The 72,089-nt window shown below is 31.4% G+C and overlaps 3 protein-coding genes across 7 annotated transcripts; all 3 read left to right on the top strand.

Annotated features, from left to right (window-relative positions):
• Positions 1–11,201: 11,201 nt before the first annotated feature.
• On the top strand, positions 11,202–14,806 carry LOC133679527 (ABSCISIC ACID-INSENSITIVE 5-like protein 2). Of its 2 annotated transcripts, XM_062102142.1 has the most exons (4): positions 11,202–11,357; positions 11,847–12,538; positions 12,640–12,711; positions 14,125–14,806. In XM_062102142.1, exons 2-4 carry the CDS (start codon positions 11,882–11,884, stop codon positions 14,203–14,205), a joined length of 810 nt encoding a protein of 269 aa, XP_061958126.1. In that variant the 5' UTR covers positions 11,202–11,357; positions 11,847–11,881; the 3' UTR covers positions 14,206–14,806. The 2 variants fall into 2 exon arrangements, with proteins under 2 accessions (XP_061958126.1, XP_061958127.1); XM_062102143.1 differs by lacking the exon at positions 11,202–11,357 and having other exon boundaries at positions 11,364–12,538.
• An 8,614-nt stretch (positions 14,807–23,420) lies between these two features.
• On the top strand, positions 23,421–28,032 carry LOC133680217 (DNAJ protein JJJ1 homolog). Of its 4 annotated transcripts, none has more exons than XR_009836273.1 (4): positions 23,423–25,205; positions 25,549–25,607; positions 25,725–25,935; positions 27,636–28,032. XR_009836273.1 is itself a non-coding variant. In XM_062103025.1 (3 exons), exons 1-3 carry the CDS (start codon positions 23,538–23,540, stop codon positions 25,780–25,782), a joined length of 1,785 nt encoding a protein of 594 aa, XP_061959009.1. In that variant the 5' UTR covers positions 23,423–23,537; the 3' UTR covers positions 25,783–26,206. The 4 variants fall into 4 exon arrangements, 1 of the variants encoding a protein (XP_061959009.1); XR_009836274.1 differs by lacking the exon at positions 27,636–28,032 and adding an exon at positions 27,206–27,613; XR_009836275.1 differs by lacking the exon at positions 25,549–25,607 and having other exon boundaries at positions 23,421–25,205.
• Positions 28,033–38,995: 10,963 nt separating this feature from the next.
• LOC133680055 (la-related protein 1A-like) lies at positions 38,996–50,236 on the top strand. The gene is made up of 14 exons (XM_062102854.1): positions 38,996–39,599; positions 41,149–41,689; positions 41,920–42,085; positions 42,563–42,653; positions 42,864–42,935; positions 43,514–43,998; positions 46,121–46,190; positions 46,896–47,003; positions 47,126–47,463; positions 47,729–47,872; positions 47,953–48,016; positions 48,472–48,617; positions 48,819–48,923; positions 49,643–50,236. The coding sequence occupies exons 1-14, from the start codon at positions 39,336–39,338 to the stop codon at positions 49,779–49,781; spliced, it is 2,733 nt and encodes a 910-aa protein (XP_061958838.1). The 5' UTR covers positions 38,996–39,335; the 3' UTR covers positions 49,782–50,236.
• Positions 50,237–72,089: the final 21,853 nt, after the last annotated feature.

The raw sequence follows: 72,089 nt of genomic DNA, 5'->3' as shown, positions 1-72,089 counted from the left end.
AAATTGAATATATTGAAATGAAAATATAAAATAAATTTTTATTTGGTAAAATATTATAATATATTTATATGTTTTTAAAATAATAAATATAAAAGACATGTTATTATTATCTTTATTTTTTTTGTCCCGATGCAACAATTAAATATAATCTTTAGTTATTATTTTGATATAAAAAAGGTAGAGATATTGAAAATAAAAAGACATGTTATCTTATACTTTCTAATTTAAAAAGATCGAAATTCATTTCAAGATTATCTCAAAAATATATTTATTTTATATATTTTATTTTATTTTTTTAACCAGACAAGTTTTTTTACGCGCGCCACACACACACACATATATATAAAAAATAAATGAAAAACAAATCTTAAAAAATTTGTAAATACAATAATAAAATCAAATTAATATATGTTTAAAAAATAAGTAATAGAAAAACAAGATAACAATAGAAAAGATATCAATATAACAATGATAGAAATTAATTAAAAAACAAATCATGTTAGTCAAATTTATTTAAATTAATTATTTCTTACTATTAACTAGAGGTGTGTTTGTTCTAAAAAATTAGAAGATAATTAATTTTTATTATTTTTTATATAATGAGAAAAAAATTATAAAAATAAAATAATTCATTTTCATTTAAAGTTATACTGTGATGGCATTAAGATAATGTTTATAATAATGCTATTGTTGTGTTTGATGATGGTGTGTGGTGAGGTAGCCGTTGAAATGATGGTTATATTGATAATAAATTATGGTGATAATATAGTTGGTTATATTGATAACAAAGGTAATGACTGATTTTTGTCATAAAAAATAATTCGGATAGGTAGTTGGAAATTTGATCTAATTAATAAAAAAATATATATCATTAGAAGTGTGTGTGTAGTAAGATACTAGTTTAAAGGGTTGAATAAAAAAATAACTAAAAAAATATTCAAGTCACAAGAATTATTTGGCATTGTTATTAAACTTGGCCTAATAAATGAATTATGAAATCTTACAATCTGACTCCTTAACTAGCCCGAGTTTAACATTAAATTATGTGAGAATTGTCTTAACGTGAATCAGTCGACTTAAGGGGCCTAAACAACCTAAATGACTGTCAAAAAGCATAGTTTGACTTTTAAAAAAAAATTAAATGATTTTTTTATTTGAGATGAAAACATATTGGATCGACTCAGGCTTCGCAGCTTAACCTATCAAATTCACAATTTTTTTTTAATAATCTTTTTTTAAAAAAAAACTAAATTTTACTTAGTTATATTATAACAAAAATAGACATTTGGAAAATCAATCACAAATCAAATGTCAGGACTTTTGTTTGAGATTATGATAACTTTATAAAAAATAATTTTAAAAAAATTATGAAGACAAACTCAAAAGCAAAAAAAACAAACACCTTCTTCATTGTTCATATGAAGAATGAAAGAGGTGCATATGTCCCCAAATCTTTTAGAGTTGTAAAGTAATTGTTGCCAATAAATAAATAATTGGATAAAATATTAAATAAATTATGCAAAAAAGGTTAATAAATTTAGTAATAGAAAAAGAAAATTATGTAACAATAATAACATGAATCATAAGAAAAATATTTAATAAATTATACTTCTAAATTATTAATTAACCAGTAATTTTTATAATTATAATTTTTTTAATGGATATTTTTTGTCACAAAAGAGAGGAGAGGCTCAAATCTTTGACCTTTTCAAAAAAAGTAGACGCATTTAATGACGAAGACGACGACGACGAATACGATGATGATAATGTTTTGGTTTCGTCAATAATATTTTGGTTGTATTTGGTAGAGATACATGATACAAGAAAGAATATTGTAGTGAAAAGAGAGTAAAACGTGGGATATTGAGAAATTACAGTGAAAAAGAGAGGCAATGATGGGATGATGAGAAATGATTGATTGGTGTTTAGAAAGATACAAAAAACTTCAAAATTAAATAACAATTCTTCTATTAATTCTTCAATTAGTATTTAATTATTGATCTTTTATATGAAACCCTCAATTCTTTAAGAACAAATATGTAAAAAGAAAACAATTTATTTGTTTTAAGCGTTGAAAAAATAGATATTATCCCTTCAAGAAGATTACTTGAATCACAATGCATAGAGTGAATTCATCCTAACTTGGCTCAACATTGTTATAACAAACTACACTAGTTGGTTCAATAAGATGTAACAATAGTTTGTCGACGAATAAAAATACTATAAGATTTTTTTATCATGAGATTTGTATTATTTTGCTTATTATTACTCTTTTATTTTATATTAGTTGTATTTGATTAGTCAACAATCATCACAAGAACAATATCACGATGATCAAATACCATTTTATGTTTTAATCTATGTTAAGTCAAGTCATTAACTTCTATATTGTTTTCTACCATTAAGAAAAATAAATTAGAAAACATTTCTATAAAGTTTTTAGCCATTGCATGTTATGGTGTGAGGGTCTTGTTTTATCCCTCCTCACTTATGTTTTTAGATATTGCATTTTTCTAAACTTGATTTTGGTTTGCTAACCTTGCCACCACCTCATTTTTAACCTTAAAAGATACTAGTGATTGTTAGCCAATTTATCATTCTTATCATTGAGTTTAAATGAATTTAATTGTAATTGATGTTACGCATTTCCTTGTCATAGGCGTTTGGGGGGCTTGACCTTTCATTTAATACCAATCTTGTTTAATTTTGCCCCCTAAGTTTTCTCTATTGGGTATAATTATATAACAAGTGGGGCACTTGTATACTTATAAAGAGGTTTTACATAACTCTCTTGTGCCAACTTGTTGGTCTTATCATGATCAATAAATCTCTTACATAAAACAATATTAGTGACTAAATTCAACATCTTTTGTTGTACCCTCTGCGAGAGCACGACATCACGGCGATCCTTCCCAAGCAGGCTATAGAGGTTTTTGGTTGGATAAGGAGTTGTCACCTAATATTGTGGTTACTAAGAACCTTAACTGGTCTTTAGATATTCTAGGTAAGAGATTTGTTGTTTATAGGAAGGTATGAGCACCCCTAGTATGCCTTACATGAGGTAAGCTACATTGTTTTTCTTCACTTGTAGTTGTTATGGTCTGATGGTATTTTTAAATTGTACCAGCCTACTCTGATGGGTTTAATATGATGAATAAACTCTAGTTTTTTAGATCAAGAACTTGGTCTCAAAGGTTGAAATGTCTTCAATTGTCATTAAGGTTTCTTTCGAGATAAACTTAGAATCTTGGTTACCGTATCATTCCAAGTAATATTTTAGATAAAATTCTTTGTAGTTTTTTTATCCTTACATTAAAAGTGAATGAGTTGTATTATTCCCAATTATATTTTGGATATTGACCTCATACATGTTTTTTTTAATTCTTATATTAAAGATGAGTAATCATAAATTATTATCCCTAATAATATTTTAGATATTAACTATTTTGTAGGTTTTTTATCCTTCTATTAAAAGTGAATAATATATTTTCTTGCCAAAAATAAATTTTTATTATTTTTGAAATATAAACCAAAATCTTTTGGAATTTTACAAACTTGTTGTAAAATCTATGCAATATTTTTTCAAAACATGCCAAATTATTTTAGATTTTTTTTTAAAATGCTCAAATAATATTTTAGGATTTTTAGCCATATGCAAAAAAAAATATTTTTTTTCACGTCTTGTTTGGCAAAAACTCATTTTCCTTTATAACATAATTGTCAAAACAGGCCTAAAGAACATGATTGTCAAACACATCCTTAAGCCAACATTTCCTTTATAAAAAAATGTTGAAAACCAGACAAGGCCTTACCAATCTGACCCAGAACCAAAATGATCGGGTTAACCTGAAATCATTCATTCATCTATGAACTGAATCAAAATTTTTTGGTTTAACCCCAAAATAGATCCAAAACAAAATAAATAAGCTAAAATGGATTCAACTTAAAGAAAACACAAACAAAAAAGCTTGAATAAAATATACCAAACATAAAAAAAAAATGAATGGTCATCATAAACCCTAAAGCATGAATTTAAAACCAGATCAGATATAAAAAATCTAGTCGCATAAAGAGGTTGGAAATCATGCAAAGATCAATAATATAGCATCAATTCACTTTGATTATCAATGAGTTATCACAATTCGATTAGAGAAAGTTTTGATCCAAAATTGAAACTTTAAGATTAAAACACTGAAATACAAGTTATTGATGTAAAAGAATCCTAAATTATTGTCTAACGATGTCATACGGAGATGTAGTTACTAAGAAATGAAACAAAACAAATTAAAATCACGTAGATAAAACAATGTTATTGGGAAAAACATGAAGAACATAAACCCATCAAACCCAAAAATACCCAGCACACTGTCAAACCCAAAACTAACCTTTTTTCGACCTCTAAAAATCTTAGTTCCAACAAACCACATTACCATAACCAAGCATATTTGAATCAAAAGAACTCACAAACAACATCAAATCATCAAACTCATGCAAGATGTTTCTGCTTAAAAAACTATCAAGTCTAAGCAACCTACATATTCATGCGATTTGGATTCAAAATTGGTTTTCTAAATATATTTTGGTTATGAAAAAGACTTGTAAACCTAGGATTAACATTATTCATACCTCTTGTTGTAACCCAATTTTGGCCTATTGGATTTTAATTTAATTTTTACAGGGTTTAAAATGTAAAATTAAAAGATCAGAGATTTATTTCAATGAAAAGTGTGATTTGTGAACTTACGTGAAAATTAAGGACTACAATTTGCTTTTGTCATTCTATCTTTATCTTCAAGATAATCATTGTCTTCAAGATAATGATAGTTATCCGCTTTCAAATTTGATTTTTAATCAAATTCAAACTTTAAAAAGAGAATGAGTTTGATTGAAACATGGTTTCTCACACACAAAGGGACTCTAGCACTGGCACTATAAATACAGATCTCAGGGTATGAAAAAAAGAGGGAGAGAAAAACCCTAAAAGAAGAGACATCAGAGGAGGCCATTATTAGAAACCCTAAAAGAGATAAACATAAAAAAGAAAGGGGGTGGCGAACCCTATACTAGCCACCGCCCCCCTCAACCTTTTTTTTTAGCCCAATCTCCCTCAACTTCGCCTCCAGCAGCCGCACGCCTAGGTAAGTTTCCTTCCTTCCTTGTGAAAATAATTAATTGGTTATTGTTGCATGCATGCGTGAACCTTTCACACATGGCTGGGCTAGATCCAGCCCAAAAAAAAGAGTGGGCCGGGTCTGGGCTTTAGGCCTAACCGACCTAAATTGTGTTTGCTAAAGGTGTACTTGGCAAAACATACCCTTATGCCTTGGCCATAATTTTTATGCCCATTCTAATTTGATATTTGACCAAACGAACCCCTTTTCGATAACAGAAAAATTCAAAAATATTTGGGGCCTTCGTTGATTTATTTGTGAGCCCCTCACACTTTATTTTATTTTTTTCTTTGTATTTGTATTTTTTGTAGATGTGCTCAATCTGTGGACAATTGCTGTTAAATTCAAATATGTTGTGTAATGTTTTTTTTTACTTCCATCTAAAAAGGACAAATAATAATAAAGGATAAACAAGAAAAAATGACATAGAAAATTTCTTCTTCAAATTCATTTTTTGCGAAAATATTCATTGACACCAGAGTCACGAGTATCGTATTTTTTAGATTTATGCGATATTTACCAACGCCAGAGGTGGAAATATTCGTAGGAATTGTTCACTGACGCCAGAGTCAGGAACATGAAAGGAAGAATAAAAAAAGGGAAAAAGAACAAATTTTTAGCAATTTTAGACAAAACCAACAATGCAGTCTGCCTTAGGTAGGACGCTTAAGGGGTGATAACATCTTTCCTTTTGCGTAACCAGTCTCGTATCATAAAATCTTTGTTGACCAGTTAGGGTTCCTAGTGACCATAATACTAGGTGACGACTCCTTGAACTAGATCGTTTCCCCCAAAGAACAAGATGTCAGATATCTGTTCTTTTTTCCAATTGAGTGATATTTTTTAACGGGTCGCCGCAATGTCCGGGTGTGACACCTCTAGAACAACTACTGTCCTCTTTGCTTTTCTTTGTAAAGTTTTAATTTCACTAAATCATTGCCCTTTCAATGCTAAAAAACCTTTACGCTAGGCTCTTGAACCATCACAATGAGGGTACCTTTTTCAATATTTTCTCTTCTTATTTTCCCTTTTTTCCCCTTCTTTAAATTTCTAGAAGGGTATTTATAGAGTTTTGTTAGGGTTTTTTAATTGATTCAATTAAAGATTGATCAATTCTTAACTCTCTGATCACAATGAGAGGGTTTCAAACAAGTTCTAACAATTAAAAGCTATATGATTGGCTTGTTTTGCAATAATGGTTTTGGTTTTGGAGATTCTTTGTGGTTTTGCTAAATTTAGAGGGCAAAGCGCTGTTTTTTGGCCTTTCGATCTTGAGGGAAAGGTTTTAAACCCTTGATAAGAACTCACTAAGAAGCTTTGAAGTGTGAACGCATAAAAGAAATAGATGGTTTTGGCATAATAGGTATCACATTTATAACTGACTAAGTTGACCATTTTCGAAGTCTAGTCAAAGCAACCCTGACGTCATCCTTGTTGGAGAACACCTGATGTTAATGTGCACATCTTTTGTTTAGATCCAATTTTAATCAATCTGGAGGTCTATAACTTCACATTCATTCATTTAAAGGTGTCAACTCGATCAGCCTAGAAATTATCAAAGCAAGGATGGCTAATCAGGAAGAAGGTGTTGTTAAGTTCGTTAAAGAACATGAGATGTAAATGTTTGATGGGGTAAATAATCCTTATAAAGAAGGTGTTTCTTAGTCGAGTGGTGGTGATTAAAGCCACTAGGGTGGTTGGAGTTGCCACATTCACTTTTCTAAGATGTCTACTCGATTAGCCAAAACTACCAAAAAAAGATGAATTAGTTGAACAACATGTCACTCAATCCCTTCATTAGAATTGAACAACGCGTTGTCTATTTTAAACCATAAAGATTATGGTTTTTAATTTGAGATTTGACTAATTTCAATTTAGTCCTTGGTCATTTGATTTATTTTAATTACACTTGTAATTCCCTTCCAACTTTCAATGTAGTGCAATTTTATCATTGTCAAACTCAATTGTCAACCCCAAAGTTCAACGTCTTTTCCAATACGGTCCTTAGTTTTCTATTTATGCAAATTGACCCTCAATTGACCACCAAACTTTTAATTTTCTTCAATTTGGCTCCTGATTTTGCTGATTTCAGTCCTTGAAGTTTCGCATCTTTTAGGGTTTGATCCTTAGTTTTGAATTTCTTCAATTAAGTTCTAAATTGCCTATCAAACTTCAATATTTATGAAATTAAACCTCTAATTTGACCAAATTAGCTTTTCAAATTGGCAATTCAACCCAAGACCTCAATTCCTTTCAATTAAAGCCCAAATTGAACTCAAAAACTAATTTTTCTTGCAATTAAACCCTCAATAAATTCAATCAAACCCTGAAAATCCCAATTGAATTGTTAAACATCCAATTTTGAATTTTTCTTCGCAAATTAAAATTTTCTTGTCAATTGGGCCTTCATCAGTCAAAATTGAATTATCTTTTTACAAGTTTTGATATTTTGATCATCTCCAACCAGTTTTTGATAATTTTCTAAATATTCTTCATGTTCTTCCCACTTATATATATATATATATATATATATATATATATATATATATATATATATATATATATATATTAAGATGATGATATATTGGATTGACCCTTGTTAACCTATCAAATCTATAATCCGGGTCATCAGATTGTGATAACTCTATAAAAAAAATTAAAATAAATTATTAAGGTCAATTCATCATCAACCTAATGATGAATTAAAAAAACAAAAAAAAAACTAGTTGAGTCAACCTAAGTTAACTCTTTAAATCTCTCAACCCGGATCATAAGATTGAGATAACTCCATAAAAAATAAATAAATAAAAATTATAAAGCCTTTTTTCCAACTAATTTAATGTTGAAAGCATAGTTATTAAACCCGGCCCGGGGGTTGACCCGGCCAAAGGGCCGGGTCTCGGGTTTCATGGGTCAACCCGGGTCAACTCGGGTCAACCCGGATTAACCCGGAAAAATTAAAAAAAAATTAAAGTTTTAATATTTCATATGAAAAAATCCATGTAAATATAGATTATACATATTATGAAGTTTAAAAGAATATTTTAAAAAGTTTTTATCCCACATTGAAAAAACATAACTTTTTTCTTGGAAACATAGAGTATATATACTAATGGGTTTCAAATCCCACATTGAAAAAACATAACTTTTTTCTTGGGAACATAGAGTATATATACTAATGGGTTTCAATTCCCACATTGAAAAAACATAACTTTTTTCATGGGAACATAGAGTATATATATGAAAGGGTTTCAAATCCCACATTGAAAAGATAATATATTATCCTTTTAAGTTGAAGTATTTAAACCAAAAGGTTTTTTTATCCCACATTGAAAAAACATGGTTTTTTTCATGGGAACATAGTGTATATATATAAAAGGGCTTCAAATCCCACATTGAAAAAACATGGTTTTTTACATGGGAACATGGAGTATATATATGAAAGGGCTTCAAATCCCACATTGAAAAGATATTATGTTATCTTTTTAAGTTGAAGTACTTAAATCGAAAGGTATTTTTATCCCACATTGAAAAAACATGGTTTTTTTCATGGGGACATAGTGTATATATATGAAAGGGCTTCAAATCCCACATTGAAAAAACATGGTTTTTTACATGGGAACATGGAGTATATATATAAAAGGGCTTCAAATCCCACATTGAAAAGATACTTTGTTATCCTTTTAAATTGAAGTACTTAAACCAAAAGGTTTTTTATCCCACATTGAAAAAATATGGTTTTTTTCATGGGAACATAGTGTATATATATGAAAGGGCTTCAAATCCCACATTGAAAAGATATTATGTTATCCCTTTAAGTTGAAGTATTTAAACCAAAAGGTTTTTTTATCCCACATTGAAAAAACATTGTTTTTTTCATGGGAACATAATGTATATATACTAATGGGTTTCAAATCCCACATTTAAAAAAAAAAAAAAACTGGGTCTCGTCCGGGTTTGCCCGGGTCGCCCGGGTCTCGGGTTGACCCGCCGGGTCACCCGGGTTTGGCCGGGCTGTTGCCACGGCCGGTCTTTTATTAAACCCAGACCGGTCCAGCCACCGGGTCGACCGGGTTCCGGGTCGACCCGCCGGGCCGGGCCGAGTTTAATAACTATGGTTGAAAGATGAAATCAAAAAAGCAAATCAATTTAAAAAAACCCAAGTAAACTCAAACTAACATGTTAAACATGTGGTCTAAATTATGAAACTGAAATAACTTCATAAAATAAAAATAAAAAATTATAAAGCTTCATCCAATATAAACCGAATTAATTTTAAAAAAATTAAAGTTTAAAAACTAAATTTGAAACTAAAGCAAATGTGTAGCCTTTTTTAAAAAAATTAGGGACTAAATGTCTAATCTTTATTTTTTTTATTTGATTTTTTTAAATATTGTTGATGCGGGATTAGATTCGACGACCTATTTCATTTAGCTTGATTTTGGATTCTCATAGTGCCATTAAAGATTTTTAAGGGTTGATTGATGCTTAATTTGACAAAATAAAATGTAATTTTATTGATTTAAAATAATCAAATCTTTAGAGACAATTTAAAATTGAAATACATGTTCGGTCCCCTTTTTAGCCAAGCTAGGAACTGAAGTGAAGAATTGGTTGGTATATGTAATACACGCGTGAACATGTGAAGGATGCCACAATAAAGTGGTGGCATATGCGACTTCCTTCAATATTCTATGATACCCTTTCTTGGTCTATTAGGAAACATCTCGACATGGGCTTCCTTATGACTGTGAGGAACTGGTGTTGCAATGTTTTTTTTTTTTATCCTCGCTTTTCTCTATTTTCTTTCCTTGATTTTCACGTCTAATCCTATTGAAAACAACATAGTAGTCTTTTATTTATTTATTTATTTATTTATCAAATTTGATCATTATTTTTTTTATTGTTATTTGTTGTTTTATTTTATTATTTTGTTTTTCAATTTTATCATTTAATATTGAGTTGATTTATGATTTTTTAATCTTTCTATAGGGTAATTTTAATTTTAAAACCCAGGTCGGTTTGGAAGTTTAGCCATGGTTAACTTGAGTCATTTTTTGTGGTCCTTTTTAAAATTCATTTTTTTTTCAAATTTGTTTTTAAAATTTAGTTAGTTGGGAAGTGGACTTTGTAATTTTTTTATCCATTTTCTATAGGATTTTTTCGATCTTATGATTCAGGTTGTAAGTTTGACAAGTTAACTCAAAATGACTAGTTTTTTTTTAATTGATTTTTTTTCTATTTTGTCCTTTAACATTGGCTGGTTAGGAATTGAGCTTTGTAATATGTTTTACTTGTTTTATATAGGGTTATCTCAATCTCATGATATGAGTTGTTAGTTTGGTAGGTTAACCCGGGTTGACTAGAATCTTTTTTATTGTTTTTTTTTAATTTCAATTTCTTCTTTTAATACGAATCAAGTTTTTTTTTTCATTTTTTTCTATGAGGTTATACTTTCATTTTAAGTTGGCTGGAATCAGGCTTTGCATTATTTTATTATTTTCTTTTTATGGAGTTGTACCATTTTTATAATTCGGTTAACTAATTTGATAGTTTTACATAAGTTGATTCATGCCATTTCTTTTTTATTTGACAAATTACACCATTATCATGGTCTTTTAAAAAATTGTTTTTATTTTTATTTTTGTTATTCATTGATTAAGATTTAGATTTTATAAATTGTTTCAATATGATTTTTATACGATTATCATGATGTCATGATCCTGTTTGTAGTTGATTTAATATATTAACTAGAGTTGTTATTAATCGATTCAATATACTCATATCTTAATATTAAAAATATATCATTCAATATATCATATTTTTAATATTTTTAAAAAATATCATTTAATATAAATTAAATTTTGAGTTCATGATTTAAGTTTTTTACTTTTAGAAAATAGGTAACAATATCTTCATATTTTTATTAAGTTTCAGGAAATTAATGTGACCCGCGATATATTAAGCCCAATAAGGTTCGGGCAGGAAGGTCGAATGTCGAAAAAATGGTTACGAGCCCAAGTGGCAAACGCCCACAGGTCTAGGTTGAGTAAAATCGAAAAGTCTGACGCGACAACAACTGAAAAAAAATTCTTTTTTTTTTTGTCCTTTTTTGGCTGGGTCCTCTGTTTCTCTGATTCAAAGTGCCAGCCAGATCTTGTGAAGTTCTAAATCCTTTAACTCGAGGTATCATTATCATTATTGTCATTAATTAATTTATTTACTCATTTTCTTAATTTTTATTTCTTACATTGTCGATTGATTTTATAATTGATATGAGTGATTGGTTGTCTTGTTGAGGGATTTTAAACCCGTGTTTGGTTAGCGAGAAAAGGAGGGAAAAATTATGAAAATGAAAATTCTACTAGAATTTTATATTTTTGTGGATTTTGTGTATATATATAAATTCTGGGTTTCTCTTAAAGTTTTGAGGTTTAAGAACGAATACAAAATGGCTTTTTGAATTGCTAGGTTTTATGGGTGAGCTCTGTAGATTCATTAGTATTGTTGATTTTTTGAAGAAGGGAAATGAGATAACTTTCTAGATGGAAAAATGGAGGATATTAAGATAACAAGTGTTTTAGGGTTTTGGGGAGTTGTTTAGTGATATCGGGTTTTGCTTCCTTTTTATTTTTATTGTGGAGATGAGCCCTGATATCTTGTTCGTTTCTAAAGCAAAACGTGGTTAGGGGTTAAGAATTTGGTGGTGAATGGGTGTTCAAACAATGGCATCTCAAAGAAATGGCCAGCAGTCTCATCTACAGCCGTATCAGTTGACGAGGCAAAACTCGTGGTATAACCTCACTCTCAATGAAGTTGAAAACCAATTAGGAAATTTAGGGAAGTCCTTGTGTAGCATGAACCTCGACGAGCTTCTTAAAAATGTATGGAGCACTGAAGCTAATCAATCCGTGGGAATGGATAGTGAAAGTACCTCAATGTCTTCTCTCCAACATCAGGCTAGTCTCACATTGGCCAGGGCATTGAGTGGGAAGACAGTGGATCAAGTCTGGAAAGAGATTCAACAAGGGCAGAAGAAGAGGTTTGGTGAGGAGATGAAAGTTCAGGAAAGAGAGCAGACTCTTGGTGAAATGACTTTGGAGGATTTCTTGGTACAAGCAGGACTTTTTGCCAAAGCAACTATAAGCCCTTCCTTGGATTTAGCTACTGTTGATGCAGTGACCCCACAAAGTTTTTCACAAAAAATGATCCTTTCCTCATCCCCGTCAACAGGCACATTATCTGATACCACGACATCAGGACGGAAAAGGGATACCCCAGATGCATTTGAGAAGAGTATTGAGAGGAAGCTCAAGAGAAAAATCAAGAACAGGGAATCTGCTGCCCGTTCACGAGCTAGAAAACAGGTAGGCTTTCAAACATCTTCCATTTGTCTTTGGAGTTTTTCTTTACTGTAGCCATCCTTTTGCTTCCTCGTGTCCTTAAAACTGAATTTGCAAACATGCAGGCCTATCATAACGAGCTGGTGAGCAAGATTTCACATTTAGGGGAGGAGAATATGAAGCTCAAGAAAGAGAAGGTAGGAAGGATATTTCATTTTTATCAGTTTGCCTTTTCTTTTTCTATTAACACATGTCAACCACTGCTAGAGGGAAGATGATAAGAAATGGCCAAATGACCAGACGCCTGCACTAAATTAGAACTAGTGTTTCAAACTTTTAATTTGTGTTTCGGGGCAGTTCAGATCAATATGTATTCTGAACTATTTTAATGGAGATTATGCTCTAGGTAGAGAGGACTAGCTAGTGAGGATATTTGATCTTAACTGTTAGGAGCAAGGCTTAAGTAAGTTGACAGTAAACACCATACTTATGCCATTACTAGATGTAACCTGAGAAGCTGCATGTTGTTGGGTGCTGGTCCTTCTAATTCTACACAATTTTTCCGGTGTTTCTTGTTGTGTTAATCATGGCAAAAAATCTTGTTTTCTTATATTGGCCAATTTGACCAAAAAAATTGCATAGCACATCCAATGTTTTTCATACACAGTGAGAGAAAGAGTCATGTCACTTTTGTTAGTTAAATGACATGATGATTTTTTAAAATTCTGGCTTATGCTCCTTGAGATTTATTCGATGAAGGGAGACATCACTGTTGGTAGTTAAATGCTATGATAATTAAAAACAAAATCCAAAAAATATGCTTCTCAAGATTGTTGATCAATCTAATCTATCTTAGGTGTGACTCCTGAGAACTGTAGGTTTCCGTGTGATGCTTAGATTGTCCTTCTGTTCATTCATTATACACGATTAATCTTCTACCATAAAACCTAGAAGTAGATCTGATTTAAGCCTTCTTTTCCCCCAGTTACATCCCAGTTAAGTCACTGTCCACAGGCCCTGAACTCAACCCTAACAAGCTGTGCTGGTTTTGTGGGAATTGGAATTTGACTGGTCTTTTTTAGATCTCCCAACTGGTTGAGAGACGTGGTTATACTTTGCTACACATTTTTCATTTGGCTGAATAATGTAATCAGCCAAGTAGGGCACTAATTAAACAATACTTTCATGGGACTTACATGCGTGTAGAATATTCACTTTTGGGGCAGAATCTCGTTTTCTGTTGGTGGCAAGTTTTAGCTTTATAAGATGCTGTAATTTATAATGCCAACTAGAGTACATAAAATGTTCTAGCAAATAGTGTGATTCAGAGTATTTGAGTTGAGGAGTATATACAAATCTTACTCCACAAGTCTAATATCACTCAAATATTAGCTTTGACTCTTTTACTAAACATTTTCTTTGTTGGTGTAAGAAACCTGGAAGTGGATTAAAGTAGTCAAATTTTCTTTTCTGTGTTTATGAATTGTGGCATCATAGGCTCGTCTAGGGTAGCTCTGTCTAAGTTGAATGAGTAAGTAAATGGTTTCGTTCTCCAAAACGTTTTGCATCCTGATGTTTCTCTCTTTCTATTTGTGTTTCTTTGTTTGTAGGAATTTGAGAAGAAGTTTCCAATTGAACCATCAGCTGAACAAAAATATCAGCTTAGAAGAACAAGTTCTACTTCTTTCTGACATCACATCTCTCTGTGTGAGAGTTTTGTAGCTCATCGAGTGTTAGTGCTAGCCTCTTGGGTTTATGTGTAAAATGCTGTGGGAATTTATCACAAGGCTGCCTTGCTTCACCTCTGGCACTACTGTTGTGGTTCCACCTTGCCCGCCATTAGCTTTCACTCATGTTCATTCAGGACTATCTTGGTATACAGCATTAAATGTGCTATGTTTATAGCTTCACATGTCCAGGCTCCGGTTGGTGTTGCTAGAAAATGAAACTTGAGAAAGAATTGTGCCCGACCCGTGTATTAGGTTGTTAAATGATTATGAGATTAGTTTAAGACATGGACATCAGATTAGCTCAAGACATGACATGGAGATCAGATTAGTTTAAGATATGGACATCACTAATGTATAATGCATGGATATTCATGTCATGCTCAGAGTGCTTTGGAATAGATGGTGAGGGTTTTTCTCTTCCGGGATCCAATGTCAATAGCAGATGGAGGCCAACCATGTTTGGTGGGTCTGCCAGTCTTTTGGACAAGGGATTATTAAGCAGTCAGCAAAAGGGAAAATTTTGTATTTGTTCGGTAATATAGTTATCACTAGATTTGTTGCCTGCGGTGATTTTTTTTTTCAGATAAAAAAATTCAAGTTCCAAGTTATTTGTTTAATTAGTAATTTAAATAATATAAAAATAAAAATATAATGACAATAAATAAACTAATAAAAAAAAGATCTGAGTTTATTTAAATTATTAAATAATTTGATACTAATCTTATAGATTGTAAACTGTAAGGAAAAAAGAAACCAATACTAAAAAAAAAAATGAAAGATTAAAAAAGAAAAAAAAACTCAAGCAAAAATCTAACAAACCTCTTAAACTTGATCTAGTCTTTAAAACTTGCAACTTAATTAAATTATGAATTTGAATTCAATAAAAAAGCTTAACTCAACCAATTTAATTTTAAAGGACGAAATTATTGAAAATATATTAAATAAAAAAAACTTTCAAAAGCAAAAAGAAAAAAAAACAACAACAACAAGAATGAGGATAAAATATGACATAAAACAAATCTAAGAATGAAGAAATTTGAAAAAACAATTAAAAATGATTCAAAAAAATAAATAGCAATTAAAAGAATGAGTATCAAATTTGAAAGATTAAAAAATTATAGGGGATGAAATTGAAAAGCATTTGTAATTTGATAGGATATTTATCGATCGAAAAATAGTAAGGGTGAAATTAAAAAATAATAATTATAGAGGGCTAACCCAATAGAATAAAATCATAAAAAATAAGAAAACAAAACCCAAGAAAAATAGGATATAAAATAAGAAGACATTAGGTTAAAAAAGAAAAAAAAAAGCAAACTCAGATGAACCTCTTAAACCTAGTCTAATTTCTAAAACTCACAACTTATCAAATTTTAGACTCGAGTTTAATCAAGAAACTTATTATCAACAAATTTAATTTTAAATGATGAAATTGTAAAAAAAATTAATAAAAAAACTTGCAAAATAAAAAAAATAGCAACAAAAGGAATATGGATAAAATTTAACAGAAAAAAGTGAAAGGATGATGAGATTTGAAAACAAAATTACAAATAAATTAATAAATAATAATTAAAAGAATGAATACCAAATTTGAAAGATTTATAAATAATAGGGGGTGAAATTAAAAAAAATATAATTTGATAGATTATTTATAGATTAAAAAATAGTAGGGGTGAACTTGAAAAAAAATTGTAGAGAGCTAACCCAATTGAATAAAATCACAAAAAATAAGAAAACAAAATGCCAAAAAAGGATTAAAAAAAATTTAGAGAGCACTAACTTAAAAAAAAAAAAAAAACCATGCAAACCTGAGTGAGCCTCTTAAACTTGATCTATCTCTAAAACTCATAACTCATGAAATTCTAGATCCTGGTTCAATCAAGAAGCTCAATTCTCAACTAATTTAATTTTTAAGGATAAAATCGGTGGAAAATATCAATAAAAAAACTTGCAAAAGAAAAAACACAATGATGATGAAATTTGAAAAAAAAAATTGAAATGATCATAGACAAAATAAATAGCAATTAACAAAATATGGACCAAATTTGAAAGATTAAAACATCATAGGAAGTGAAATTAAAAAACATTTATAATTTGATAGATTATTCATAGATTAAAAAATGACAAGGGGTTAATTAAAAAAAAATTATAGAGGCCCAACTCAACAGAAGAAAAACCAAAAAAAAAATTACAAAACAAACGGAAAAAAGGATAAAAATAAGAAAATATCATCTTTAAAAAAACCTAGACGAACCCTATAAACCTTATCTAATTTCTAAAAGTCACAACCCATGAAATCGTGGACCTATATTAAATTAAAAAACTCAATTATCAAAAAATTTAATTTTAAATTATGAAATCAGTGAAAATATATTATTAAAAATAAAACTTGCAAAAAAAAAAGAGCAAAGATAAAATGGGGATAAAACTTAATAGAAAAGAAACCCATGGAGGATGGAATTTGAAGAAAAAAACAATTTTAAAAATAAACACAAATAAAATAAATAGCAATTTAAAGAATGATCAAATTTGAAATATAAAAAAATTATGAGGGTGAAATTGAAAAATATTTATAATTTCATGGATCATTTAGGGACTAAAAAATAACATGAGGTGAAATTGAAAAATAATGGTAAGCAGACTGTAAAAATAACAACAAAAAAAAAGAAATAAAAAAAATCACCTTAAGAAAAAGAAAAAAAAACAAATGAGCTCAAACAAACCTTTTAAACCTAATCTAACTTCTAAAAATCACAACCCGTGAAATCTTGGATCCGGGTTAAATAAATAAACTCAATTCTCAACCAATAAAATATTGAAGAAAGAAACAAGTGAAGAAATATCAATAAAAAACTTGCAAAAGCCAAAACAAATAGCAACAAAACAAATAACGATGAAATTTGATATAAAAAAAACCTAAAAGGATGAAATTTGAAAAAAAAATGATGTTAAACAAAATAAGTAACAATTAAAAGAATAAGAACCGAATTTAAAAGACTAAAAATATCGCAGGGAATGAAATTGAAAAACATTTGTAATTTGATAAATTATTCATATATTTAAAAATGGAAGGGGTTGAAATAAAAAAACATTTGTAATTTGAAAAATTATATATAGATTAAAAAATAGTTGTGAAAAGCATTTATAATTTTATAGCTTATTCAAAAACAAAATAGTGATCAAAAGCATATAGACCAAATGAGAATGAGAAAATAATTGCAAGGGTTGTTTTGAAATTTTTCACGAGTTGGCGCAAACTTGGAGGAGAATAGAGAGAAGAATAAGGGAAGAAAATAGTTTTTGACGCCAAACCAGCAACGCGTTAGGTACACATGCCAAATATTGTTTTGAAAGGCGGCTTGTGGTGGCCATATAGCTCCACATATGCCGCTTCAACAACGCGAGGGTCATCCACACGCTGGCACATGCAAAGCACGCTCTAGCAGTTTTTTTTAAAATAATATTTAATATATCATTATTACAATAATACTCTCAAGTAACCTCCAAATCTACAACAAAACCAATGTAAAATGATTAAAAAAACCCTTATAAGAGAGTTATATTGTTTTTGTCTACAAGGATGTCAAAGTAATTGCATTATTCCAAAAAAATAAAATGACAAAAACATCCCTAGGTTAAAAGCTTTAAAATTATTTATTCCAAGGCTAAATTTGTAATTGCACTATGCATTAAAAAAGAAAATAACAAATATAACCTCATGCAATATGTTAAAGATATTTATTTCATGGTGAAAAAACAATATAACCTCAAAAGCTTGGTTTGATGTTTTTTTCTCCAATGGTAAAATACTAATTAAACTATTACAATGAATAGAAAATGCATACTTAGTTTTTTTTCTAATAGGCATTTTGCATAAAAAAAAAGGCTTTATATGATATTTTCATTATCATGAAGTTTTTTTCAAATCTTTAAAATTTTGTAATTCATATAATATCTAAAGAAGTTTATTGTAAATCAACTCAATTAATTCCTTTGGAATCCTTTTAGTTGGAGACTTTGTAATAGGTTAAATTGTTATGTCTAATGGATCTTTTTAGTGATATTTATTGATTTATATCATCTTGACATGTTTTTACACATCGATGTGAAATCATATTTTTTATTAATATTATTTTTTTGGCAATTTTTTACTTCAAAAATCCTACACGCCAACTTTAAACACTTTTTAGGTCCTCATAAAATGCTTTTTCCATGATAATGCAAAAATCATAAGTTTTGTGATTTTTATTTTATTTTGTGAAAACCATAATTTTTAATTTAATTATTTCTTCTTAAATGACAGAGATCGAAATAAGGTTTTATAATATTTTCTTGAACATATAAAATTATTTTTTGTCTATAACTTTTTAGGTCTAAATTTTTGTCTAATGTACAAATTTTTAAGTGGTTTTTATAATTTCAGAATACCTCAAAAAAAATTATTTTAATTTACCCTAAGTAAAACACTTCCTTAAATTGATTATAAGTAATAAAATTCTATTTGCTTTTATTGAATATATAAAATAATAAAAACAAATCTTTTACCAAACACATATATTTTTTAAAGTTCGTTAAAAAGATGCAATGAAAGATGCAATGACTTCTCTAGTAACTTACAACTTAATTTCTTTGGAATCCTTTTAGTTGGAGACTTTGTAATACGTTAAATTGTTATGTCTAATGGATCTTTTCATTGATGTTTATTGATTTATATCATCTTGACATGTTTTTACATACCGATGTGAAAATTATATTTTTTATTAATATTATTTTTTTGGTAATTTTTTACTTCAAAAATCCTACACGCCAACTTTAAACACTTTTTAGGTCCTCACAAAATGCTTTTTCCATGATAATGCAAAAATCATAAGTTTTGTGATTTTTATTTTATTTTGTGAAAACCATAATTTTTAATTTAATTATTTTTTCTTGAATGACAGAGATCGAAATAAGGTTTTATAATATTTTCTTGAACATATAAAATTATTTTTTGTCTATAACTTTTCAGGTCTAAATTTTTGTCTAATGTAAAAATTTTTAAGTGGTTTTTATAATTTTATAATACCTCCAAAAAAAATTATTTTAATTTACCCTAAGTAAAACACTTCCTTAAATTGATTATAAGTAATAAAATTCTATTTGCTTTTATTGAATATATAAAATAATAAAAACAAATCTTTTACCAAACACATATATTTTTGAAAGTTCGTTAAAAAGGTGCAATGACTTCTGTACTAACTTACAACTTAATCCTTTGCTTAACATCAAAATATAAAACATTTACTAAAGTTTATACAAAATTGTACAAATTATGTGTGGATGCAAGCGAACAAAAGTATTTTGATATTAAATGAAAAGCTCATTTAATGTTAACATTAAATAAATAATTTCAAACTCAATTTTTTTTGGAAAATTAAAACCTTTTTAATTAAATGGTAATATTAAATATTTCATTTAAAATATCTATACTTTTATGAAAAAAAAAAACAATGTCATATAAATATCTTATTAATTGTATAAAGAATAATTTAATGGTGTTAAAAATATAATTTATAAAATCATTGAATTAACAAGAACTAGTTGAGGGGGAAATCATTGTTACCCTCAACATGTTTTTTTTTGGTATTTTTTTTAATTTTCACATTTTAATATTTGATTTATTAGAAATTATACTTTGTTATTTATTTTGTTTTTCTTTATATGAGACTATCGTGACCTCTAAAAAACATCATGGTATTGAGTTGATGCTCCGTTTTACGATCACTTACTTTTTTCTATCATATTAATAAATAAAAAATGATTCTAAAAAAAAACACAATTATATATTATGAATTAGACTTCATTATTTATTTCGATTTATTTTTTATGGGTTATTGTGATCTTAGAAAAACGTATTAATATTGAGTTGATGCTCAATTTTTTGAGTACCTATTTTCTTTTATTATTCTATTACATAAAAATTGATTCATAAAAAAACTATGAGAAACATTGTTTTAAAATCTAGACCGACTCGACAAGTTGACTCAGAACTTGACCATCCCTATACCTGGAATGATCCAATTTAAAGAGAAATTAATAAAAGGAAAAAAACTTGGTTGACTTGATTAAAAATATGGATAGACTCAGTGACCCGATCAACCCAGGTTTAATTCGATCGAAACCCATCCATCAACATGTTGATTTTTTTGAACAAAATGATGAATTTTTTATTTTTTTATTCTTTTTTTAAAAGATTTTTTTATTATTGACCCAACTTAACTCTCTCAACTCATAACTAAAACTTTATGTTAGATTAATCATTGAGTCGAGTTTTAAAACTGCAGTGAGAAGAAGGGAAGAGAGAGGAGAAAAGGCATATTTGGGAAACTATATTAACAACAAATATACGGCACGGGTGTTTTTTACTATAGCACTAGACATAGTATATTGTGAATTGATATAGTTAAATTACATTTTTTTCCCTTGAGTGGAATAAAAGAAAGCCTTGAGGGTGGAGGCGTGATGATAACCTCGTGATCACGTGGTTATGCAACTCATAACAAGATTGACAATGAACTCGGAAAGCCAAAATAAGTCTAATAAGAGTATGACACAATAAAAATCTGTTCCAAGACACCATCACTATTGGAATAAGAATCTTTACCCTATGAATACCAATTCGCAAAAGGAAAGTATAAGGAATATACCATGAAGCCAATTAATCTTCAATAAGTCAATTTAGTTTGTTAGAGAATAAAAAAAAATACAAGAATCTCTCTCATACAAGCTCAATAAATTCAACAAAAATAGTATTATAAAGTCTTAATATTTTGTCATTGAAAAGAGTATTTATACTCTTGAAAATAAAAACCTTAATGGATCTACCCTTATGAACTAAATTGACCCATTTACAAAATTAACTCAAAACCTATACTAATAAACCCAAATATATGGACCCAAACAAGTCTTAGGCCGCAGTTGAGAACTATTTATTAATTAAGCCCAAACAAACCTTTACTGATAAACCGACCCAAACAAGCCTTAGGTTGTAGTTGAGAGCTACTTATTAATTAAACTCAAACAAATCTTTGGTCTTAGCTAATTAATCAAACCTAAGCCTAGTATGAATTAAGCCCATTACAAACAATGGCAAGGTTGCTAGCCCAATTAGATAGCCCAAATAGAAGTTATAACAAAAATAAAACTTATGAGAATAAATTATTTTTGTTGTTGTATGAGAAGAAGAAAATAAAACATAATAAATCTGAACAGAAAAAATATAAATCCTTGTTGCTACTATTATTGTCCTTGAAAACAAGAAAAACTTGTCACCTCTTACTTTTTTTTTGGAGGAGAAATTGTTGCCACTTTGTTTTCTCTTCAAACATGGACTCCTTTAATATCTCCTTTTTGAATAAGAAAGTCGTAAAATAAAAAAATAACAATAAAAGAATCACAAACCTCCTTACCACAATATACATTCAATAATGGATATGAAATCCTTATAAACGATTGATAATAATTGTTGTCATAAATGTCTTCTTGTTTAACATAGAATCTATGTAGAATAGGTAAGTCGATAGCTTCCACTTATACTTCCAAGAGAATTAAGGAATCTTTGTATTTACTAAAATCCATAATATACAAGGAAACAATGTTTCTTCAATTTTCACACATGCCTGACAGATTTCAGTCCTCACTTCAAACATGTTCTTCTTTCTTGTCCGGATGAATTAGTATGCCTATAATAAATCACTGGAAAGTCATGAATGTCTGCTTTCCAACACAATTGTAATCTTAGTATAATTACTTCTTTAGATCTAGATATAGTCCAAATAGTAGACGAAAGACAAAAGTCCAGATATACAAATTTGACAAGTTTCGTCAGTTAAATTTGACCCTATGAAATAATCTCTTTTCGAACTCCAATTGACTTGAAATCTTAATGTAATATATAATAGCATGTCTAGAAATGTTTGTAAAAATATCAACTCAATCCAATGGTTGTGTTGAAAGTTATGCTCGATGACGTAAAATTGGACAATAAAAAAATTTACATCAAAATCCAAATCTAACCTTATTTGAATCGTATGAAGGTGATTTGATCTTTTCCATTTGTTCTTTGGTCATTAAAAAGTTGTTGGGGGTATGTTATTCTTTTCTAGATTTTTTATACAGTACACATGTTTTTACCTCAAGTTCAACAAAATTTAAAACTATTAACCAAGATTTTTTTCATATTTTTATAAACTTTTAATTTGTAAAAATGCTTCTTTATCACTAGGATAAAAAAAAATATAAAAAATTGTTAACTAACAGGTTTTTTTCCCTCCTTCTTGTATACAGTTACATATTTAACCTTAAAAAAGACAAAAATAATAAGGTATGTATTAAAGGGTACTTTTATCTTTTTACACGAGTCTTTTTATAATCTCAAGGTCATTGAGGTGTTTTGATATTCTTACGTTTAATTTTTAATTTTTTATTTAAGAAAATTGTTGGCATGTACTCATTACGATCTAATGACTCGGGCCCAAGTTTAAAAAGTTAATGTCATCCAACATCTTTTTTTTCTCTCATTACCTTTTACGATCTTATTGTTCAACATTAGTTTCTTTTTAATAAATATTGATTTTATGATTATCTTTAATTTTTTTATAGGTTTTTCTCGATCTCATGATCTATGTTACAAGTTTTTTATACCTTTTTTGAATAAAAGTTTTTTTTAAAATCGTTTTGTTTGTATTTGATTTTTGAAGATATTATTCTAATTCATTTATAATTTTTTTATACAAATGAACTTTAATTTTTAAAATAAAAAATATTTATTTTTAAATATTATTTTTGATATGTTTCACCTTGAGCAATATTTGTTTTAGGGTGTGAGTTTTTTATAACAGTTTCATTTGTATTTGTATTTTTATTATCTTTTATTTATTTAAATAAATAAGTTCAATAAACACAATATAGTAAATATCTTATTTTATATATTGAATATTTTAATTTTTCTTTTAGTTATTTGTTAATAATTTTTTTATTTATTAACATAGATTATTACCAAATTATTTAATTAAATGTTTGTATATATTGTTTTTATTTAAATTTTAAAATATTTATATATAAAAAAGCATCTAAATAGCATATATACAACCCGCGTTAAATAGCTAGTATTTATATGGGGGAAAGCTGAACTTTCTGATAAAAAACTAAGAATTTTCTCTCATTCATAGCCGACCTGTCTTGCTTCTCTCCCCCCCTCCCTCCCTCCCTGAAGGGCCTAAACCCTAACAATACACTAAGTAAAAGAAATATCAATGGCATCAAATCAGCTGCGATGCCATTACGAGGTGCTTGGTCTATCACGCGACTCGTCGCCTGAAGAAATCCGTTCGGCTTTTAAAAAGCTTGCTCTCCGGCGCCATCCTGACAAGCTTCTCCAATCTGGCTTAAGCCAAGCCGAAGCTACTGCTCAATTTCAAGAGCTTGTTCAGGCTTACGAGGTCCTCTCCGACCCCAAAGAACGAGCTTGGTACGATTCTCACCGTTCTCAAATCCTCTTCTCCGATCCCAATTCTGGTAACTCGGTCCCTGACTCAGTCATTCCTAATTTGTTCTCTTTCTTCTCCAACACTGTTTACTCGGGTTATACTGATTCTGGTAGAGGTTTTTATAAGGTTTATTCTGATGTTTTTGATAAGATTTATGCGAATGAGGTTAATTTTTGTAGGAAATTAGGGTTAGGATTGGATAGTGTTAGGGAGGCTCCGTTGATGGGGAGTTTGCAGAGTGATTATGCGCAGGTTTCGGCTTTTTATAATTATTGGTTGGGGTTTAGCACTGTTATGGATTTTTGTTGGGTTGATCAGTATGATGTGATGGCGGGGCCGAATAGGAAATCGAGGAGGGTTATGGAGGAGGAAAATAAGAAGTTGAGGAAGAAGGCGAGACGGGAGTATAATGAGACTGTGAGGGGGTTGGGGGAGTTTGTTAAGAAGAGGGATAAGAGGGTGATTGATATGGTTGTTAAAAAGAATGCTGAGATGGAGAGGAAGAAGGAGGAGGAGAAGGAGAGGAAGAAGAAGTTGGAGAGGGAGAAGATGGAGAGGTTGAGAGCGTACGAGGAACCGGAATGGGCGAGGGTGAATGAAGAGGAGGTGGATGGAATGGAGGGTTTTGAGGAAGAGGAGGATAAGGGGAAGAAGGGGAATGGAGGGAAGGAGTTGTATTGTGTCGTGTGTGGGAAGAAGTTTAAGAGTGAGAAGCAATGGAAGAATCATGAACAATCAAAGAAGCATAAGGAGAAGGTTGCTGAGTTGAGGGACTCGTTTCAGGATGAAGATGACGAGAGGGAAGATATCGAGGAGGATGAGCTGGAGAAGAATGAGGACGTGGAGGAAATAGAGGAGAGGTTTAAAGAGGATTTTAAAATACAGCGGGAAGGGAATGGGGCTGAGGTTCTGTATTCAAGTGATAAAGAAGATGGGTTTTTTGATGCTGATGACATGGATGAGATTGACGAGAAGAATGGGAATGTAGAGGATGAGGAGGGGGAGGAAATGAGCGTACTTGAAGCAATGGTGTCGGGGCACAGAAGTAGGAAAAGTAGGGGTTCAAGGCATACGAATGAGGAGTTTCCACAGGAAGTTGAGGATGCAAAAGAGGAGGTTGAGGTTATGGAATATAATAACCGGAAGACTAGGAGAAGAGGCAAGAAAATGAGGGGTTGGAACAATGGTGGTGAAGGTGTTACAAACGACATTGATGAAAGCAAGAGTGCCAATGAAGAAACTAATGGGTGTGATGATGAGCAAAACAAGGAGCCTGCTTCTAATTCTTTTGTGGAGGATGAGAATGATGGTAAAATCGATGATCATTTAGGGAAAACTGGCAAGAGCTCAAACCAATCTACCAAGAAGAAAGGGGCTGCAAAGAAGGAAGCAAATGTGAAATCAAAGAACTTGTCTAAAGGCAAGAAAGGAAAGGTAGGGAGTTCATTTTGTATGTTTGCTCATTCATTATTTTCTTTCAGGTGTTTTGATTGTAGTTCTTGATATACTTGTTTCAAAACAACTTTTAATAACCCCTAATTATCACTAGTAGTTATGCTAATATGTGGAATTATGAACTAGTGCCATAAGTATTGTTTTATCATCTTGCCAAAACTATAGTTGTTGACGTACATTTATTGAGATACTTGCTGGTGATGTGAGTGGTTTTATTCCTTAATAAGCACAAGATTTCTTAGTTTCAGATGCTGTACTTGCGAATTATTCTATTAGCTATGGTTTTGGGTTGTCTAATTATCTCAGCTGCATTCTAACCCAGGCAATTTCTAAGGATTCTGGTAATGTATGTGATACATGTGGAGTGGAATTTGAATCAAGGTCCGCATGACTCATTTCTCATCTGCTACTTTATTTTTTAGCTCTGGTTTATTTGTTCTCCTTTTTACCCTCCCCCATTTTACAGAGAAATTCTTACTGTATCCCTTTTCTTTGCAGGAATAAATTACATAAGCATTTGGGTGATACTGGTCATGCTACACTGAAATCCCACTGAGGAAAGTTTTCTAGCACATGTAATTTATTGCTACATGCCATAATTAAAGAGATTTTTTGGAAGTATAAGTGCAAGCAGACTTGTAAGAGGTTTATGCAGCAGCTTTTCATTGTTTTCTGTTCAAGAGCAAGATATAGACCTCATCGGTTCCAGGTATTAATTGCCCTTCCTCATCAAGTTTTCTTTCTTGCCAATCATGGTACATGGGAGGGGACATTGTATACTAGTAACAGTTTGTCTTTAAATTTTTTCCTGTGTCTTGATAGTCCCTTGGTTAGTGTAATTATTTGAATGGTTTTGGAACTGCAAACTGTTTGAATCTGTTTATAATTAGATTGCCTGGAATTTTCCTATTTTATTTATTTATTAAGCTTCTGTTTTCATACAGAAGATAATAATAATTTGACTTCATTACTTCTGCTAACTTTCCCCAGACTTTATTGTGCTTTTTGTTTCTGTACTGTAACACCTTTTTGCATGGTCCCATGAGCTTTTTTCTTGGTTCAGTTAATCTAGTTTAAAAAAAGCAGCCTGGCTCTTGTAAAAACAACACAACCGATGCTGGAAACTGCATGTTAGAATGACCTTGCTGATCCACTTAAACACTTTATTTTGCTTACCGTTAAAACTTGGGCAGAGATCTAAATCTGGTTCTCTGCTTGAATACTCAGTTGTGTTGTCTGCTTGTGTGCTTGAATACTTTGTTTGTATGTTCCCAGAGCTCCTCCTCCGGGTTCAATTGAGGATGTTAGCACAGACCAACTCTTTGCAAAACAGCACAATGGATTGATAATTTCGGCAGCATGACTCCTTAATTATGAGCATGCATGCGGAAGTTGTATAAAGTTATTTTCATTATTGCAATTATTCACGGAGAATTCTTTCTTAATTGAAAGAGAGGAAGTTTGCTAGAAAAAGCTGAACTTCCAGATGGGTCTAACAATGTGATACCATCATAGAGACTTTTACTTAATGCATAGTATATGACTGTTGAAACATCTAAACACAGAAGGGTAGGGTGGCCAATTTCTATTGCAGTTCCGAGATGGACATTTGTTATGTAGGTTAGGACGAGCAATATGTCTACCCTTGCTAGGTATAGTGTAGTTTGGGGAAGGAAGTATGTTTTACTTCTTTAACTTTCTATGCCTGCCAATTCCTACTGCTTAAAAAGAAAGTACAAGACTTAAGGATTTAATTGAAAGTATGACCCTTGATAGAGAACTGAGTGACAAAGTAGGATCCACGCAGCCTTTCGAAGAGTGGAGGTAAGACAGCGGTTGGGTTGATATAAGATCTTTAACAAATGAAGGAATTTTCTATAACATGGATTTATTGAGTCGTTATCTGAAGCACAAATTTGCGAAGTCTATACTTGTATTTTATTTTCCCTATGTGAACTATGATCAATGTTGTTATATAGGAAATCCATGAACCATCAAGCATTCTGTACAAGTGGCTCTGTTTGAATTTGAGGTTGCATCCGTGGTGCTACCTGCTTCTCGAACCAGGTTACCAGGTGCAACCTGCTTTTCCAAATGAAAAACATTAAGGAAAAGCAGGTTGCACTTGGTTCCTAAACGGGTTCTAATTAGTGGAGAGCACATTCTTGAGGCGTGGCTTAAAAATTATGATAACTGAATTTTTGTGTTTCTAACTTTGTAAACTCTTTTAAGGCCTTTCATTATCAGCAAAAAAGAGGTCTCTCTTGCATTGAATATTCATCAGAAAACAGGGAAAGGATAAATATTCATATATGTTGTCGTGAAAATGTCTGTACACAAACTATATTCAGTCAATGTGTGAAGAATGTGAAATCTATTCTTGATTTTTCTTTTGTCTTCTCCGCACAGCTTCTAATATGGCTAGGTGATTCGGGAAGTCAAATCGTGTTCTGACAAGGGCCCTATTCCTCAGCCGTGATAACTTTTGTAGTTAGATGAAAAGTTGTTGAACTCCAGACGAGATTACCTTGAGCGTTGAAGCGGTCCCTGATTTGTTCCTACATCAGCAAGCTAGAGGTTTTTTCAAGATCCTCCGTGACAGAGAATAGAGTGAATCTATGATGCTTGGGAAACAAGAAACGAGAGAGAAAAAAAAGGTTCAGGATCTTGAGAGAGCTGTTTAGTTGAATTTAAAGCCAATTAGCTAGTCGGTTGAATGAAATGTTCGGCGCTTACTAATGTTAGGTCGGTCAAGGCTTTTTGGTTTTTTTTTTTTTTTAAAAAAAAGAAATTGGCAGTTTGGCACTGTCTGCTGTGTGAAATTTTCTTCTTGTATTTTTTTTCCTAGGGTTATCGCAGTTGTTAGAGAAAAGAAGAGGATGCCTTAGGATTAGTGTTGAGTGATAATTTAGGGTCACTGGTTGCATTATGGCTGCTTTTAGTAGAAAGGAAGCCCTTTTAAGCCTGATACAAGGACTGATAGAAAATCAAGAGATTAAAAATATAATTAAGTGCACAGAAAAATGGAAGAGAGTTGAGGCATTCGCCATATTACAAATAAAACTGAAACTCATCACAATGCAATCAACCGTAAAACCGACTAATGAGTCATTCAATGACCAAAAAAATAATATTTTCATATTTATTACACAATATAATTATTCTCATGCTCTTGAAAAAAATAAAAAACAGCTAATTTCTGTGGATGTTTTTAATTTTTTATATTTTTTGTAATTACCTCGTAGCTTTTAGGAACAACTTTTCTTTGCCCTTCTTTCAGTGTTTTAACATAAGTTTTCTTACAATTATCTCATATAATCAAGGATATTCTAGTTTTTTTATAATAAAAAAAAAAAATTAGTTGGTGCATGCAAACATGCACTCCTTTCAGGCAATGCATATAACACCTCTTGATGGTTGTTGGTAACCTTTCAAGGCAGTGTCTAAAGCAGCACACCACACCACCCTCTATATAGTGGGGTGGTGCATGTCAACATTCATAGCATGAAAGAGCGCTCCGACGACAATTTTCTCCTTTTTTTTTTTTATCTTTTCTTCACTTTAAAAGGTATGCTGACTTTACAAAATTACAAAGTGATCCTTAATTTTTTAATTGTATCGAATTTGATTTATTTATTTTTTAATTTCATCATTTGACCTTTAATTTTTTATGTTTTTTTATCAAATTTGATCATTATTCTTTTGGTTTCTATTTATTTTTCTTTTAATCTTTTTATGATTAGATTTTATTTTTCGATTAATCCATAATCATTTGATTTAATTTTTTTGTTGAATTTGGTCATCATTCTTATGATTATAATTCCTTTTATTTTGAGTTTTCTTCTTGATTAATTGTTTTGTGGCAATTTCATCTCTTATTATTTAATTTCATTGAATTTTCATATCATATTTGGTGCTTTTTTTATCATGCTTTTAAAACTCGGTCCAAGAGTTGACCCTTGTCATGTCCCGGGTCATGAGTTGGGTCGAATAACCAGGGTTACCAAGGTCAATCAAATTTTTTATTGTACAGGAAGTAAAAATGACATTGTTTTGATAAAAAAAATAATGGCAAAAAAAAAATCAATGGGTGTTGAACATGATTTTCTCCTAGCTAATCGCTTGATTTTTTATTCAGCTAAAAATTAAAAATTGTATTATTTTGATAAAAAAATATAATGGAGAAAAAACTTAATTATTATCCTTTTTCTTTTTATTGGTCCTTTTATTTTAGATTGTTTTTTTTTAGATCATTTATTTTCATCTCAAATATGATACTCATTCTCTTGATTTTTTTTATTTTTTTCTTGGTTTTCTCCTTTCAATTTTTTCCCTCAAATTTTTTTTTCCAGATTTAGTTCTTATTTTTTTTAATTGCTAATTTTTTATCCTTTTTTTGTTTGTTTTTTCTTTAAATTTTATCCATCGGTATTTTATTTTATTTTTTATCCAATTTTATTTATCATTTTTTAAATTTCTTTTATTATCCTGTTTTTATTTAATTTTCGATTAAGTCCCTCATTATTTTCTTTCATTAGTTTTTATATTAGATTTGGTCCTTGATGTTTTGATTGTTATTTATTTTCTTTTTAATTTTTGGTTTAAAATTTTATTCAATATTCTTTTTTGTCTTCTGTATGGTCATCTTGGTCTCATGACTAAATTTACTAATTTTAAAGATTAGTCTGATTTAACTTCGGTTTTTTTTTAATTTTTTTATTTCATTCTTTAACTTTATACTACTAAACCTTGCGCTTTCTTTTTTGTTTTTCATTCTTTTTTTTTTTTTGGGTTATCTCATATCATGGATTAATAAAATTAATCCGGGGTTGTTCGGTTAATTTTTTTGTTAGTTGCACGAAAAAAAAATCTGGTAATTATCTATAAACAGTCATGCAATATGGCCTTTGGCCTCTGAATTTCATCTCACAAACTCCTGACCCCAGTGGAGTTCTTGGTGTTAGTTTCTTCGAAACGATTCCACTACAGAACTGTCAGGATCGACCATTTTTTTAGCCATAAAGAAATGACTGATTGGAAGAGTTCCTTAACAGATACAAAGAGTATCTGTTAAGCAAATCAGCTTTCAGAAGACAAGGTATGATTTGCATACGATGCTGGGTCATTATTTGCAGGGAACCTTTACAGATGGACGAGAAACAGCTGTGGAGAGGCTCTCTTTAGGTATGAATTCAAGACAAGGACTTGATGAATTGAAAAATGAAGTTAAACATATCGTGAAACTTCAGGATCGGAATCTAGTGAGGCTTCTTGGATGCTGCGTTGAAAGGGATGAGAAGATGCCGGTCTACGAGTTTTTGCCTAACAAAAGCTTGGACTTCTTTACTTCTTCTGGTCACAAAACCTTTTCAAAAAGTTATCCCAATTTTTGAAATTTAGCACTATTGAGCTTTTCTGCTTTAAGAATCTAATTATAAGATGTTTTATCTCCCTTCAAAGCCCTTGGCTTTGTAGTGGAAGGTTACTTTTCTCCACCTTTTTTCTCACAAATTCTGCCCCCAAAGAAAATATGTATATTCCACGTTAGGAAAAACAACACTCCCTCCTAATATTTATAAGAATGAGTTTTTATTGTATAGTAAATTAAGTTATGATAGAAGAATTTTTCTAATGGATTTCCTAATGCTATTATATAAATATTTATAATATCAAAAAATAACATTCAACACTTGAAACTTAATATAACAGTGAGATTAATTTGTGATTGTTGAGATAAAACTGAATAACAGTTATTCAGTTTAATTTAAAGTATATTGTTTGATCAATAGTCTTATCTTCTCATTCTTTTAGAGATTTAGAGCATAGTTATTAAACTCGGCCCAGGGGTTGACCCGACCAAGTGGCCGGGTCCCGGGTTTCATGGGTCAACCCGGATCAATCCGAAAATTTTTTAAAAATAATTAAAGTTTTAATATTTTACATGAAAAAATTAAGAAAAATTCATGTAAATATAGGCTATACATATTATAAATAATGAAATTTAAAAGAATATTTTAAAAAGTTTTTTATCCCACGTTGAAAAAACATAATTTTTTTCTTGGGAACATAAAGTATATATACTAATGGGTTTCAAATCTCACATTAAAAAAAATATTGTGTTATCCTTTTAAATTGAAGTATTTAAATCAAAAGGTTTTTTTTATCTCACATTGAAAAAACATAACTTTTTTCTTGGAAACATGGAATGTATATACTAATGGGTTTCAAATCCCACATTTTAAAAAAAAAAACGGATCTCACCTGGGTCACGGGTTACCTATCAAGTCGTTGCACCGGCCGGTCTTCTGACAAAATCGGACCAGTCCAGCTCCCGGGTCAACCGCCGGGCCAGTCTGGGTTTAATAAATATGGTTTAGAGGGTTTAGTTCTATCCTAAAAGTGTTGTCTTTGTGTGAGACTTTAATAAATATGGTTTAAAGGGTTTAATTCTATCCTAAAAGTGTTGTCTTTGTGTGAGACTCCCGGGTCGACCCGCCGGGCCAGTTTGGGTTTAATAAATATGGTTTAGAGGGTTTAGTTCTATCCTAAAAGTGTTGTTTTTGTGTGAGACAATAAACACCTTAAAAATAGTATTTTTACATCTCTAAGTCAATTCCATATTTATTTTCATTCTAAATATTTCTCTCAAATTCCGTCAGTAATTGTAATTGTAACTTGGAATTCATTAATCGTCACTCATCATCTCGTGATTCTACTATTCAACAATGCCTTGATTTATAATAATAATTCAAGTTAAACAACTAACAATCCGTTACAAAATCTCTTGAAAATCGTTGGATTTTGACAAATCAAATCAAGAATCACTGTTGAAATGAATAAACACGAAATGATCACAACATAATTCTTGCAAGGACCAGACTTCTCTTGAAAGGAAACTAGCTGATCAAGGGGGCAGTAAAACAGAGACTTACCAAAGCATCACATTCTCAAGCAATTCAGGAACAAGAGGATGGACATTAACACTAGCTAGAAAATGGAGTTCAAATGTACAAATTGTATCCAAATGAAAGAAATCCACTTGCTATTATTGTTATCTTCCAAAAAGAAAGGCATCAATCTCCACAAAAACAGAGCAACAAAATGATAAAAAGCAACTAACTGACCTTATTAGAGATGTCAATAAAGAGGCCATGGATCAGGTGCGTTGGATTTCTGATTAACAAACGAATGATTTGCTAAACTTATTCACTAATTACTCCTCCCTCTCTCTCTCTCTCTCTCTCTCTCTCTCTCTTCAATTCCCTGGAAAAAAAAAAAGAGGCGAGGAGTTTGATAGTTAAATAACTGAATTTTAAAGTCATGCCGGGTAATACTAGGGTTTTTGTCTTGTAGTAATAAAACCTGATGGATGGTTGATTCGGGACAAGACTTGAATATTATTTTAAAGAAAAAAAAAGGGATTAAAGGTCTAGTTTTGATCAAAATAAATCCAGATCAATCAGGTTAACATATCAATCTAGATTTTTTTATCAGGTTTGCTGATTTTTTTTTCTATTTTTACTTTAATTAGATTATTTCAAACTCAGATAAGCTGAATTCTAAATTTACCTACCAGATCGGTTAGAATTTTATAATTATAGTTTGTTTATATGGGTTTATAGCCAAGACCTCACCAAGAACACTCAAGCTTTCTCCTGGCCCTTTTTTGTGAAATTTAATCCCAGTAAGTTAATAATCATATCATTCTTTTTACAAATTTATATATTTATTATCTCTTATTCAATAGACTAAAACACACTAAAAGTGTATTTACATCCATGAAGTATCAAATGTTTTGAGTAATATTCTTTTCTTCTTCCTTTTTTTTTTTAATACTTGAGAATACCTTAGGGTCCAACCATTATTTATAACGAAAATAAGACAAAATAAAAGAAAATGGATTGACGCAAATTTATTTGTACCAATCTTAGACCCAACCAACCAACATTAGATTTGACATTTTTAAAACTTGAAAAATTCACGTAAAAAAATTAATTTATTTTAATCCACGTAGAAAAATTTAAACTCAAATTTTTTTAAATTTGATTTAATTTTAAAATTTTAATTTGATATTGAAAAGTTACTTGGTATGTTGAGAAAAATAGGGGGGGAAAACGTCAATTTATTATGTATAATTTTAAAAACTCAACTTGGGATAGGGGTATGGGTCAAGGAAATCAACCTCAAATTTTTATTTAGAACATTTATATTTATGTCGTTTTGATTATTTTATTTTAAATCAATAAGGTGATATTTAGTTTGACATTGTGGTTGAAAAATACTTTAAAATTTTTTTTTATTTTTTTTACTTTAAATTAATATATTTTCGATGTTTTCAGATTATTTTGAATTGTTAATGTCAAAAATAATTTTTTAAAAATAAAAAAAATATTATTATAATATATTTTAAAATAAAAAACACTTTAAAAAATAACCATTACTACACTTTTAAACACCATTATCTAATCTTGATATTTTTACCTTGTCGATAATATATATATTTTTTAATCCAAATTGATTTAGATTAGGTTGATCCACCAGTACAGATTTTAAAACAATGGTACACGTAAAACAATCTTCGACTAATCCAAGCAGTGGGTTAGCAAAGTTAAGAGCGAGCTAGAGCTAGACCTAGGCAAGAAAATCTACAGGAGATGAACGGGTTAATAATTTAGCTAGCTAGCAGTGGCAAATTTATATAATTATTAATTTTAAGGTTTATAAAATTAATTATGATATGTATAAATTAATCTGAATATTTATATTAATTTTTTTAAAAATGAAAATAGAAATTAACGATTACCCAAATTTCCGTCTGTATTCCAGACATTAGCAAGAGGAATTCAAATCCTGATCAAGAGAGCAAGGACAGGATGGTCAAATCATGTCAACTCAAGCTGGGCATTTGAAATGGCATGTCAAGCACCGGAGATCCAATCATCGGTCCTTTTCAGGGCCACCCTCCCGGAGGAAGACAAATTGGGATGCAAGGGAGGTTAAAATTAAAGTGTTTTTATTTTAAAATAACATTTTTTATTTTTAATATTAACACATTAAATAATTTAAATAAAATAAAATAAAAAATTATGAAATGTCAAACAGGTCTAAGTCACGAGGAGACTTGGCTTTGACTTGAAGGCGAGCATACAAGCTCGGCCCTTTGGCTCAGGCTCCTTCTAAGAAATTGGCATCGGACGCACTACACACGCATTTTCTATCTGTGAAAGGTCCGCAGGTCAGAACCCACAAAATTGAGAGTGCTATTTATGTTCATCAAATGGGTCTTGGAATAAGTAAAAATCTACAGGAACTAGAAAGAAGCAATCTCCTATACAATCAAGTACATGAAAGCTTCACCTTCTTGCTATGGACAAGAACACCCAGCAGCAATGGTTGAGTAACCTTGTAAATATGATCAATTGACCTAAACCTCTTGTTCCTTGTCTTGGGATACCCATCATCGTCTTCCTCGCAAATAACATTCTCTTCTTCTTCTTCTTCTTCTTCTTCAAAGATGGCATGAAATGCATGGTCATTGTAACTCGCGTCCCCTTGGCATGAACCTTGTTGTGATTTATCATTCTTGTAATTATCCCTGCTCATTTGCACTAGTTTCCAAGCCACGTCTATCTCTAGCTCTGAGAAGCCCTTAATCCTCTTCTGGGTTCTTCTATCTTTGCATGACAACGGAAACTTGGACATCTTTTTGGTATCGGAGACACAGAGCGCGAGAGAGAGAGAGAGAGTAGAGAGAAGGATTTTAGGGTTAAGATATTTTCGTCTTGTGTATAAATACGGGAAGGAGACATCCAATGGCGTGTCTTCCTAGAAATGGATTAATGGTAAGTCGGTTAAGAAAATAAAATAAAAAGATTTTTTTGTTTTTACATGCTCGGCTAGTAGTTATTTTTTCTAGATGGAAAAGCAAAGGAACGGGGATAAATATATTTATTTTATGTTTTTTTATATACATTTTTAATTAATATTTTTTTTTATCTGTCTTTATGCGGCCTTATCCAAATACAGTAAAAAGTATATCTCAATTAAAAAAATTATTTTAAAAAAAACTCATGATCATGTTAAATAAAAAAATAAATGCATTTATAATTTTGACTGAATAAATATTTTTTTACTCAAAAATTAAATCATTAAAATTCTTCCAAGCATTTATGTTAATAATTACAAAATTAAATAAAAATATATTTTAAAAATGATCACACGACAACAAAAAATAAAGAAGCTAATAGTCATATTATTTGAAAATTGAATTTCAAAACATCAAAAAAAAAAAAACTAACATCAACACTTTTAAAAGAAGAAAACTCAGAATAAACAATAAAAAAAAACTCAAAATAAAAAGTATATAAAGTAGTTAAATGATAATAGTTTTTATGATGAAAATTACAAGATTTTTTTTCATAGTTTTTTGGATGGAGCTCATTATTAATATTAAATTTTTATTCAATTTATATAGAAATCAAAATTAATTTTTTTCCCTAAACAATCTTAAAAATATGATACATTGAAAAGATAGTTTTAAATATAGTTTTGAAACCCGGCTCGGCGGGTCGACCAGAGACCCGGCTGACCCAGGACTGAAACCAGGTCGGATTGAAGAAAAAACCTGACGCGATCCAATGGATTGACTCGACAACCCGACAAGATCCAGTTATGACTTTTTAATTTTTGTTTTATTTTTATTAAAATAATATCATTTTTATTTTAAAAAAAATAACGTGAACAATCCAGTAATTTAGTCAAAATTTAGAATCCAAGACTTAGACTAAATCGGGTGTGAAAACTATGGTCTTAAATGCTAATTCAAAACACCAAACTCAGGAACTAAAGGACTGTATTTTGAAAATAAAAAAGAAAAAAGGGCCCCTCTTATTCACATTTTCAACACCTGTGAAGCGTGCTGGCAGACATACAAAAGCCCATTTATGCTTACAATTAAATTAAACTAAACAAACACTTATTTGGCATACAAAAAGAAAAACAAAACTGTGCATATATTTATTACTGCAATAAAAAGATATTTTTGCCCAAATAATAAAAAATAAAATGCCTATCAGTTATGGTGGGTATTTTGATTTTTGTTTTCTTGACCAAATAGTAATTTGTGATTTGACAGGTATATTTATGAATTTTCTCTTTTTTTATGAACAATAAATAATTTATTTGCTCTCTATTTCAAAAATTTATAACATGGTTATTTATGATATTTTAATTTTTTTATTTATTTTTTTATAAACAATGAAAGGACATATTTGCCCTTGAACTTGAAAAATCGTTAATCTAGGAGCTATTCCATATTTTCATATAGATTTTTTTTATTATTTATAAAATCATTAAGGTAAAATTAGTCTTTTTGGATTGATTGATTAACATTAAAATTGAAAAGGGTGCAATCACATAATGACCAGGTGCCAACACATAAAAGGCACCCATGTTTTTTGAGAAGGGTCTGTGGCGTCTCTTGGTGGTCAAACATTTTTTTACATCGTGTTATTGAAAACATTGTTGTGTTTTTTTCTTCTGATGTTGAATGTGTTGGCGCTAGCATAACAATTTGTCATCGCTATCCTTTTTTCCCTCTCTCCTCTCCTAAAAAGTGCAAGTAGGTCTTTCTTGCTTTTGATATTTCAACTTCAGTTCTTATTTTTTTTTGTTTTTTAATTTTGTTCTTGATTCTTTTATAAAAGTTTTATTTCTTTTCAATTTAATCTTTAAATTCTAATTTGCTATATATTATTTTTTTTCTGATTTTGACCTTATTATTTTAATTTTTAATTTTTTTTGTTACTTTTTATATAAAAATTTTATTAGTTTTCAATTTTATTCTTTAATCCAAGTTTATGAGGTGTTATTTTGTTTTCAATCCGGCCATCATTCTTTTGAATTTAACCCTTTAAAAAAAATTTGGTTACCCTCTTTTTTATTTTTTATTTTTGTTTTCACCTACATTTTCTTTATATATATTAGATCCTTTTGTGTGTTTTTTTTTGTAGGTTTCATATCTCAACATTTAATTTGCCAGGAATTAAGCTTTACTATTTTTTCCTGGTTCATTGGTTTAGGAAGTTAAATTGGGTTAGCATATTTTTATTTTTTCTTATTCTCTTTTCTAATTTCAAAATTCAACATTAGTGTTTTGTTTTTTTAAAAAAAAACAAATAGGCCTTTCACGAGTTTAGCCCTAGCCTTATGACAAAGGTCACGGGTTTTGAAAGTTAACACAGGTTGATTTTGGTTTTTTTTTAGGTCCTTATATATATATTTTTAATTTTATCATTGAACAATTGATTTTTTAAATTGGTTTTCGTGCTTTGATATTTGCTTCTTTTTTTTATGTGGGATTATCTCACTCTTATACCAATATTCACGAGGTTAGTGGATTAACTCAAATTAACTCATATTTTTTAATGTTTTTTTTTCAAAATCATAACAACATTTTTTTACTAAGCATTTTGCTTTGTTTTTTTTGTTTTTTTTTACCTTCTATGTTGTCCATCTCGGTCTTATAATCATGGTCACGAGTTTTAGTGGTTTGCATAAGTTGACTTTGATCTTTTTTAGATCTTTTTTAAAATTAATTCCCTTTCAATTTTATCCTTTAACATTTAATTTTTTAGAATTGATCTTTATGCTTTTTTCCCCACTTTTCTTTAACATTTTTTTTTATGATGTCAAATATCTTAATCTTAGTTACCATTTGATTAAATATTGATTTATTTAATTAGATAACTTCAAAAAAAAAAACAAATTAAAATAAATTATGAAGCTTAATTCCCAATCAGTTTAATGTTATAGGATAGACTAAAAAAAATCAATTAAAAAGAACACAAAAAACCACTTGAGTCAACCAACTAAATATGTGAACTAAGTCATGAGACAAGAATAACCTCATACAATACAAATTTAAATAAATTATAAAACTTAATTCTTAATCAACCTAATATTGAAAAATAAAATTGAAGAAAACTAAACTTAAAAAAAGAATAAAAAAATCGAGTCAATCGACCTAATTTTCGACCCAGGTCATAAGACTATGATAACACTCATAGAAAAGCAAATAAAAAATAAAATTATAAAACCTAATTCCTAACTGACCCAATGATAAATGATTAAATTGAAAACAAATAAAAAAGGGGTAAAAAATATCTTGAATCAACTAGGTTATCTTGTCAAATCTGGATCAAGAGATCGAGATAATTCTATAGAAAACAAATAAAAAAAAATATAAAATTTAATTCTCAATCAACATAATGTTGGATGATGACATTAAAAAAAATTCAATTAAAAAAAGGACAAGAAAAATACCCGAGTCAATATGGCTAACCTACAAAACTCATGAGGTGAATTATGAGACCATGATAACCCCACATAAAAGCATATCAAAAAATAATTATGAAATTCAATTTCCAATCAATTCAATATTGAAATATAAAGTTGTGAAAAAATATTAATTAAAAAATAATATGATCAATACAACTAACTCTCAAAACTTGCGATCTAAGTTAAAAGATAAAAAAACTTCATAAAAAACAAATCAAAACAGGGCGTGAAGTTCAATACCTAATAAACCAAGCTAATAAAAGACTAACCCTAGTATATTAAAAAGCCCAGAGCATACTTGTCAAGCCCAGCCCATACTAACCAAGCCCAGCCCATCCCAGCCACCTCATATTTCTAAACTCCAAACCTAGGGTTTTAGAGCGTCTATCTTTTGTCACTTTGCCCATTGACAAACAGTTCAGTTTTAGCCGAAAGACAACAAGGACCCTATTCTTGCTATCTACACACTTTATTCTCTACTTCCACTCCGGCGCAACAGTCCATGTTGTGTCAAAAAAATCCCTGGAAACAGTGAGAAAAGACACCACTTTTACTTTCCCCGCTCCACTGTATAAAAAACCTCAACAACACGCTCGCAGCAGCTGCTGTCGTCTTCTCCTCCTGTTTTCTTTTTCCTCACTCGCTTGCTTTCCTTTTCACCCCTCACTTTTTCAATAATCACAACCTTGCCACTGTAGATTTCTTCTTTCTTCTCTCTAATTAGGGATTTTAATCACTGTGATCGCGTGCGAGATAGAGAGTAGTAGTGTTATGGTGATGGCGGAAAATGAGAGTGGAGATGATCAAAAGAGTAGTAGTACGGTCGGACCGAAGTCGCCGTGGAAGTCTCCGGTGGTCGCTGATGCTCCGGTGATGGGCGCCGCCGAGTTTTGGCCTGCTCTTTCTGATGCTCAACAACAACAGCAACAACATCGGTCGAAGCTGACTGATTCTGCTTCTAAGACGCCGCCGCAGCCGCCATTGATGGTTGCTGGTGGTGGTGATAAGGCTGCGCCACCGGCAGCTTCACCTCGGGTATTATTAGTTTTTTTTTCCTGTTAAATAAATGAAGGAATTTAACGTGAAATCAATTTTTTTAGGGAAAGAAATAAAGTGTCAAAAGTAAGTTTATTAAAAATGTTTTTTTTTTTTGCTAGTAAAATGAAGTTATAGGTATGTGCTGAAATGCTTTTGAGCTTATTGTGGATTGAAAATAAAAATAAAAATAACGAAGCTTTTAAATTCATGTAAGATATTTGTGTTAATTTTACAGATTAATAGTGAAGATTTGGCTTTAAATTATTAAGGGAAGTTAAGCTTTGAGTAAAAAAAGCTTTAGGATAAGAGAATTTGATGATATGATAATAGTCAACGATAATGAAATTTGTAGGTTAAGAGAGAAGTGTGAACTTGACTACTACTAGTAGTTTGAACAAAGATAAAGAATGTTTTTTGTTTTGGTGTCAGGGATTCTAATGGGATATTTTTGTATAGGAGTGAGAGATTTGATCAATTAGTGGAAAGCCATGGCGGGTCATTGATTTTTAGTATTTTTATTTGGCGCCACTTCTGTCCAGAAATAAATCTATAGTATCATGCTTCAAAAGGAAGTGCATCTAACATTAGCAACAGAAATGTTGCAGGAAAACATTTTATATAAATGCATGCTATCTCTATATTTAAACAATACCAGAGTATTGAGCATGGGCTATTGATGATTACTTCACAAAATAGTATCCTCCATGCAGTCATTGTGGAGGTTTCTTTTTGGTGTATAGTAATATGATTTGGTGAAAAAGAGGGCTCTGATGTTTCATTTTGCATTTTTTACCACCATTTTCCAATTCATTTCTTTGTTAAAGATGAACATGTGTGTACTTACTGAAATAGGAAATGATTTGCTGGAATTTAAAAAAATTGACTAACCTATTTCTTGAGAGACACAAATACTGGAAACAAGCTTTTCCTTCACACCTGAAAGAAAAATGGAGAGCTACAAAAAGTTTGGTTCTGCAGAAATTGGATTAAAAAACCAGGCTTCCTGAGAAAACAATTCAGTAGCCCATTTCCGTTTCTTGGAAACTTTCTGAAAATCTGAAAAGTTTTGCAGGCATAAACACGATCTAAATCACGTGAAATTCTGTTTTATGTTTGATGTTGTGGCATAACTTATTGGAAAGTTATCACGATTCTTTTTTTTTTGGTTGTAAGATGCATTATGTCTGGTTATGACATAATTAATAGAGCTAGAGTTCCATAAACCTAATATATACGCAGATATCTTTATGATGCTGAAAGGCCCATTACAGGGTTTCTGATGGTCCTGTGAAAACCTGTTTTGCTTGCAAAAGCACACTTAGAAAGCTGGCTATTATTTGGGATCAAACATAGGAATGCAACAAGTTTTATGGTTATTACCAAAATGGAGTTTCAAAGATGAATTCTTTCCCTTCCTGCAGCTTGTTTGCCAAGTTTACTTTTTTCCACTCTTATTATACCAGCTGTTCTCTTTCTGATGGGCAAATTGTTTAGTGAACTTAATTGGAGTGTGGAACATCATTTTCCCTATTTATGGTTTGCCCAGGGATCAGCTGGGCAGCATAAGTCACATGGATCTGGATATTCAAATACATCAAATAAACATTCATCATCAAGACATCAAAAATCAGGATCTAAGCGCAATCCTAATGGGGCACATCCTTTCTCCGTGCCATTCCCTTACCAACAACCAGCCATGTCACCAGTTTTCCCAGCTATGGCACCTCCCCCACACATTGCTGTTTCTGGCTATCCTTATCAACCTGGCCCTCCACCTTTTCCCACAGTTGAAACTCATTTGATAAAGTCTGGATCAGAGACGGGACCCCCTATGCAACCTTTTGCTCCATCTATAAATGTCCAGCCTCCACCTAGAGGGGATCCCAATGCTTATGCTGTTAACTTTCCAAATCGAAGACCTAACATGCAAGACTCTGGTGCCCATTTGAATCCAGCATGGCATCATCAACGGGCATTTGGGTCCAGAGATAACATCCCGCTGCAACAGGTCATGGGACCAAGGCCATTGGTAAGGCCACCTTTTTTTGCCGCACCTCCAGGGTACATGGTCGGTCCAACATTCCCTGGTAATTATTTTATTTTGATGCCAAGTGCTTTTTCTCAATATATCAGTGCAAGTTGCTCTTTTTTCTTTTTTCACACTATGACATTCACCTACATTGATGTAATACATGCTTTTCTGCTCCTCATAGATTATGTAACCTGTTTCTTGTACAGCTCCTTTTTTTTCCTATGGTTTTTGAACTCCTTTTCTGTCAAATTAAGCTGTTCAATATGACCTCTACATGTTGTACAGGACCACCACCTATATGCTACGTTTCTGTTGCACCTCCAGGCTCTCTCAGGGGACCTCAACCTTCCTGTTTTGTTCCATATCCAATTAATTCAGGGGCTCCTGTGCTTCCCCAAGAGACACTAGCTTTGAGGGCTAGCATTGCAGGACAAATAGAGTATTATTTCAGGTAAGGAATGTTAAAAAGTTACTCCCTTCTGTATTATCTCTTTCCACACATAATGGGTTGAAAATTTCCACAATTGACCCCGAGGCTGAAAGTCACCATCATCCTTAAGATGCTGTTATCATGATTCTTCAGCATCATTAAATTTGACCGTTGTATACATTTATAAAGGAAAGGGGATCTACTTGCTAAGCCTAAATTGGACCATCAAAGATATGATTGTTCGTATGGTATTCATAAGTCCAACTTACCACAAATTACTTAAAGTATCGTGGCCTTTTTATGGCTAAATAATTGTTACCATTAGTGTTGGATGGCAGTGTTGTCTGTCAATCCGTACACTTATAAGCAGAGCAATAGTAACCAAGCCTTTTAATGAAAACCCCAAAATATGGCTTTGAAACTGTTTATAGTGAACTGACTACATAAGGTTGGTCAATGGCTCCATTATGTGGTGACTGTTTTACATCTTTATGACAGCGATGAAAATCTGCAGAATGACCATTATCTAATATCCTTAATGGATGATCAAGGATGGGTTCCAGTATCCACGATTGCTGAATTTAAAAGGGTATGTTTTTGAATGCTATTTGGTATTCATACATGTAGCGCTGTGTGTAATGACAATCTTATTCTATTTAAAGCTTTTTTAGGTGTCTGTTATTTCATTCAATATTGCATGTAAAGTTGTTATGCTATATTACTCAATATATATCCACTTCCTTTATATCCTGAGTTGAAGAATTTATTGGAGCAATGCATGTGATATTTTGTATCTCAGGTTAAGAAAATGACTGTGGACATATCATTTATCCTTGATGCGCTGCAGTGTTCTGGCTCTATAGAAGTGCAGGTCTGATTTCTCCTCACCAACTGACTTTTTGCTTCTTAATGTGGGTGCATCGTGCCTGGGATGGATCTGAAATTTTGTGGTCGGATTCTAGTCTATCAATCAATAATGTGACAATGGATCTCTTTGGATGGTCCAATGTTCTGACTTTATGATTAATCAATCTGACCTCCATGGCCTTCTAAAAGTTAATCACTGTTTTCCTGAGATCTGGTTTTAGCCAGTTAGAAATGTAGCTGAAATTTTTTCCTAGTTGTGTCAGTGTCAGCCAATTTTGTGATGGAATATTGGCAAATGTTCTTGCAAGCTGTTTATGTGAATGGGAACATGTTGTGGGGTATTTCTTTAAATATAGTTTAGCATTGAGTGGAGCCCACATTGATAACCTGGAACTTGGGAGCCTAAGGTGCTTGAGTCTGTTAGTAAATGAACAAGTTTCAAGTGCTTAATGTTATGGCCATCTATAATACGACATTGTAACTGGAATTGTTGGATAGATTGGCAACTTATGGTTCTTCTTTCACTCTTTATTTCTTTGTTCTAATGGTCTTCCCATTTTGTTGTTGGTATTGTATCAATAGGGTGACAAGGTTCGGAAACGAGATGATTGGTCAAAGTGGATTCCAGCTTCTTCTCAGCAGGCAGTGTCACTGAAGGCTCAGACTTCTGAGGCCCAAGCTGGAGAGAATGCTGAGGAAGATGACACAATCAGTGTCTCCAAAGGAGGCGCTGAATTTGCTTCGCACACTACAGTCAAGGCAGTAAACAAATTGTCAAATGGAGATGCTGGGAAAATGGAAGTTGATGGGAAGTCTATCCTGTTTAAAGCTGGAAAACCAGGATGTGATGGGAATTCAGAGCTTGGTGCTTGTCATAGCACTCCCCATTTGGACCGTGCACAAGGAACTGGGCCTCCGACATTCAATTATCATGGGACTGAAGGGATGGAAGATGCACAGAATCTTGCTGATCTTTCAAGTGATTTTGCCAGCACATTTATGCTTGATGAAGAGCTGGAGCTTGAGCAGAAAACACTCAAGAATGATGAATGTTCTCCAGTTAGAAGGTACTGCATGGTCTTATATTTGTTTGGTTCTCTCAATATTTGGTTTTATTTCACTAGTCTCTTGCTAAGTTTGATTTTATGTGTTGACTAGTTACTGATCTCTATACAAGATATTCTTTATGGCATTTAAAAGTCGTCAGGCAACTTTCACATGCATATATTTGATTTCAGACAACCTTGTGGATTTCAATTTGGACTCCAGAAAAAAATTTAGGTCATATTTACTTGTGCAAAAGTTTTCAGATTTCTCTTTTTTTTCCTAGAAAATAGAAAGCTGTGGATAACATGTTACTGTTTTCTTGGAAACAGTGTTCTATTTTTCCAATTTTCTTAGTAAACTGGAAACTGCTATGTGCTGTTTCACTAATTTTCCACTTCAGAAAACAAGGGCCATGTTTGGCTCACCAATTATTCAATCTCTCTTTCATTTTTTATTTTAGAAACAATCCAAATGCGGCCCTTGTTCTATATTGTAGAAAATTATTTGTTGGTAAACACGTTTTCTTGAGAGATGATTATAGAAAGATGAAAAACAGAGTTGTGAATTGAAAAATTGATTTCTAAAAGCAAAAACAGCTTTATCCTTGCAATTTCTGGTGCTGCTTACGTGACATGCAGTTGGGATCCATTAGTTTACTACTAGAAAGTTTCTTCATGAAGACATGATTGATGGGGTTCAACATGGTTTCTCCACCTGCTGTCTAGTCATTTAGCTAATTTGTCTGAAATGGTTTTGAAATTTAGTTACTAATAATTGAGAACGAGGACAAACATTTGTGAAGTTAATATAAGTTTTCAAAACCAGTTGCCAGTTTTGTAGAAGTAGGATAAGGGTCAGGGGATTGCTATGACACTCTTAAATTTGCTTATTTTTTTCAAAATGTTCAAAACAATTTATTTACAGAGTCGAAAACAGAGAAGAAGAAATAAGAGGGAAGAACTGAGATTGCTAAAGATGTGATGAGAAATTTGGTGAATGTGTTGATCAAGTCCAGCAGCTGATAGTTTAGGAATTTGGGGACTCGTATAGCTGGTTTCTGGGTCTTGATTGGCTAGATGAGTTAGAATATGGAAAGACAAGAGAACTAACCTTAATTACCAGCAGCAATTGACAGAAAGCAGATGCTTGTTTATGATATTATCAACAGAAAGTAGGAACTGTGGGGAAATTGTCTGCTTGGGATTGCAGTGGTAAGTAACTGGTTAAAAGCAGGAAAAGAGGTACTGGAATTACAACCACCTATAAGAAACTAGATAAATAAACCTAGCACACAATTCTACTCCTAGGAGTTCAGGACAACCTTGCCAGGAGTCTTAGGTATTGCACCTAAGAGAAGGATGCATCTCACATCCAATTAGTATCACATCTCATTCTCACAACAAAACACTAAGGCTAAGATATCATACTTAAAGCTCTCCTTTTAAAACAAAATATATGTTTCTCTAAGTGTCATGGGGCCACCTTTCATTTTGGGTGGTGCTGCACCCAGGACCTCCCACATTGTCTCCTCTGGGTCCCACCTCTGTGGCCCTCATGGTCTTACTTTCCCCACCTCTGTGGGAGAATGCCCGCCTCACTGCTTGATCCTTGGACATCTCATACCAGTAAGAGGTATAAAAACTAAAGACGAGTATCAATTGCGCTGTCAGAATAAGTTCTTAGACTGTCACGTGACCTATTGTCAGATGCCCAAATATCAATAAAGAGATTCTCCAGGCTGTCATATCACCTTGCATTATTTTGAAACATATATGTAGATGCTGTCTTGATGTTTGAAGAAACCTCATTTATTATACCAGAATGATTATGTTCAGTTAATCAAACTCTCGTTCTCATAGTTTGCACAGACCTTATTTATGGATGTAAGCGAAAACAACATTTGGTAGTTTCAATTGCTGGGATAAAAGGATACTTTTATTAAGGAGAGATAGAATAGCGAAGTAAAGGGTTTTTTTTTTCATTAAACATCTGTCGATACATTGAACAAGGCACTTTATGTGGGCAACAAGAAATCCTAGGTAGGAAATAAAATCCCTCATTATAATAAAATTCTGATACAGTTGTTATTCCTTATTCAGTATAACATCACATTATTTGAAACTGTACTTTTCTGCTGTCCAGGATTGATGATGAAGAGGATGAGATGGTGGTCCATGACCAGGATGTTCAAAGACTTGTAATTGTCACCCAGGTATAGCTGTTTGCTGGCAAGTTTCTATTATTATTGTTATTATTCCTTTGAAATTCTAGCTTTGATTCTTATGTAAGTATAATTCTTCATCCTTGGCAATCTCCTTGCCATTTTTTTATTACAATGTTCGTATCTGCATAGACCATAGCAACATGTGGACATATTTGTGTAGATATATGAATGCGATAACATGAGGATTTGGGCTTTTTGTTGCTACATGTTGCATTTTAGAGATTTCATTTTGAATAGTGTTTTCTCTTTTGAAGGAAGCTCATTGTTGCCTCAGCATTTTATATGCCATGCATATGCCTTTTTGTTTTGCTAATTATGGAGCATAAGGTTACATTTTGGATTCTTACAAGTTGTTTGTAAGCTGCTTCTCAACTCCTTGTGAGCTACTGATACCTTTCTCACCTCATGTAGCTTTTAACATTTACCATAGAGATGAGCATTATTTGGGTTAAACTGAATTACTGAACTAAAATGACGGTTTGCATTGGTCAATTTAGGTATATTTTATTGATAGTTTTTAATTTTCTCTGCTCTCAGTTGTCAGATAGTTGCATGATGGTTTTTTCTATAGTTTGGCCCTTTACATGGATGTGCTTGTGTTAGTGCATGTATATATTATGGAGGCATATATAAGCATGAGTTGGACCATTAATTTGGTAGCATTTTTATGATTTGTGGGCCTTTGCTGCGCAGAATAGTAGAGTGGAAGAAGGATCTACCAAATCTGGTGGTAAAGAATCAAAATCTATTTCATCCGAGCTTGCTTCTGCAATAAACGATGGGCTATACTTCTATGAGCAGGTTGATGCTTTTGTTATACTCATTTTCATAATTAGTTAAGTTGCATTACTTCACTTTCATTTTCTTTAGAGATCCCCAATGCTTGTCTAAAAAATCATAAAAAATGTGACTCTTACTGGCAGGAGCTCAAAACTAAGCGATCTAATCGTAGAAAGAATGCTTCTACCTACGAGAACAGAGATGGATATTTAAGACTGACAAACAGTGCTTCACTAATATCAAAGTCAAAGGCTGGTGAAAATTCTGCTGCAAGCTGTGGCCATGAAGAGTCTGGAAGCTCCAACAACACAAGGAAACAAAATAAAGTTCCCAAGCAGCAGTCATACCATAAGCAACGGTTCTTCTCCAGCAACTCTAGGAATCATGGCACTGGTCGCAATAATTTTGGAATCATATCAGAAAGTCCACCAAGCAATTCAGTTGGATTTTTCTTTAGTTCTACACCTCCTGAAAATCACGGGTCAGTTCACAGTGACTATGGTCCTTGCCTGAGACTCTTATTTCTTCTGTCCTGTTTTTTCTGTTCTTTTTGTTTAATATATGCAGCAACTATTCTATTCCCCCCCCCCCCCCGGGCTCCTTTTTTTTTTCCCCTTCCATTTAGGTTCTGAGAATTATACAGCATTGATTACTAGTTTTATGAGATGGGATGTTACTTTAAATTTTCTAAGCAAACATCTGAGCCATCTGACTAGTTATTTTGCATCGGAATCCTAATTTCACAGGCTCAGATCTTCAAAGCTGAGTGTTTCACCCCACAGCATACTCCTGGGCAGCAGTCCACCAGTAGGTTCCATGCCAAAGTCATTCCCACCGTTTCAGCATCCGAGCCATCAACTCTTAGAAGAAAATGGCTTTAAACAGCAGAAGTACGTGTCTGTGATTTTTGGGAGGGGGGATTTGTGGATTCATAGGGACAGGTAGCTGACCTGTTTCTCTTCCCTTTTAGGTACTTGAAGTATCGTAAGCGGTGCTTAAATGATAGAAAGAAGATGGGAATAGGCTGCAGTGAGGTGTGTTTCTTAAATTCTCCGATACTTGTTTATTAACTGAAGGAGAAAGGTTTTCTTAGATTAGTTTGAGATTTATGTGATGTGATGGGATTTTTCCCATCTTTCATTTTCTAAATCCCATCTCTTCTTAGTCCACTAGCTGATTTTTGTTTTCTATTATGTAAGTGCTCATACTTCCACGAGGAACATATGGTCTTCTCTAGGCACTAGATTGCATGGTGTCAATATATTTGGTTAATGTTAATTCTTATATTAAAGGTTATGGTTCTTTGCGCAAGCTAATGGGTTTTTTTAATCACTAATATGGGCATCTTGTCATGCTGTGAAGTCCAATTTTCCTGTTTGGATTACTTGTCGTGTTTCCTTTTTTTTGAATGTTGGCACATCATCTTAACAGTATGTAATTTGATTATTTGATACCAACGTGATTTTTCTTTCTATCATTTTCCATGCAGGAAATGAATACACTGTATAGGTTTTGGTCGTACTTCCTTAGAAACATTTTTGTCCCTTCTATGTATAACGAGTTCCAAAAATTTGCGCTGGAAGATGCATCTGCTAATTACTATTATGGGATGGAGTGCCTTTTCAGGTTCTATAGGTATTGTTGGTAAATTTTACTTTGATATTTTTATACACTGGAGCTTTCATCTGAGATGTATTACTCTTTACGTCAATTACCATTCTTTGAAGTTATCTTTTCCCTACTTTAGGGAAAGAAATAGGTACTAATTATGCATGTTCTGGCATGGATGCTGTTATTCAATCGCTTGCTTTTCTCTATTGTGTTTCCCATTTTCAGTTATGGTTTGGAGAAGGAGTTCAGAGATGACTTGTACAAGGACTTTGAAGAACTCACCCTTGACTTCTGTCGTAAAGGCAACATTTATGGCCTTGAAAAATACTGGTAATACTATATGATTTTTTTTACTGAGTAACATGTGTTTTAGGTTGCCTACTTCACAAGGCATGCATTTACTTCACAAGACATGCATATCATGCTATTTTTCGTGGAATCTCACAAAAACACTGGTTGATATTGAGCCTATACCATTGGTAGAGTATGCTAACATAGGAAAGCAAAGCTACAGAACAAAATTTGTCATGATACATTTAAGCAAATCTCATCTGAAAATTACTTTGATTTAATGCTTTATCAACAGGTTTAAATGACAATAATTTTACTTGCATGATCACCCATTAATGGGAAAATTGCCTAAAATACAAGCTTGTTGCGATGGTAAAGTTAAGGGCATAGCTGTAACAAAGCTTGATGTTTGACCCAATAGAACAACAACAACCACAATTTACACCCGAGTTGAGGATTTGGAGATGCACATGGACTGGGCTACTTCATAAGAAATTGAAACATCTATAGGATAAAAGAATACAAGGCAACAAGAATTGATATTTTACTTGTCGTGTTCTATCTATTTATTTCTACCAAGTAGCAGAATGTATAGCCTTACTATTCTTATCCCTTCCTAATCTTGTGGAAGGAAAAATGGTATTACAGAGTAACTGCAGGTGCATTGCATTCTCTTACACGTGTTAGATGCTTGTGCTTCCATTGATATTTTTCTGCTGCAAGTATTTGCTTCAATAGACTTGCTTTTCTGCAACCAGGGCCTTCCACCATTATTGCCGTCTAGGTGACAAAGAACCAAAGAAACATCCAGAATTGGAGAGGTTACTGAGAGATGAATATCGGACCTTGGAGGACTTCCGTGCAAAAGAGAAGTCCATGAAGAAGGACAGTCATTAGCTTGCTGTAATGACTATTTCCGGGTAACATCCTCTCAATTTTGATAATCACCCAAGAAGAAGAGAAAGGGAGTTGAAGTGAGCAGCACGTGTTTGGTTTGGATGCAGGGAAAATATGGTTTTTGTATAGTATATTGGGGGAATCGTTCGCACCTCTTAGGGCTGCTGGCTACCGAGATTTTGTTTTTATTCCTTTTTTGAGGTTCTGGAGCTCCCGGGAACAGCATCCTTTCTGGTTTTGTCTGCAAGTTTAGAGAGGTGCTTGTGCTTTTTTTCTCTATTGCTTCGTCCTATTCCCCCAATGCTGTTACCTGTACATAAAGGAAAACTAAAAAAAAAAGAAAAAGAAAAAAAGCAGCTGTAGCGAGCGACCCTTGTGAAAATTGAAGAATAAGATATTGGAAATATTTATTTCTTGCTGATAAGTGATCATTAGAATTTTTTTTTGTTTTTTAACTTTCTTTTGTACTCTGATGGTGGTTTCGAAAGAGTTATGTTATGTCCTTGGTTTTAAAAAACGGAACCAGCACTACCCACTTCTGTTTTTCACTGCTACAATTATCGGGTTAAAACCCAACCAAGAAGTTGACCTGGGGTGCGGCCTGCATCCAGGGTTGATTTGCCGTTTTAAACAATGATTTTGCATTCAAGGTTGATTTGCCAGGCTAGCTCGGGTTTTAAACAATTATTTTGCATTCAAGGTTGATTTGCCAGGCTAGCTTGGGTTTTAAACAATGATTTTTCACATGTTGGCTGCTATCAACGAAACCATGGGAAGATATTGGGAAGCAAAGATTGGAGGAGGATGCTCCTTTGCATAGAAAAGGCAAGAAGGATAGAAATGAAGGTGGAGAAGGGATGGATAACCCAACAAAATACGTAGTTAACGAGGATTAAACACGGGCACCTCAAACCTCTAGTTCAAAAAATCTCTTCTCGGCATGCTATACATTCCATTTACATAAATTTAGTATACTACTATAGTTAAGGAGGACGATTTTATTTCATTAGAGTGTTCCTAAATCTCAGACATTCATCTAAATTGTATATTTGAATCAATATCGTATTTCACTCATTTCTTATGTTTTTATACAACCGAAGACCATCTAAAAGAAAAAAAAAGAAAAGAGAAAGGACATCCAACCATTCTATGTGACTGGTTTTACAGCTCACACTTGACAACATCTATAAGAAAACAACACAAAAATGAGATTTTATAATATACATAAACAAATCCGATATGAAAATTAACTTGATTCAATGCAAACATTCCGATTAAAATTCAGGGAACTAAAGAAAAGCCCCACGATCACAACTTAAATAAGAATAACAACTTAAATAATAATAACTCCATTGCAACTAAATTTTAAAGATATTAGTTAACTAGAACCTATTAGTGCTTTGTATCCATGGGATGGGAGGCACTAAATTGGTCATGATATCCCTTTGATGGTTACACTGGTGGATTTTGACCCGTGAGATTCTTAACACCTTCTACTATTTTCTTTGCTGCTTCCTTAGGTTCATTAACGATGCATCGGCACACCCGGAAAAGAAGTGTGGAAACTAGGATTATAGCAACTGTGATTAAGATACCAAACATTATGTCCATCTTTGCTGTTCAGTCTTCAAGCTGGAGGTTCTGCTTGCAAAAGTATTAAAAATAGAAAAAAAGAGCTTGTTAGCTAAATAGGTTATAGAAAAAGAGAAAACACTTGATAAAAAAAATCTGTATTTTTTTCATGAATAAAGATTTAAGAGTTAAAAGAAGAAGAACCACAAGCTAGAAGAGCTGAGCCAAAATATTGGTAACCAAAAGAACAGACAAAATCTACCTTTAACAATGCTGTAGATGATTCAAACTTTATCAATAATGTAAAATGTTTTCAAGAAAGTCTAACCCTCAAAGCTATATTTATACATAACCACGATTCATAGACCGATATTATCTGGAAACCAGGATTATAGCAATTGAAATTAAAATACTAAACATCATGTCAATTTTTGTTGTTCAGTCTTCAAGCTGGAGGTTCTGCTTGCGAAGTATCAAAAAAAAAAAAAAAGAGCTTATTAGCTAAATAGGTGGTAGAAAAAGAGAAAACACTTAACAAAAGAAAAACTGTGTTTCTTTCATGAATACAAATTTAAGAGTTAAAAGAAGAACCACAAGCTAGAAGAGCCGAGTTAAAATATTGGCAGCCAAAACAACAGATAAAATCTACTTTTAACAATGTTGTAGATGATTCATATTTTATTAATAATATAAAATATTTTTAAGAAAATCTAACCTTCAAAGCTATATTTATATTTAATCATGGTTCATAGACAGCTACTATATGAGAAATAAATTAATGAATAATAAATGTATATATATATAAAATTTTACTAGAAGAAAAATTTACAACGTAGTATAAGAGATTTTACTTTTAAAAAGAATAAAACAGAAAATTGGACATTTTTACACAGGAAAATGATTTTAGCTTTATATTTTCCTTTATATTATTTTTTTTCCTTATATAAAAAAAACTAATGGATCCTACTCTTCACCTTTTCCAATTAATTATATCACCGACATCATTTTGACTATAAAATTCTCTCCTTTCAGAACATGAAGCAATTTCTTCAACTCTAGAAGCTGTAATGCTATATTGAAGCTGTAATGGTAAAGATCATAAAGAAAGTTATGAGTTTTTTCAAAAGAAGAAAAAATCACTTTTCATGTATAAAAAGGAAAACATTTGAATACTTAATGCATTATATATATATATATTAAGTAAAATATAGACACTACTAGAAAATTGAAAAAAAAAAACAAAATTACTGATGTAACGTTAATAGGTGATTTGAAAAGAATTAAAACCTAACAATTCTTTCTTCCCCTTTCATTTCTTTATTTTCTTCTTCTTCAATTCAGTTAAAATCCTAACCCATTTTCTTCAAATTTCTGACAGCATGGTAAGTACTTAAAAATATATTTTAATAAAATTTTATAACATTATATTACACGTAAATCAACATTAAATTCAGTAACTTAATGTATTTTAATAAAGCTCAGACTTCCGAGGGCCAAGCTGGAGAGAATGCCGAGGAAGATGACACAATCAGTGTTTCCAAAGGAAGCGCTGGATTTGCTTCGCACGCTGGATTTGCTTCGCACACTGCTGTCAAGGCAGTAAACAAATTGTCAAATGGAGATGCTGGGAAAATGGAAGTTGATGGGAAGTCTATCCTGTTTAAAGCTGGAAAACCAGGATGTGATGGGAATTCAGAGCTTGGTGCTTGTCATAGCACTCCCCATTTGGACCGTGCACAAGGAACTGGGCCTCCGACATTCAATTATCATGGGACTGAAGGGATGGAAGATGCACAGAATCTTGCTGATCTTTCAAGTGATTTTGCCAATACATTTATGCTTGATGAAGAGCAGGAGCTTGAGCAGAAAACACTCAAGAATGATGAATGTTCTCCAGTTAGAAGGTACTGCATGGTCTTATATTTGTTTGGTTCTCTCAATATTTGGTTTTATTTCACTAGTCTCTCGCTAAGTTTTATTTTATGTGTTGACTAGTTACTGATCTCTATACAAGATATTCTTTATGACATTTAAAAGTCGTCAGGCTACTTTCACATGCATATAGTTGATTTCAGACAACCTTGAGGATTTCAATTCGGACTCCAGAAAAAAATTTAGGTCATGTTTACTTGTGCAAAAGTTATCAGATTTCTCTTTTTTTTTCCTAGAAAATAGAAAGCTGTGGATAACATGTTACTGTTTTCTTGGAAACAGTGTTCTATTTTTCCAATTTTTTTATTTTAGAAACAATCCAAATGCGGCCCTTGATCTATATTCTAGAAAATTATTTGATAGTAAACACGTTTTCTTGAGAGATGATAATAGAAAGATGAAAAACAGAGTTGTGAATTGAAAAATTGATTTCTAAAAGCAAACACAGCTTTATCCTTGCAATTTCTGGTGCTGCTCACGTGACATGCAGTTGGGATCCATTAGTTTACTCCTAGAAAGTTTCTTCATGCAGACATGATTGATGGGGTTTAACATGGTTTCTCCACCTGCTGTCTAGTCATTTAGCTAATTTGTCTGAAATGGTTTTGAAATCTAGTTACTAATAATTGAGAACGATGACAGCCATTTGTGAAGTTAATATAAGTTTTCAAAACCAGTTGCCAGTTTTGTAGAAGTAGGATAAGGGTCTGGGGCTTGCTATGATACTCTTAAATTTACTTATTTTTTTCACGATGTTCAAAACAATTTATTTACAGAGTCGAAAACAGAGAAGAAGAAATAAGAGGGAAGAACTGAGATTGCTAAAGATGTGATGAGAAATTTGGTGAATGTGTTGATCAAGTCCAGCAACTGATATTAACAACAGAAAGTAGGAACTGTGAGGAAATTGTCTGCTTGGGATTGCAGTGGTAAGTAACTGCTTGGGCTTCCTGCTTAATACTTGTTACTGGGTATGCCTTCTCATCTGGCATATTGTCACATACACCCATATATATATAATGCATATATATATATATATATATATATATATGCATTATTTGATATTAAACTTATCTGTCAGTAGGATAGAAAAGAAAGCTAACTGAATGAGATTTTGTAATAAACATAAACAAATCTGATATGAAAATTAACTTGATTTAATGCAAAAATTTGATGAAAATTTAGAGAACAAAAAAAAAATCCCACGGTGAGAACTTAAATAATAATGACTCCATTACAACTAAATTTTGAAGATATTAATTAACCAGAACCTATTAGTGCTTTGTATCCACGAGATGAGAGGCAATAAGCTAGTTATGATATCCCTTCGATGGTTACACTGGTGGGTCTTGACCCGTGAGATCCTTAATACCTTCTGCTATTTTCTTTGCTGCTTCCTTAGGTTCATTAACGATGCATCGGCACACCCAGAAAAGAAGTGTGGAAACCAGGACTATAGCAACTGTGATTAAGATACCAAACATAATGTCCATTTTTGCTGTTCAGTCTTCAAGTTGGAGGTTCTACTTGCACAAGTATCAAAAACAGAAAAAAAAAGCTTGTTAGCTAAATAGATCGTAGAAAAAGAGAAAACACTTGATAAAAAAAAACTGTCTTTTTTTCATAAATAAAGATTTAAGAATTAAAAAAAGAAGAACCATAAGCTAGAAGATCTGAGCTATACCTTTAACAATGTTGTAGAAGATTCAAACTTTATCAATAATGTAAAATGTTTTCAAGCGAGTCTAACCCTCAAAGCTATATTTATACTTAACTACGGTTCATAGACAGATACTATATGAAAAATAAATTAATGAATAATAAATGCATATATATAGAAAATTTTAATACAGGAAAGATTTACAAAGTAATATAAGAGATTTTGCTTTTAATAAGAATATAACATGAAATTGCATCTTTTTATATAGAAAAGTTATTTTAGCTTTATATTTTTTTTTAATACAGGAAAGGTTATTTTTTTTCCTTATATTAAAAAAACTACAGAACAAAATTTGTCACGATGCATTTAAGCAAATCTCATCTGAAAATAACTTTGATATGCTGTATCAACAGGTTTAAATGACAATCATTGTACTTGCATGATCACCCATTAATGGGAAAATTGCCTAAAATACAAGCTTGTTGCGATGGTAAAGTTAGCAGCACGTGTTTGGTTTGGATGCAGGGAAAATATGGTTTTTGTATAGTATATTGGGGGAATCGTTCGCACCTCTTAGGGCTGCTGACTACCGAGATTTTGTTTTTATTCCTTTTTTGAGCTCCCGGGAACAGCATCCTTTCTGGTTTTGTCTGCAAGTTTAGGGAGGTGCTTGTGCTTTTTTTCTCTATTGCTTCGTCCTATTCCCCCATTGCTGTTACCTGTACATAAAGGAAAACTAAAAAAAAAGAAAAAGAAAAAAAGCAGCTGTAGCGAGCGACCCTTGTGAAAATTGAAGAATAAGATATTGGAAATATTTATTTCTTGCTGATAAGTGATCATTATAATTATTTTTTTTACTTTCTTTTGTACTATGATGATGGTTTCGAATGAGTTTGTTATACCCTTACTTTTAAAAAAGGGAACCCATTTCTGTTTTTTACTGCTACAATTATAGGTTTAAAACCAACTAATGAGTTGACCTAGGGTGAGGCCTGGGTGCAGGGTTGATTTGCCAGGCTAACTCGGGTTTAATTTAAACTCGGGTTTAATTTAAACAATGATTTTCACATGTGTGCTGCTATAGATAACAAAAATGCTGCTATTTTTGCAACTTGCAATATGAAGAAACCATAGGAAGATGATGGGAAGCAAAGATAGAAGGAGGATGTTCCCATAATAGAAAAGGCAAGAAGGATAGAAATAAAGGTGGAGGAGGGATGTATAAACCAACAAAATACATGGTTAACGAGGATTAAACACAAACACCTGAAACCTCGGCCAAAACATCTCTGCTTAGCATGATATGCATTCCATTTACCTAATTTAGTATATTACTATAGTTAAGGAGGACGATTTTATTTCATTAAAGTGCTTCAAAATGTCGGACGTAATAAGTTTGATAATAAGAATTCAAGACTTGTAAGAAAACCCAGATTGTATATTTGAATGAACAACATATTTCACTCATTTCTTATGTTTTTATACAACCTAAGACCACCTAAAAGAAAAAAAAAAGAGAGAAAGGACATCCAACCATTCTATGTGACTGGTTTACAGTTCACACTTGACAACATCTATAAGAAAACAACACATGCAAGAGACTAAAAACAGGACATTCATTCTTAGCCAACACACACATCTCCATAGGCTAAAACACGCCTGCAACAATAAGGAGCAGACCATATTGGTAGAGCAGAATTAAAAGCAATACCCGTGAACCACCAGGACAACCCAAAATCATAAGGAAATTCCCATAATGCAACACCCACATCAATGGAAGAAACATCAAGGCAAGAGGCAAGCAAGCAAGGCAAGCAGGTAACCAATAAGAAAGAGAAGCAAGACATCCGTAATTTATCAGGGAGAAGAACAACCTGCTAAAAGAATTTAACACATACTTTGTAATCACAGTCAACAAACAAATAAATCAACCCAAAAAAAGGCCAAGACAACAAATTGTTTTAGTATCACACATTCATGTTTTTATATATTTGATGATAACAATAAATAGAAAAATGAACTAATAATATATCTGGTTGAGAATAAAATTTAAACAAGTTTTATACAAATAACACACATTAACAAGTATGATGAATTTTAAGAAGAAATCAATCAAGAAGTTCAAGAAGAAAGCAAAATGAAGACTTAGAATAAGTGTTCATTTTTAATGCTTAAACGTATATCTTTATATCTTACTTGATAGTACAATTAAAATGAATTCACATATTTCACTTTGCATGCATTGAAGGATTGATGATAAAATCTAAGATAGATGGTTCTAAGAATTCATCTAGGTTGAACTGTTAAAATTTAGAATTTTGCATGAATCGGTCGATCGCTTATTTATTAGTGATGAATACATAGGTATTCTGCAAGAGCTGGTCAACTGGTTAGCTTGACCATTCTGAACTAGTTGACCGTTTAAGCTGCCACATGAACAATAATAGTTATAAACAACTAGTTTTTCTTGAAAACACATATATAGCTTGTCTTATTGTATAATTAGTAATAGAATCCAAACATATATCATACACAAGCTATTCTAATAGTAAAATAACAATAAAATTATCAATATTTGATCATACTCTAATTTTTGCTATTAAACCTTTATATTCTAGCAAAAGAGTATTCAATCTCATTTTCACTACACTTAAACACCTTCAAATCATATAAATACTATCCAGTAAGTTGTAGAGATATTATAACTTTAATTATACTACCCATTATAGTAAGAGAGTTTGTTGTGAAAAAAAAATCATTTTTATAAACCTTTGAGAGTTAAGTAAAAACTTTTGGTATTGGTAAAGAAATTTCACCAAAGAAAAAATCTTGAAGAGCACATATCTTTAAGTGAAAATCTTGAAAGAGGGATTTCTTTAAGTGGTGTAAAAAGCTTGGTGAGATTCATCAAGTGGTTATTGTACTCTTTAACTTGGAATAGTGAAGGAATACAATACTTTAGTACAGTTTGATATTTGAGGTGTGGATGTAGGCTTGTCGATCCATGTTAAAAACAAGTTTGCAAATTCTCTCCTTCTCTCTTTACTTTAAATACTTTAATTATATTGATGGTTATTGTGTTTACTTGAAGTAATTTGCATTAATTATCAAATATAGTGATACACCTAATTCACCTCCTCTTAGATGTTAAGTTGCCTTAATCTTATAACAACACAAATAAATCAACATATAGATAAACAATTCTGAACCCAAGAAAAAAAATAAACCAAGACAACTATGTAAAGTCCCTTTAAAACAAAATAGGGCACATCAGAGTAGATTGTCAACTTTTTTAAAAACAATAAGAAGATATGTCATCACAAGAAGGCAATGAAAGCTACCTGGAGTGATGATTCGAATTTAAGCTCAAACGATGAAGAAGAACATATGGCAAACATATGCTTTATGACTATCGAAAGCGAAAATGAGAAATCAAGAAAGTATGGGGAATAGTTTTTGAATAGTGCTTGCTTAATACATATGGCTGAAGATGACTCATTATTCTCAAGAATTACCTAAATAAATGGAGGAAAGGTCACATATGGAGACAAATCAAAAGGAAAAATAATTGGAGTTGGAAATATTTGAGGTAAATCTTCTCTTTTTATTGAAAAGATTTTTCTTGTTAATAGCTTAAAACATAGTTTGCTTAGCCTTAATTAATTATGTTATAAAGGCTATAAAATTGTTTTCGATCATACATGTTATTTGATTCTTAAAGATGATAAAGTAATGTATGTAGAAAATAGAAAAAAAATGTCTACAAGATTAAAATTAATGCATACATGAGATAAAAAGTTGTCTTGTTGCTAGCATTAATGATAGTTTTCTTTGGTGTAAGAAACTAGGTCATATTAGCATGAACATCATTTCTACGCTAGTTAAAGATGAACTAGCTAAAGACCTCCCATATATAGCTTTTAAAAAAGAAAAGTTATGTGAAGCTTGCAAAATAGATAAATAAGTGAAAACTTCTTTTAAGAGGAAAAATAACATTTCAATTGATATACCTTTAGAATTACTACACATATATCTATTTAGACCTACTAGAATTAGAAGTATAAGTGGTATTAGATATGTATTTATAATTGTTGATAACTTTACAAGATATACGAGTTTTGTTTTTAAATCTAAAGATGAAACAATTTATGAATTTACAAAATGTTCAAAGAAAGTTGAAAATGAAAAGGGTTTTCCATAATAAATATAAAGAGCGATCATGGTGGTGAATTTATAAGTGATTTATTTGAAATGTTTTATGAAGAAAAAGGATACCACCATAACTTTTTAACTCTTAGAACTCCCCAACAAAATAGAGCTATAGAAAGGAAAAATTGATCTCTTCAAGAAATGACAATAACTATGTTAAATGAATTTGACATACCTATATGTTTTTAGGTGGAAGTCTAACACTTATTTGTGATTGGAGTTGAAAAAGACTCCTTCTAAGTTTTAAAGAGGAAGGGAGCCCAACATCTCATATTTCAAAGTTCTTGGTTCAAAATGCTTTATTCTCAATACTAAAGATAACACAGATAAATTTGATTTAAAATTTGATGTTGATATTTTTCTTAGCTATTTCTCCTTTAGCAAAACATATAAAGTTTATAATAATAGAATACTTTGTCTTGAGGAATCCATTCATGTCGCCTTTGAAAAAACTTAAAATGACAAAATTATTAAGACTTATGATGACATAAATAAAAGTGTTCAACATTTGAGTATTAATGATAAGATCCCTATAAAGGCAAACAATGAAGGACTGAACAAATACCAACCAAGCTCAAGCAATCAACAAGAGATGGTAAGTAACTCATTTGTACCACCAAATGAACTAAGACATATAAACTCTCACATTCCTGGATTAATTATCAATAATCCTTTTAAAAGAACTAAGACCAGAGCTTTACTTAGAAACATTAGCGGTCACTTTTCATTTGTTTCTCAAATAGAACCTAAATCATTTCTAGAATCTGAAAATGGATTTTAGCTATGCAAGATGACCTAAATCAATTTGAAAAAAAATGATGTTTGAGAACTAACCCTTAGACCTAATAATCAATCTATAATTGGAACAAAATAGGTGTTTATGAAAAAATTTGATGAACCTGGAACAACAGTTAGAAACAAAGTTAGACTAGTTACTAAAGGTTATAATTAAGAAGAAGGTATAGATTATAAAAAAACCTTTGCACTGGTAACTAGATTATAATAATAAGAATGCTATTAGCCTATGTTTGTCATGCTAACTTCACACTTTTCTAAATGCATGTTAAAAGTGTAGTTTTAAATGGATTTATCATGGAAAAAAAATGTATGTTGAGCAACCACAAGGTTATGAAAATCTTTATTTTCCCGATCATGTTTTCAAACTTAAAATGACAATGTATGGTTTAAAACAAACACCTAGGACATGTCATGACAGACTCAAGTCTTTTCTTGTTGATAATAATTTTAATATTGGTAAAATTGACATTATATTTTTTTACAAAAAGAAAGGGTAAAGATATTTTTTTTGTACAAATTCATGTTGATGATATTATATTTGGTATTACTAATGAATCTCTTTGTAAGGATTTTACAAAGCACATACAAGATGAACTTGAAATGAACATGATGAGAGAGTTAAACTTCTTCCTTAGATTGCAAATCAAACAACAAAGAATAACATCTTCATCAACCAAAACAAGTACATAAAGGATCTTCTAAAAATATTTGGGATGGAACATGTCAAAGGAACACACCCATGAAAATATCAACAAAGCTTGATATGGATGAAAAAGGTAAGAATATAGAAATCACCAAATATTAAGGTATGATCAGTTCACTCTTATTCTTAATTCCAAGTAGACCTGATATTATATTTTGTGTATGACTATGTACATGTTTTTAAGCTTGCCCTAAAAAATCACTTGTTAGTGCCGTAAAATACATTTATCATTATTTGCATGGTATTATAGATTTAGGGTTGTGGTATCCGAAAAAAAGCAAGTTAAGCTTGATAAGCTATTCAAATGCGAACCTTGTCGGATGTAAAGTTGATAGAAAAGGTACTAATGGAACATGCTATTTTCTAGGATCCTTACTAGTATCTCGGGTTAGTAAGAAACAAAACTCTGTAACCCTATCAACAATCGGCGCAAAATATATAGCAACAAGTAGTTGTTGTGCTCTGGATGAAACAAACTATAAAGGACTATTGACTTATATTTGATCATGTACCCATTAAGTGTGATAACACTACATTAGTCTTTTTAAGAACTCTATCAAACACTCTCGTACAAAACATATAGAAGTGAGACATCACTTCCTAAAAGATTACATTGCGAAAGATATTGTACTTGATTTTGTAGGCATAGAACACTAACCAGCAAATATTTTCACAAAGCCTTTAAGTAAGGACCACTTTTACAAAATAAAAAGGAATTTAGGCTTTATCCCTCTAAGTATGGAAACTATAAAAAATCTATTTTGCTGCAAATTTTATTGTCTGTCCAGGTCTGAGATGAACATGCCAAACGATTCATAATGACCAGTTCAACCATATTATTGGAAAAAATCTTGAAGAAGGGATTTCATCAAGTGGTGTAAAAAGCTTGGTGAGATTCATCTAGTAGTTATTATACTCTTGAACTTGGACTAATGAAGGAAAACAATATTCAAGTATGATTTGGTACTTAAGGTGTGGATGTAGGCTTGATGAATCACGTTACAAATGAGTTTATGAATTCTTTTCCCTATCCTTTTATTTTAAGTACTTTAATTATATTGTTGGTTATTGTGCTTACTTGAAGTAATTTATACTAATTATCAAATATAAAGATATTTCTAATTGACCTCCTTTTGATGTACCATAATCATAAAACAAGACAAATAAATCAACACAAAAATAAACCCAGGGAAAGAAATAAAGCAAGACAAACAAGCAAAGTCCCTCCACAACCATTAACACCCTAAAAATGACCTAGACACACAAACAAAGATGATGAAATGCAAAGTACTGTGACCCCATAACAGACAGTAAGAAGAAGAAATTCAAATCAACGCATGCGAGAACAATAACTTTCCTCAATAAAGAAGGAAAAAACCCATGACTGGCATATCCAAACAAAAACAAAATTAAAATGAAAGAACCAAACAGATCAATAGCAAATACAGCATATGGGAGCAAAGATCCAAAGGCACGAGGGAAGAAATTAAACAAGAATCGTTTGCAATTCACCTTCCATCTCTTCTTTTTCTTTGCCTGTTATGTTCTTCCCTCTCCTCTCTCCTTCTTTGTTCACGGAAATAAAATGTTGATTTGAAAGACACTAAGCAGGCTTTTGTTTGCCCAAAAAGTGGTTTCTTGAAAACCACTTTCCAAACTTTCATGTGTTTGTTTGCTATTAGAAAAGTTGGTTAACAGAAAACACTTTCCAGTCAAAGGAAAATTTGGCTTGATTTCTAAGAAAGTGTTTTTCTTTTATTTTGAGCGGAAAACACTTTTCAAAAGTTGTGAAAAATTTAGAAATATCATATTATTTGCTGATTATTTCAAATTTGATCCTCAAACTTTTAATTGATATATATTTTGTTCGAATGTTTTTTTTTCAATTTCATCGCTTAAAATTTGATTTAATTTGATTTTTTATATTAACTTTGATCCTTATTTTTATGATTGTTATTTGCTTTTTTCTTATCATTTTTTTAATTGAAATTTTATCTATCAAATTTAGTTCTCATTCTTTTGATTGTTACTTATTTTATTTGAAATAATTTATGAAATTATAATTATAATTATTTTAATTTCATCATCTTTCAATATTTTTTATTTGTTAGATTTGATCTCTATTACTTTGATTATTGTTTATTTTATTTGAGATAATTTATGAAATTAGATTTTTTTTTCAATTTCATTCTCATTCAACTTTTTAATTTGTAAGATTTGTTCCTTATTATTTTAATACACTTGAAAAAAAACTAAAACATTAACAAGCTATTTTCCAACTTATTTTTCATAACATAACCAAACACTGGAAAATATTTTCCAACTTATTTTATATGACACTATCAAACATCATAAAATAATTTACTTTCCAGAAATTTGCTTTTCAAGAAAATCACTTTTCAAAAAAAAAACTATTTTCCAACAAACAAATAGAGCCTAATTGCAGCCGTAGAAAAGTCAGAATAAAGGAGGAAATGTGATGGAGAATGAGTTACGCCCACAAATAAAAAAAAAAGAAAATATATTTCTGTCCATTCACATAGCATGAGAAGAAAGAGAAACAAATCTCTTGCGAGACAAAAGGAAATCTTGAGCGAGAAATACTGCTTGAGTCCACAGTAAAAGTTCTCTAGCTCCATAGTGAATCTCGGAGCACTTTTAGTTTTTCTTGTTAATAATTAGTTGAGATATCATTTCTAGTTTACCAATTAATGAAGCATGCCTGAGACATTTCTCTAGTTTATTTTGCATTTTGATCATAAATCTACAGATGGTTTATGATCTCAAAGAATAGCTGTTAGGATGAGGCTTCTCATCAAACTTAATAGTTTGAACCATCTCATCAAACTCTTTTGATGGTGAGTGATGTCCACAATAAAGTGACGATGAGTCTCAAGTGATTTTTTCTTTCTTCTCCTCTCGGGTACGATATCAATGGCTTATTTTTTTAGTTAATTATTGCCAAATGTTTTTTTATATAGTTCGTCTGCTATTGTTGCCTATTGTCTAAATCAAATTCTTAGATCACTCGATCTTATTTGATATAGTCAAGTTAATGACCCGAGTATTGAGTTTTTCTTGTTTTCTTTAAAAACACTATTATTGCTTAAGCATCTATTTTGCATATTAAAAACTTTTGGACAACCTATAGCGTAACATGTGTCACCAATCTAGTTATTACTAATTCTCATGGAGGATTAGCTGCTACTTGCATTTATATCACTTCTTATTTGAATATTTACTGTGATGATTTTGTTTTCAAAACAGTCAGAGGGGATTCATTTATGGTTATTGTTTGCTGCTTCATTCAGACCAGTTTAGTGTCAAGTCGAGAGTATAGTCATGTTTGGTTACGATAGTAAGATCTTATATCTCTCTACTCGTTTTAATTCAACTATGAAAAGCAAGATGTATAGCTCTAACTTTATTCTTCTTATTTGATCTTCTTTTGTGGATAGATAAATTTTGTAAGAAAAACCTAATTTTCTAATCTGAGTAATGAAGACTACTTGAAATTCTTTATGTCAGAATGTTTTTTTTCCTTCCTTGATGCAACCATATTATTCAATAGTTTCACCCATATTTAACTAGTGTTTTGCCTATGTTTTATATATAAAATGCCTTGATATTCTTTGTTTTATGTTTTGAAAGCATTTTTGGATGAAAGATGCAAAAAGGAGTAAATTGGAGATAATTGACAAATTTGACCTTCAGTCGATGTTTTGTGGAGAGCATGAGCTCTAGAGGTTGAAATGAAGTGATTCCAGTGGAATTAAAAAGGTGACATCCATACCTTTCTGGAAATCTAAGGCAAGAAAATAAAATAAGGAAGAGCATGGAAATCGCAGCCTTCAAAGTCAAATCTCGCAATCTGCCAATGTTGACCTTCGATCATTCCAACTTGAATATCTGGAGCTACAGAAGTCTGATTGATGCAAAATATTTGTTTTGGATTCATAACTCAAAGGTCTATAAACGCTCTAAATTTTAGCCAAAAACGATGTCATATGAGGGAGATATGATTTTTAAAAGATGACATCTGAATTCTGCCAGCAAACAGATTTCGTGAAGAAACGAGTCCAAATTACGTTCCGAAGCATCTAAACCAATATCCAAGTTTTTATTTCAGCAATTTAGCTCCTCTAAGTCAAAGATTGAAGATTTCATGCAAGGCTATTTCTCTTTTTTTAGGAAAATAGTTATTAAAGTACTTAAATGTAAACAGTCTACTTAATGGAGGACTATTTTGTAAAATAGAGACCTAGGGTTTCCTAGGATATAAAAAGAATGAGAGAAGAGAAGGGGGCAGCCAACAAAGAAGAGAAAAATGCCCCCTTCCTCTAAGAAACCCTAAATTATGCATTCTTCCTTCTTTTTGATTAGTTGTTCAACAAAAATGCAAAGCTAAACACTTTTTCTTGGTTACAAGGACACGGAAACCTTCGGATTTCAAGAACTGTGAGATTTATTTTACCTTTTCTTTTCAGTTTATACGATGAATATGTTTGTTCTCCTATGCTTATTTTTCCTATGATTGTTTATTTTAATTGCTAGAGCGGATTCTAAGTTATTATTTTAGACAATCTATTGCTAAGTTTGATATCAAAACCGGAGTTATGGTATATGAACTTGTGAAGCAATTGAGTTTAATAATTGTGGCGGATCTACGTTATTAATCTTAGGGAGAACATTCAATCAAATCAAACATAGACTGCGGACAGTTGTGTTTTCTTGATTAATCAACTTATCTAGTTCTTAAGGCTGTCATTGAATTAAATTACTAGTGCAGAACTGTGATTGTTTGATGGTTAGGGTTAGTTATACGGCGGATCCATTCACTAACTAATGTTAAGAAGAGATAAATATTCAGAATATAAATTGATGTTTCGTTTCCATGATCAGTTCTGATTTCTGTAGGTGGATATGTGCTTGTGACCAAGATTTGTTTTCTTGATAATTTTCTAATTTTATAAATTTCGTTTGATAGTTTTCTGTTTTCTTTTGATTTAGCCTAGATAATGTCCAAACCCCCTCAAATTGCATATCATCTAGCATAAAAAATCTGACTTGAATCTTCCTCGTGGAATCGACCCCTTGCTTGCTCTATACTATCTTGTGTGTTGTGTTTGAAGCCAGGGTAATAAATTTGTGCGACTGCGACATCGCAACATTCCTCAAATGGCCTATCTACAATTTGATTTAATGTTGACTGCTAATTTGTTCATTATGCAATCCTAATGAAAATCATCTGTTACATAGATGTAAATGTTATGGCCTATTTGCACAATATGCGAGTGTTTTTTTCTCATCTAGTATATCTTGTGGATTGTCACATATATATGTATTATTTGATCATTTAGTAGATTTGTCACATATATATGCATTATTTGATATTGAACTTATATGTGAGTAGGATAACAAAGAAAGCTACTGAATGAGATATTATAATATATTTAAACAAATCTGATATGAAAATTAACTTGATTCAATGCAAAAGTTTTGATGAAAATTTAAGAAACCAAAGAAAAGCCCCATAATTACAACTTAAATAGTAATGACTCCATTGCAACTAAATTTTAAAGATATTAATTAACTAGGACCTATTAGTGCTTTGTATCCATGGGATGAGAGGCACTAAGCTGGTCATGGTATCCCTTCAATGGTTACACTGGTGGGTCTTAAGCTATGAGATCCTTAACACCTTTTGCTATCTTTTTTGCTGCTTCCTTAGGTTCATTAACGATGCATCAACACACCTAGAAAAGAAATGTGGATTATAGCAACTGAGATTAAGATACCAAACATCATGTCCATCTTTGCTGTTTAGTCTTCAAGTTAGAGGTTTTGCTTGCAAAGTATCAAAAAAAGAAAAAAAAAAGAGTTTGTTAGCTAAATAGATGGTAGAAAAAGAGGAAACACTTCACAAAAGAAAAGTTGTATTTTTTTCATGAATAAAGATTTAAGAGTTAAAAAAAGAACCACAGGCTAGAAGAGCTGAATCGAAATATTGGCAGCCAAAAGAGCAGACAAAATCTACCCTTAACAATGCTATAAATGATTCATACTTTATCCATAATGTAAAATGTTTTCAAGAAAGTCTAACCCTCAAAGCTATATTTATTCTTAACCACGGTTCATAGGCCGGTACTATATGGGAAATAAATTAATGAATAATAAATGCATATATATAGGAAATTTTACTACAAGAAAGATTTACAAATTTGTATAAGAGGTTTTACTTTTAATAAGAATAGAACAGGAAATAGGACCTTTTTATTCAGGAAAGTGGTTTATGGGATTTTGTACGCCAACTTACTAATTTAATCACAACATTTTCAAAGTTGCTTTGGCATAGTTAGTCACGTGTTGTTGAAGATTTTTTTATACTGACCATAAATTCAAAAATTATTTGATTTTCATTGTTTAAATATGCTTTTTATCTCAAATTATGGTAAAAACTTAGTTTTGAGAAAAGCTATGATTTGTAACTTTTTTAAAACCTACTTTTCTTAAACCATATCTGCAAGAGTTACAACAATGCCAAACACACACTTAATGTCACCTACACTTAACGTTATGAATAAGAAACTAAAAAAGAAAACTTATGGATCCTTTGAATAAGACTTTTGCCGAAGGGGTATTGAATCTTGGGTTTGATTTTTATTAATGGTAATGGTGTGTTGTTAGTGTGTGTCTTATTAGATATATGTTAGAAATTTGAAACAAAAATGGAAAAGAAATCCAAGGGTAAAGGCTTGAGTGTTTTAAGCCATTTTAGGAAATTGTGGGAAAACGGGTTATCGAAGGAACAATTATGATGAAACTTGATTCTGGGTTTGTTCAAATAAGTCTAGAGTGAAGAAAATGGAAATAAATATCATGTAATATAAATGTTGGCCTTCAAATGAAAATACATGATAAAAAGAAAAGGAAGGATAAGAGTTATTGTACTACATGAAACTTTGTAGACAATAATTTATATAGTGATAACATGTATACGAATATGGTAAATGGGCAAATGCAACTGAAGAAAAATGGGTATATTAAGTGTAGGAATTAGTCAAACTTAGGTACATGATTCTTGACCGATGTGTTTAAATATTTGACTATGTATTATTGAGTGAATGAATGAATACACCTTAAGTAAATGGTAGATTTGGACTTTTAAAGATGATTATGACATTTAAAAGTAAGAATGTGCATTTAATTCTATGAATTTCCTTGTCATTGGTTTGTAAACATAAATTGAATGGGAACTAGAATAGGGTTCATATGATAAATTAATGTGATTATGATGGTTTATAACCTTGTTGATTCATGGAAGGCTACTGGAGTTGAACAACAATTAGAAGCAGCAAGATGTATTTAAGCTTTAGATAGGTACTTTAAACCCCTACCTTTTAAATTCTATTATTCCATGCATGAAATTTTTAGTCAGATTTTATCTCGTGATCTTATGGATAAGTATCGAGATATGAAAAAAGAGTAAATATAATTGTGGACTTGAAATGGAATTATGAGAAATGACTCCTGATTAGGAGTTGATGCTATTTAAAAAATTCCAACCTGTCATTATGTATAAAGATTGATGCCGACCTGTCATTAAGATTGAGGTCGATGCCAACTTGCCATTAGGTATAGATGTTGATGCCAACCTGCTATTGAGATGGAGGTTGGTGTTGGCTTGCTATTGAGATGGAGGTTGATGCCAACTTGCCATTATGCTTACCATTAGGTGTGGAAGTTGTTGCCAAATTGAAATGGAGGTTAGTGTTAGTTTGCCATGGAGATGAAGGTCAATGCTAACTTGTTATTATGTATGAAAGTTGATGCCAATTTGCCATTAGGTATGGAAATCAATTCCAACTTGTCATTGAAATAAAGGTTGATATCGACTTGCTATGGAGATAAAGGTCAATGCAAACTTGCTATTAGGAATATAAGTTGAGTCCAACCTATCAATAGGTATAAATGTTGAGGAAATAAAACCTACCATTATGTATAGAGGTTATGTGGAATTTGAATTGTAAAACCTCGTAAGTGAAAGAACTCCACTTAATGGTTGAGTAATGGAAAATAAAGGTTATGTTAATAAATATAACCTTGGTGTGACTAAAGGATACTTGGATAACCCATCATAACATTGGCGAAAATTGATGAAGTAACTTGAAAATGATAAATTCAGGAAATTGGTTTGACAATTTAAAAGACATTAAACTTTGTTTATAAATTATTTGCATGTAGTGTAATTTATATTGTATTTATAATTGCTGATTTTAATATAATGTAGTTTACTTAATGCAAATTGTGAAAAATGAATGTAAAATTGGATGATTGTAAGGGTAGAATGAGTCTACTCCTAAATTGTGGTTATGGTGTGTATGATGATGATCCAAATGGTTAAGCATATTGTGTTTGAGATTTCTGTGTTTATTTCAGGATGATAAAATTTAAAATAGTCCTTGTTTATGTGGATACTCTCCTGGAATCTTGGTACAAATATTAATGACATAATAAGGATTGTGTTTATACAAATATTTTTGAAAAAAAAATAGAGGGTATTTAACATAGCTAAGATGCATTTAAGGGTTGTGGTGACAGTATATTGTGTTATAATGAGGGGCTTTATGAAATAGCATAATGTGATGCACTTTGGGGTTGTTCTAATAGCAGAAGTATAATACATATAGGGATGATTAAGATGGTCCTAATATAATGGGTTGATAGTCAAAATGACAATTTAAAAGTGATAAGTGATGGAGGTTAGAACAATCTTGGATGTTAGAAAAAGATGGATTAATGTAGTAGCCCTAGTTAGCAAGGAATGAGGACTCCATGACGTGAAAATATACAAGTGTGCATTGTGATAGTTAAACAATGGTCAGTGGGTATGTTGAGATATAAAGTGTCATACCTATGTAATGTGGAGATAAGGAAAGATTGGTCAAGAAGTGCAACTAAATGATCAATATGTATAGTTGGGTAGTTAAAGTATTGATCACTATAGTTTGGAATTCGTAAGAAGGAGCCTATCGTGGTGTCCATGTTCTCGAGAGTATCTATAATAAAAGCCTTGGGTAAAAGCTTTTTTCATTAATATATCTTGAAGGGTAATATTATGAGATAGAAAGATGCAAGAAATGAAACTTAGAGTTCAGATTCAAAAAAGGAAGCTTTCACCGTGAAGTCCCGAATAAGAGATTGCCATTAGATTTAGAAATGAAAATTTTGTTAAGGAGATTGTAAACAGTAAGGGAGGGGTAAAAAAGAACTAGCAAAAAAGGTATATAGAAAGGAATGTTTATTAAGGTATAAAATAAAATGTAAAATTGAGATACTTATGTGATTCTATATGTAGTGAATGAAATAAAAAAAATGCTCCCTACCTATTTTTATTTGTAAAACTCATATGCGGATTATAACTTTTATTATGTTATTAGATTATGAGTTTATAATGATTTTATAGTTATAAGGGCATCTTATACATCTCTGCTAGATGGTATCCAAGCTAGTGAGCTGACTAACATTGTAGTGGATTATTGTCCCAAAGGGAATGTAGTAAATAAAGATGACAATTAAACATGTTATAATTAGTGTAATTTAGGAATTAAAGTAGAACTTTATTGTGTCTAAATTCTAAGTTGTGTAGTTGTATTTGATGTAAGGTTATGTGTGATTATCTATATGTGTAATGAAAATTAAAATGTATATACTAGATGGAAATAATGATTGGCTAACTAAGTGGCCTAAGGCCAGATATTGAGAATGAATTGTTATGTTATGGAAATTGATTTTTCATAAATTGTTATAAAAGTATTTTAAGCGAAGAGAAAAACTGTTTAGTGATCCAGATAAAAGACACTCTGTTAAAATTTTAGTAAAATTGGAACATTGGTGAATAATGTATGAATATGATTGCATGGTTGATTTTCTAATGTAAGACAAAAAAAAATTTACCTTGTTTTTCAACAATGTTGAGAACTACAGGGTGTTACAAGCGTTACATGGTTTTAGGCATGGATTGGTTGGGAATTTACTCTTCAATCCTATTTGATTTTATCAAAATGAATTTTTTCTTTAAAAAAGAAGGCAAGATGATTAAAAAAAAATCATTATGGAAGTTAAGCTGCAGATTGTCAACTTTAAAAGTGTAGAAGAATTTAAAAAATGCAATAATTGGCTTTGTAGGGTAATTTCTTTCAATAAAAATGGAAGAAAGGCTAAAAAAAATGAACAAGAAAGTTAAGGTCTTGTTAATAAAGTATGCTTCTGCTTCATTTTTTGATGAACTAAAGTAACTGCCTAGAGAGAGCCTTGAACCATAGAATTTATTTAATTCAAAATGAAAAGCCAGTAAATATCAGAGCCTATATAAGCTCTTATATACACAAGGAAGAAATTGAAAGAATGGTGAAGGAAATGCTATTAAATGTGGTAATTTAGCATAGTATCAGTCCATTTGCTTCTCTACTCATACTAGTTAAAAAAAGGATGATAATTAGAGATTTTGTGTTGAGTATAGACAATTAAATAAGCTTACTATCAAGAATAAGTTTCCAATACCCTTGGTAGACAATTTCATGGATGAACTACATAGATCATAATATTTTTTTTCAAGCTTGATTTGAGGTCTGGTTATCACTAAGTGAGGATGTATACAAAGAATATTGAAAAAACAACATTAAGTTCTAATCAAGGGCACTATGAGTTGGACTTACAAATGTATCTATTACATTCCAAGCTTTAATGAAAAATATGCTAGAATCATTTCTAAAAAAGTTTGTGTTGATTTTCTTTAATGATATCCTGATATATAGCCCAACTTTAAAGCTAAATATCAATCATCTTAGAAATGTGTTAAAAATATTAAGAGGACAACAACGATGTTAATAAATAAAACAACATATAACACGATACAATGATATTAAAAAAATGCTCATATGGAGTAGAAGCTACCCAGCAAGAGCTAGGTGGCATGCAAAACGTCGATAAGAAAACTACTTAACATATAAAGAGAGATCTAATAACCTCTATATCATATCCACCATTTCTAGACCATCAAATCCTAGGATGATGTCATTCTCTCCTATAAAGTGTCACAAAACATTCCTCTCCTCATCGAACAAGGATAACAGAGAAGGAGTTGCAAAGTCAATTCGTGGTCCAATATAAAAAGAGTTTGCCCTAAGATCAAATGATCTAACCTGAGGTGTAGAACCCTTAGTAGCAACATGGGTGTAAAAATCACACCAAAAGTGCTGGCTGTTTTAGCTATTGAAGAAGGTGTTAGATTGGGGGACATGGTCATGAGCATAGGTGTTACTCTCCTGCCAACATTATAAAGCCCCTATGAAGCATACACTCTCCTTTTCTTTGCTTTATCCCTCCTAGCTTCTTCAAAAAAGATATCAGGGGAAACAATTTCCATTCTTCG

This window comes from Populus nigra, chromosome 19 (assembly GCF_951802175.1).
Source record: "Populus nigra chromosome 19, ddPopNigr1.1, whole genome shotgun sequence".
Taxonomy (NCBI): Eukaryota; Viridiplantae; Streptophyta; class Magnoliopsida; order Malpighiales; family Salicaceae; genus Populus; species Populus nigra.
The sequence above is the reverse complement of the archived record's forward strand: the minus strand, read 5'-3'. Positions and strand labels throughout refer to the sequence as shown.

Bases quoted from the DNA above. Each gene is read 5' to 3' on its own strand.
- LOC133680055 (XM_062102854.1), top strand. From the start codon at position 39,336: ATGGTGATGGCGGAAAATGAGAGTGGAGATGATCAAAAGAGTAGTAGT. The intron at 39,600-41,148 runs GTATTATTAGTT...TGGTTTGCCCAG, and splicing joins CACCGGCAGCTTCACCTCGG to GGATCAGCTGGGCAGCATAA. The intron at 43,999-46,120 runs GTACTGCATGGT...TCTGCTGTCCAG, and splicing joins GAATGTTCTCCAGTTAGAAG to GATTGATGATGAAGAGGATG.
- LOC133679527 (XM_062102142.1), top strand. From the start codon at position 11,882: ATGGGTGTTCAAACAATGGCATCTCAAAGAAATGGCCAGCAGTCTCAT. The intron at 12,539-12,639 runs GTAGGCTTTCAA...GCAAACATGCAG, and splicing joins GTTCACGAGCTAGAAAACAG to GCCTATCATAACGAGCTGGT. The intron at 12,712-14,124 runs GTAGGAAGGATA...CTTTGTTTGTAG, and splicing joins TGAAGCTCAAGAAAGAGAAG to GAATTTGAGAAGAAGTTTCC.
- LOC133680217 (XM_062103025.1), top strand. From the start codon at position 23,538: ATGGCATCAAATCAGCTGCGATGCCATTACGAGGTGCTTGGTCTATCA. The intron at 25,206-25,548 runs GTAGGGAGTTCA...ATTCTAACCCAG, and splicing joins CTAAAGGCAAGAAAGGAAAG to GCAATTTCTAAGGATTCTGG. The intron at 25,608-25,724 runs GTCCGCATGACT...TTTTCTTTGCAG, and splicing joins GGAGTGGAATTTGAATCAAG to GAATAAATTACATAAGCATT.